The 54,516-nt window shown below is 42.3% G+C and overlaps 2 protein-coding genes across 3 annotated transcripts in view; both read left to right on the plus strand.

Moving 5' to 3' along the window:
• LOC134395330 (protein SSUH2 homolog) overlaps positions 1 to 12,982 on the plus strand; it is a 20,419-nt gene extending 7,437 nt beyond the window's left edge. For both annotated transcript variants that reach the window (XM_063121489.1, XM_063121490.1), the window contains 8 exons: positions 862 to 922; positions 1,356 to 1,480; positions 2,941 to 3,003; positions 4,713 to 4,795; positions 6,113 to 6,209; positions 7,998 to 8,099; positions 10,927 to 11,034; positions 12,324 to 12,982. In XM_063121489.1, the coding sequence (XP_062977559.1) occupies positions 862 to 922; positions 1,356 to 1,480; positions 2,941 to 3,003; positions 4,713 to 4,795; positions 6,113 to 6,209; positions 7,998 to 8,099; positions 10,927 to 11,034; positions 12,324 to 12,464 (780 nt within the window). In that variant the 3' untranslated portion in view covers positions 12,465 to 12,982. The remainder of the gene's footprint in view (positions 1 to 861; positions 923 to 1,355; positions 1,481 to 2,940; positions 3,004 to 4,712; positions 4,796 to 6,112; positions 6,210 to 7,997; positions 8,100 to 10,926; positions 11,035 to 12,323) is intronic.
• A 5,015-nt stretch (positions 12,983 to 17,997) lies between these two features.
• LOC134395332 (protein SSUH2 homolog) lies at positions 17,998 to 48,908 on the plus strand. Its single transcript, XM_063121491.1, has 12 exons — positions 17,998 to 18,322; positions 20,929 to 21,027; positions 21,819 to 21,897; positions 22,899 to 23,028; positions 27,276 to 27,336; positions 29,453 to 29,577; positions 30,712 to 30,776; positions 39,082 to 39,174; positions 41,229 to 41,334; positions 42,342 to 42,449; positions 43,599 to 43,688; positions 47,928 to 48,908. Exons 2-12 carry the CDS (start codon positions 20,949 to 20,951, stop codon positions 48,066 to 48,068), a joined length of 1,077 nt encoding a protein of 358 aa, XP_062977561.1. The 5' UTR covers positions 17,998 to 18,322; positions 20,929 to 20,948; the 3' UTR covers positions 48,069 to 48,908.
• Positions 48,909 to 54,516: the final 5,608 nt, after the last annotated feature.

The following is a 54,516-nucleotide window of genomic DNA, read 5'->3' on the forward strand; positions in this document are numbered from 1 at the left end:
CAATGATAGGCATGGCTCTTATGGATGTGCAGAGTGCACTAGTTCTAAGGCCAGAAAAACAACGCATACATGGGTATTGACAAACCTGACAATCTGTTCATTTGTGGTTACTACCCTTCCTGTCCTCGCAGGGAGGCTCACAGTCTGTGGGAGTGACTAATGTTTCAGTTTGGTTGAGCAAGTGTTACTTAATATCTTGTAGTTGCAGAAGCTTTGATTAAATTGCTACAGAAGCTTTAATTTATAATAGAAGGGGCTTAAAGCAAAACAGGGTGGGCACAGGTGAAAGACCACACACCTTGATTTCCATCAGCCTAGCCAGCATACCCAATAGTGAAGGATAATTGGAGTTGTAGGAGGAACACAGGTTGCCACCCTAGCTCTGGGGCATCAGAACATTTTCCAATGCAAACTGAAAACATTGAAATGACCAATGCAATGCAAACAAACCAAATTTGCATTGGAAAGTTTTCCATTTCAAAATTTTCCAGAAAACCCACCTCACTGGTTCTCACTTGGATTGAGAACTTCATATATTGCTGGGTGTTCTGTTGCGCTGCTGCTGTGTTTCAGGAGATTGCCTTGGTTGGTAGTTGTTTAAGGCAGTTTTTCCCACCTTGGTGCCTTCCAGATACGTTGGACTGCAGGTACCATCATTCTCAGCCAGTGTGGCCAGTGGCCATGTTGGCTTGGGAACTATGGGAGTAGCAGTCCAACATGTCTAGAGGGTACCAAGTTAGGAAGGCTGGTTTAAGGGACCTGCAAGAAAAATCAAACGGAAAGAATATTGCAGAATGCAGGGTTTTTTTCTTAATTGAGACTGAACTGTTTTTCATTTCATTCTTGAAAATGGTTTCTTAGTATCGTTTGGAGACCTTCACTGAATCAAGGTCCACTGCATGGAAATCAGAACCTTACAATGGTAAGAGCTACCTTACAATGGTAAGTTGGCTTCCTAGAAGTCACTCCAGTGCATACTTGTATTAGAAGATAGTAAAGGCTTAATTCCTTCTGAGATATCAAGGTGCAGTTATAAAAAAAAAAACCTGGGAATTAATGTAATATATTAATCCTGTTATGCAGCGATAACAGTAGTCAGGAAGAAGCAATTGCAGAGACCTGGAACACCACTGTGAAGTTCTAGCTAAATATTGGTGATCCTTTACCTATAAAGGTCAAAGGGTCAGACTAGACATGACATTTGCCATGTAGTTTGCCCTTGAATAGTTGATTTTCTAATACTAAATAGCTGTAATGATGATTGCAAATTAGTTTTTCTTGGGCCAGCCCAGACGGTGACATGACGTAACTGCAACTTTCCAAAAATGGCCCAGTTCTGCTTTCTTCTACTGCAGGTGAAGGGGTCGATTCCTATCTGTGCGGTGTACCTCCTTTGCCTTGGGATATAAGAATGGAAATTCCTGACATGTTCAGAGATCACATCAAGAGAACCAAAGTGCCTCACACATCGTCAGTAAAGGTACAGAGCTAATATATGAATGTATACGATGATTTACAGAGCCTTACAAATTTTGGCTGGCCTTGGGAAAGGAGGCCTTTTGAGCTATTCTGGGTGATAGAATTCGAGGAGCAAATGTCATGGGCAGGGCCATAATAGGATAGAAAAACAGTATCAAAGAAAAAATGAAGCGTTGTTGCCTTCTCCCATATGAGCCTGCCCAGGTTTTGCAATCGTTGTTGAAGGCCCTCCTTTCAGTACCACTGCTTTCAGAGGTGTGTTTGATTGTGATGTGAGAGAAGGCCTTGGTGGCTTCTCCCACGCAGTGGAATTCCCTGCCAAATGAGCCTTGGTCGGCTCCCTCTATGATGTCCTTCTGCCGGCAGGCAAAGAAGTCTTTATTCATGAAGCCCTTAAAAAAAAAAATCTTCACAAAGTATCAACTCCAGTACGAACAGAAAAAGATAGCAAAGATATCTTTCCAATTATAACAAGAACAATGCTCTGTCAAGATTTATATGACCACAGTGCTATTCCAGCAGGCCTTTAGCATGTAAGCTGGTCTGTTGGATTGGATCCTGTTTCTGTTCTATTATCATTGTGTGGTGTGTGTGTGTTTTTAATGTGTTTTAGGGTGCAATCCTTTCGGGAATCATGTCAGCCTCTGAACTCAGAGGCTGATAGGCCTCCTATGCGAACCTTCGCCTCCACACTTCTCCTGCTCTGCCCATCTATCTAGGGCTCTACGGAGGGGGAGAGTTGTCTGGGGAGGGCTGAGGATAGCTCATATCCTGGCTTCCCTCATACCCTCCCCATCCACAGAACTGGCTCCTTTCCCTCCTCTGAGGACGCAGAGAGAGGCAGCCAGAACAGTGCTCTCCATGCTGACTGCAAGGGGGAGGGGGCTGGCAGCTTGGACCCATGGGTCCAAGGTTGGAGTGCTGTGTCCAGCCTCGGATCGAGGAATCTGAACTATCGTAAAACACCTAGATGCTATCTAGTGGCCATAGGATTACTCTCCCAATGTATTTGTTTTATTATTATTTTATTTCTGGTTTAACCAAGTGCTTAGTTTAAATGTTTTATTCCTCTGATTGTTAGCCACCTTTAGCAGCATTTCCTTGGCAGCAAAGTAGGGCACAAATCAAATCAAATAGTAAATAGAGATTTTGGAAGGCCATCACCTGGCCTGAACAACAAGGTAATTTGATAACTTTGATGGCAGAGTTCTGGATAGAATTGAGAGGACTGAATATGGTTACAGAAAACAAAATGGAAAATCAGTATTCCTAATGCAAATGGCCCGCACTGACACTGAGAAACTTAGAGATCTTATCTCTAAAACTGCATAAAGAATTTATCCTCTTAAGTGGCATGAAAGCATTAATAAACAAATGAATACACTTGGTATCTCCTGCATAAACTAGACCTGCATAAAAGCAGTTGACTCCATTTTTAATGCTCCTTTCTTTGATTTGAAGGGATGCCAAACGTGTGGATGCTCTGGTAGACGTCCCTGCAGTGAATGCCATGGCCTCTCTAGGGTAAGTGTAAGGAAAATGTCTTGATTCCAGTTTATTTCAAAGGACGTTCATGAAATAGATGAGAAAATGAAGGGCAGATTCTCTTGCAGGGGTGGGGAAAGAAATTATATTTCTTGTCACATTTTACTGGAATCCCAGAAATACAAACCAGAAAAGTTGTAGGCTATAAACCTATATATGACAGTTGCTGGGGAACATGGGTGTGAAGGTGCTCTTGAACCCATGGCCTCCTTTGCTGATCCCTGGTTAACAGCTGGTTGGCCACTGTGTGAACAGAGTGCTGGACTAGATGGACCCTTGGTCTGATCCAGCACGTCTCTTCTTATGTTCTTAAATCAATTAAACTTTGATAAAGTCATTGTGCTGGATGTAGGGTTATTTATTACACACATACACACACACAATGTTTCCATCCATACTTGAAGGCTCAAAATACATTAAAGTTACTACACAACTATGCACATGATAAATATAAGCTCAAATTAAAAATTAAAGTTGCTACACCATCAAAAATAATAACATAGGTAATATCCATCTATCAGTCAATTGAAAATTCTCAATAAACTTTGATTCTTGATCTATCAATTTAGAAAAACAAACGAACTTTAATGTCTCAAGTTTTACATGCTTCCTAGGTATAGAATGGGATGAACTCTGGTGGAATCAATGATAGAATCAGTCCCATTGTTGGGAACAGCTGGCTCCGTACCATCATAGATTTGGCTTCATGGGTTTATGGAACTGGGTATCATGTGCAGATCTTGTTAAGAAGAAAGAAATTCCTTTCTACTTTTATTTAGTACTAAGAAAGCAGAAGGAAAGGCTGGTGGCTTCGATGTCAGTGGGCCGGTGAATCCACTCTGGGTTTCAGTCAGAACTATAAAGGAGCTCTCCAAGGTGCCAAACCCATTTTGGGAATGGGGTCCCCAGCACCTTGGACAGCTCCTTTGGGATTCTGATTGAAACCTGGAGTGGGTTCACACACACATCTGACATGGGAGCCACCAGCATCCACTGGTGTTAATTTCTCCACTCGGAGGTCAGAGCCAACCAGCTGTTTATATTTGATCACCTTAGGAACTCTTATGAGTACTTGGGTCTGTTCTCTGAATCAGTAGAGCAGTTTGTACATGGTGCTGGGTTCTAGACTAGCAGGTCAGCAAGCAAAGTTGAGGAAGTAGGTCCTCTGTATTTGATGGGAGACATCTGAATTTTTCAGCAGGACAAAGTGGGCTTTGTCTCATACTTAAAATTAGGGTCAGATTTAATGAGTTTCAGGAAATAGTGTTATTTGTCCAAAGCCGCCTTCTGCCCCAAGGAGCAGTGGTTCTCAAGCTGCAGCAGGCATTGGGTTCACACTCTCCCCTTTGTCCCCTTCCTCTTGACCTGCCAGGTTTTTCTTTTAATTTCCCTTAAACACAGCCTGTCATTTTTGTTCACGGTTTGAAGTTATTTTGAACAAAACGTAGTGTTAAACTACAATCCTTCATATGGACAAAAAAGGGACCCACAGTTAAGTACTTCCCTCCTGAATACTTGCACACTCTGAATACATAGTTACTGAATACTTGCACACTCCCCTCCTGAATACTTGCATAGTTAACTTAAAACCGCTGCAGACAGAAAGAGTGGTACCTTTCTAAAGATGAGCAAAACAAAAAATTGTTTGGAGAAACCCCATTTATTTCTGGCTTTTCCATTTAAAACAGAAAGAGTGTTGGGTATGTAATGGAAGAGGTGTCCGGCTGAGCGACAAAAAGTGCACAACATGCTCAGGAACTGGATCTAGCATGTGAGTGAGCTGATGTCAGACCTATTCATTTTTTATTTTTGCAATGTGGGTTGTGAATGTTGCACAATGTGAGAAAACCATGTCCAGCCTATAGGTCATGGCTAGGTGAGATACTGGGGGTGAGGGGGAAGCCTGCCACACCGTGTATGTGTCTAGCTGTGCATGTTATGTTAAGTATCAGCAGGTAGTAGCAGGAGGCTTGGCATCGCTCTGGCAGTGACCATACTGGAAAAGATGACTAAGTTCCACTTGTTATGTGTCCCCAAGTCCAGCAGATGGTGCCATTACCCAACTGAAAAGCTAAACAAGAAGGCAGCTAAGATTTCTTCCATCTGCCCAGAGTTGAAGAACTGTTGGTGAGGAAGGACTTAACTGTTCTTTCTCATATTGAAGCTGCTGGAGGAAAGAAGGAATAAAACAGTTCCCTTCCATGGATCCAGTTCTTTTAACAAATTATACCTTGGGCACTAAAGTGCCTTCTTTCGCATGGCCTGTTTACTTCTAAGTATCTTACTAGGTGCATGCTTTCCTCTGCCCATCTTAGTTATACAGGGACTTCCAAGTTCCTTAGTTCAAACAGAGAGGTTATTTATCAGTACCATTTATTCGTTGTTGCTGCTGGGATTGGGGAATGAAGGAAATGGGGAAGAAATCAAAGGGATTTGTCAAGCCCAAACAGTCATTTCTGCTCCCTTTCAAGCATAAAGTTCAACAAAAATATAAAAGAAACTGATCTAGGATCACTATTGTCCCTTCGCTCTATTAACACATTGATATCTACACTTTTCCACAATGATCTCTGCATACTTGCCCTTCCAACTGAGTGTGTGTGAAACTTAAAGGACACTTCAGTAACCTCCTCATCCTATATTAAACTAGAAGTTAGCAAATCCTCGTGATCATTTCTTGGTCAGCATGACCAGAATTCCTTTGTGCACTCACATGTATATGTATGTAATGATGAAAGTGGGACTAAGAGGTGTGGACTGTACACAGCAGATTTAAAAGAAGAGCTACTTTTAAAGTGGGGAAATGTGCTCAAACTGCATAAACTAAATAAACTTAAATGTCTTCAGTGGGATGACTCAGGATAGCTGGCTTTAAACCAAGTAGTAAATGTGCTACAGCTGGCTTCTCTGTCCTGTTGCCTTCCAGCTATGCTGGCTGGGGTGGATTATGGGAGTTGTAGTCCAAGAAATCTGGAGGACACCAGGTTGGGGAAGGCTGCTTTATGGATTTGTTCTTGTTAAATACCCGTATCTCAATAGATATTGAGAATCGTGTTGATGTTTCCTCTCCATCATGTTTTCTTCACAGATGCAATAGTTGTTCTGGTCTGGGAACAAAAGCATGCCCAGACTGCAAAGGAAGAGGACAGCTGCTGTCATTTATTGAGCTGCAAGTTGAATGGCAAGTCTTGATGAAATACAATTTGCTGGAAGAGAGGCCAATTCTGAATGTCTGAGCGGTTGTCTTTGTTGCCTGCTTTGCACGTATAGTTCAGCTCACAAGCCAAAGGATCTCCAGTGCTGGTGCTAGGGAAGTTGGCTGGGCTTGAGATCTCATTGTCAATCAGTTGGCTGTACAGGACTAGATGAGACATTGGTCGGACTGATGCTATTGTTGGTTATATTCAAGCATTATGCTAATGTCCACACAAATATGTCTAATGATAAATGTGGGACTGATTGACCTTTATCAGGGGTGCCATGTTCACACAGCAGAATTATGTACTTCAACAAAGTAGGGAAGAGCTACTTCTCAAGCCCCAAAATACCTCAAATAGCTGATCTTTTTTTTTTAACAGATTGTATCCATAACAAACTTACGCACATGCATCTTCCCTACAGCATTTGAACCAGTGCTGATTGGCAGGGGCGTGAGGGTTGGCTACAAACCAAAAATTGGGTGACCGCCCTGGTCTTCTGATAATTTAACGTAGCAGGATTTTGAATGGTAATGATAGCAAAGCCAAATGGAAGCTTAGATGTTGGCGATCCCAGAGCCACTTTACTATGGTTCATTTGAATGGAGAGCCTTGAAAACAGGCATTCTCCGTAGACCCTGAGTCCATGGAAGAAAATAATAAATACAGGGCAGGCAAAGCAAGGAGACAGGAAAAAGAGGCAAGGGAAGGAATTAGCTAAGGAGTCCCACCAATATTTAGAGAGGTGGCCAGAGTAGTTGAGCTTGGCAGAAGCTTCCCAATGCTCTAGATTCCCTGCTTGATCACTACCATTGGACTCAAACCAACAACGAGATCACAGTCCCTGGAAGGCACCGAAAATACAAGTAGGGAGCGCAAATTATATATAGAACCTGACTTTGGACTTAGTGGGCGCTTAACCAGCAGGCAAAGTTTTCTCTTGGGGTTGGGTGTATAAGGCATTCATTCAATTTCATTTTTTTTTTACATTTCTATACAATCCAATAGCTAAAGCTCTTTGGGTGGTTTACAAACATTAAAATGGTAAAAATACAATATAATAACTTTACGTAAAACCATATACACACATAAAACAATTTTATACAATCAACAATAAGAACCTTAGGACCCACTAAAATCTTATACGCTTCCTTATTTGGCAAAGGGAAGTCCCTTCCACCTCCACCTTTCTGTCTCTTTCATAAGCCTGATGTTGAAAAGATGACAGAGTTATAAGGACCCAGTGATTGAACTCTGGATGGGGCAGAATAAATGGAACAATAATTTGACTATGGGGAATAAAAGGGAAACTTAGTAATGTTCCTTGCTACCTGACTGAGTAAAAGCTACCTGATTGTATATGGCAAGAGGTGTACACGGGAGGTAAGTAGCTACCGGGATGCAAAACAAAACATGCCAGCTGATATCTGAGTCTTATTGACTTGTCTGGTGGGTAGGAACACCTCAGGATTGGGCCTCATTCCCCACCAAGGCTCTGGATTGGCCACTTCACAGGTCTTGTGGCTTTGCTGACTGGGCAGTGTCTGGGCAGTCAGGTAGGAATGTGCATGTTTTCTTGAGCTGAAGTGTCAGTAATGTCAACAGGAATACAAAGCACAACTATGTGTGTGGAGATACAACATTTCTGAACTGCGGAGGTTACACCCCATGTTGCACAGCAGAGAGGGTTTGGGTTGAGTTGGTTGTTGATGTGCTATGAAAATAAGAGGCAAAAAGTGGTTGTTGCAATATGTGCTTTTTTTCCTTCATAGGAAGAATAATATTTTTGAATACCTGGTAGATCAAAGAACTGGGTTTCCTACTGAACTCTTCAAAGAAGTTAATGGAAAGAAGTTGTTTGTCAATGAGGAGTATATGGTAATGATACACTTTCTGCAAAAGCAAAATACCCAAATGGGCAGGACTGAAAGAGAGCCAACTTGAATACTGGCAAATAATTCCCTTCCTCAGATTATCAGTGTACCCAGGTGTCCTCTCCCATTCATATTTCATCCATCCTATTCTTTCTAAGAGTAAAAACCTTATATTCAACCAAAAATACATTGGTTTTCAACCAAAAATACATGACATTTTGGTAAGTCACCCAGAGCTTTGTAAGATTAGGTGAGATTAAAAAAAAAAGTAATAGTCCAGAGGAGCTTCCTCCAAGAGGGGAAGATGGTTCCTTTGGTGGAGGAAGTTCCTTTGGATCCAACCCTCTGGATGAGCCTTCTCCAACCTTATGCTGTCCTGATGTTTGGACTATAACTTCCAGCATTCCTGTCCATTGGTTATGCTGGCTAGGCTTGATGGGAGTTGAAGTTCAAAATGGGCCTTTTTGGACAACTGCTAAGCCATGGTTAGGCCGTTAACCCTTTTGCAGCAAATGATTGGTCAGTGTGCTTAATCCATGATTATGTAGCCACCATGGTTAGAAATGGTTCACAAAACATGCTAAGCCATAATGGGCCTCTTCAAATTTATTTATTTATTTATTACATTTATATACTGCCCCACAGCCGAAGCTCTCTGGGCAGTTCACAAAAGTTAAAAGATGACACGCTAGGGCATTGTTAGGTTGCTAACTGTAACAGTCCAGGGCATGGGTAGCTGGGAGCACAGACTGGGTGCCTGGACCGCAAAGGTGTACAGAGACTAACACACACAAGCTTCCTGAGATAGACCAGTTTACTTGTACAACCACAACATGGTAGGAGCGAGGTTCCAGGGGCAACCGGGCGGCAGAGACCAGAGTTCAACAGGGCCAGCGGTAGTAGCAAGTCCAGGGCCTAGCAAGGGTTCAAAAGCAAAAGGGTTCAAAACCTGCACCCAGAGAGGGCCAAAAGCAAGGGTGTGGTCCAGGGCACAGTCCAAGGTCCAAACAAACAAGGCATGGCAGAGGCAAGAGCAGTAGCATAGTCCAGAGAGTAGTCCAAGGTCAGGAACAAACAAGGCATCAGGAAACAAGGCACATGGGAACAGGAGCTGAGCACCACAGAAAAGGTTGCTGTAGCAAAACCTGGAGCCATGATGTTGGTCCTAAATAGCCCTGACTCTAGCTGCTTCCAGCTGCACTGAATTAACCCACCATGAAATGCTGCTGGCCAGGGCCTGAGTTCTGCTAGCACTCTGCAACAGAGCAGCCCTTTGAGCATGGACCTGGGTCCTGTAAGCACTCAACAATAGTACCAATCCTGACAGTAACCCTTTTGCAGCAAATGATTAGTGAGTGTGGTTATGTAGCCACCATGGTTAGGAATGGTTCATATGACACACTCAGCCATAATGTTTAGCTCAAATTGCTTAACCGCTGTGTCTTAGCGTGTCATCTGAACAGGGTCACTATCTGATTTGAAACCAGTGTTCTGGGCCCAATACTGTTCTTTCTCGTATCTAAGGCACTAGAAGAAAGACGGATTAAAGAAGTTTCCTTCTAGAGATCCAAATCCCTAGAAGGGAATTTCTGCAACATGCTCTTCTTCTTTTACCCACTTGCTCTTCTGTAGTTCGTAAGAAACATGTTTAGATGTATTTCAAGACAAAGAAAAATACAGGTCCGTCCCCTGAACAATGATGGTGTGCATTCATCAATTGAATATCAAGGAGTTACAGGCTAGATGCTGCCTTACAAATATCAAGCACATTTACAGAATTGGATAATCCAGCATATGGAAAAATGGGGGAAATAACTAATACATACAAGTAAAGATTATAGACCACATGTTAAGGACAGCACACTTCAAGTCCTTTTTCTCAAAACAACTTTCGAATTCACTGGACTGATTTTTGAGAACAATTGTTTTGCTTCAGTAAGATCATACTGTTCACTGAGGAGAGGGGTATACATTTCCTAAATCAGCATCATCATAACGGTTCCACAGATTTTTGCTGGCCTTAGTAGCCAAAAAAAATCTTGTGGAAGGAAGGCATGACTTCCCCCACCCTTCCTGTTGTTCCTGATCTCATGCTGCCTCTCTGGCTCAGCTTAAGGGACAATCTCTCACTCTCCTCTCCTGAGTTGGAGTGGTGAAGAGGTCATCCCATTTGTGCAGGCCAGTGTAATTTTTGCAGGGGAGGATTGGATCTAGACTAAGTCATAACTAAAAGTAGAGCCATCAAATTAAGTGAGACTTAAAGTTAGTCACGCTTACTGAAGTCACATTGATGTACACTGCCTAACTTGGAATTGGAGAGGGGATGGGAGGATTGTTTTGGTGCTGGGCTACTGAGGTGCATGGCTCACTTCAGCATCCCAGTTCCCAAAAGGCAACCAAAGGCATCTTCAGCTATGGAGGGAAATGCTAAGGTTTGTTTTGGCTACTGGGGCAGTCCAGCACAGAAGTGCAAACCCAACCTACAGCCTGGGGAATGTCTCAAGCTAGAGAAAATTAAACTCTTGAATTTAGGTCTGCTGTTCATAGTGAGCAGCCATTTTATTAAATGAGACGGGGTGGACTGGACTTCATCTAGTAGCCTAGAAGTGGTCTGGCTTGTATCATCCTGCATGTTTGGACCATTTTTGGTTTTTTTTTTTCCTGTTTTACTTGCTTGGGTATAATGAAACAGAGGCCCTTCCTCTGGTCCTTTTAACTGCATTTTAAGGATCAGTCACAGTTTGTGATATATATCACTATCAGCCCATTATGTTTCACTGGCCTGGACTTCTGTTTGTGTTTGAATGTCTTAAAAGTGTGTATTTTCATAGGTACATCCAGTGATTAGTTTTCCTCAAAGTGACATCAATAAAGCCTCTCGGAATGCTGTTGAACAACATATGACTCAGTTTGGATCCACAACTCGGATATTGCGGCAGGTGAGTGCAGTGAAAATTAACAAAACCCTCAAGGCCATGGTCCACCACCGTGCTGCGTTGTTGAGATAAAAACGTATATGATCCACATCACACAGAATTCTAAAACATTGCTATTATGAAATGAATTACAAAGTCAATGCTAAAACTTGAAAATAATGTATTTAGAATATTGTTACCCCACCTCTGTAGTTCTTCAAATCAGCATACAAAGTAGCTACAGTAAAAAGAAGTAAATATTAAAAACCACTTTAAAAATACATCTCATGGTCTCAACAAAGAAACCATATCTCACATGATGGTAATCATGGGAATATGGCTATATGAATGGCTGTGGAGCTAAGGACCAAACTAGATCTGACATCAGGAGAAAGATAAAAAGTGAGAATTCATTCGAGGGAGGGAGTTAACCCAAAAACTGCAGGGGGAAAAAACATGGCAGACAAGCCCCACCCACTGGAGGACTCCAAAGAGACCTGCTGGCCAGATGGGAGCTTCCGTGGTCTTGAAGTTCCCATCCATGCTCTCGGGGAATGAAAGCCATCAGCACAAAAAAAAAGTCCTTTTCCGCAAAGGGCGGCTGGATTTTAATAGGAGATAGGCATATGATGCCGTCTAGAAATCTCAGCAGGGGACTAGTTCTGCATGTTTGAAACACAAGATTCCACACACTGGCCTCTTGAACATTTTAAACTTGCCTTGTTCCTGCAGCAGCGTTCAGATCAGTTTGCCGCACATGAATAATTTGGAACCCCATTTCCCTGTTGCACTGGAGGGGAGATGTAACGCTACCACTATTTTGCTAATGGTGTTTTGTGTCATTTCCCCTCCAACTGTTCCCTTCTATGGGCTGGGACAATAGAACTTAATTGATTTATGTCTGTCACGCCAAAGAATGTAAATCAATCTGAAGCTCATACAATTCTCATAAAACACTGAAGGCTTGGGATATTTTTCAATCTGGTTTACAAATGAAGCAACTGTGGCAGCTCCCTAAGTTGAATTGTTATAAACCAATAGCTTCGACTATTGGATGGTATAGAAATGAAATGAAATAAATAAATAAATAAAAATAATAATAGGAAGTGATTGACAGGCCATGTGTCAAAGAAGGAATGTCAATTCAATGCTAGAAGAATTAAGAAAAATAACGTAACTTTGTAAGTAGGCCTCGATTGGCTTGGTTGACTTAAGCAGTAGGTCGGAAGGAAAATTCATCTAGGTTTGAATATTTCTATAAATTGTACATCGCTGTTTCAACCCTAAAATTAATCTTCCTTGTCTTTTTACAGAGACAAACAATTGAACTGATATTTCTTACCAAGGTGGAATATGAGTGGCATGGGAAATCCTACTCTTATTTTGTTTACGGAAATGAACACAATGTGTATGCAGAGGATTATCCTAAGAAGTGTTGCTGTACTATCATATGATTTAGGGATCATGGCAACCACTGTCGAGGGAGCAGTATTGATTAGCCCTTCTGGGTTATAGTGGTGTGCATGTCCTACACTGACCTACGTGATAAGTGCATTTTAACCTATGTTATAAGTATGATAACAGATGATATCTCTTAAAATTTGAAATACTGTGCAGCTTATGAAACCTTAAGATTACTGATCAAAAGTGTGCTGTAATATTTGTATGTATTTCTGTGCAACTGATGTCTATGATGTCCCATATGTACCTGCCAGGGTTCTTCTCCATGAGCCCCTGCCAAAGGAAGTGAGGCAGGTGGCTATCGGGAGGAGGGCCTTCTCTGCTGTGGCACCCCGGCTGTGGAATGAGCTCCCTAAGAGGTTCACCTATATTCTTTCAGACGCTAGGTGAAGACCTTTTTATTCTCTCAGTATTTTAACAGTCTATAAATTAATTTTAACTTGGCGGTTTTAAATTTGTATTTTAAATTTGTATTTCAAATAAATAAATTTTTGCACTGCTGCTGATTTTATCCTGGTTGTGCTTTTATATTGCATTTTATATCATGTTTTTATACTGTTGTTTTATACTTTGAATGGTTTTAATTTTTGTGAACTGCCCAGAGAGCTTCGGCTATTGGGCGGTATAAAAATGCAATAAATAAATAATAGGGGTGTTTTTAGATAGGACTCCTGTGCAACTGATGTCCAGTAGTATTCCAGATAGGACGCCAGACAGGCTGCAAGTTGGAAAGCATTGTGCGTTGATTTCCTTTTCTTCCTTACTGGATTTTCTGCTTTCCCTGGAGGGTTACCACTTATTTCTCTCTCTCTCTCTCTCTTACCTAAATAAGTGTTTGCATTGGACATTTGGCTGTGTTGTTTTAAAAGGCATTTCTTGCTGAACTCTTCCCCGCATGAAAGACCACATGGTTACAAAGCTACCGCTTTTGTTGTCATATTTTTTCATGGTTTTGGTTAGCTCTGTGTTCCTGGGCTTTGGAAAGGAGCACCTATCTTTTAATTTCCTCCTAGGGCTGAGTTGATGGGGAAGGGTAATAGGGCTCAGAAATTCCCCAAGCAGAATTTGGACAGACAAAGGTCTGTCAGAAGGCTTATCCTGACTGGTGGCTGCCTATCAGATATTCTTTTCCTGGAGAACCCACATAAAGGAAGGGGTCTACCAGGAGGCAAAGTTATCCCTCCTCCTAACCTCATAGCAGTCCAACATTCTAACCCCTACACCACTCTGCCTCCGTTGATTCTCCTGGTAGATTTCTATACCATCAAACAGTATCTTTCTGGATACTATGGAGGCTGCCTTTTTGGGTTGGGGTACTACTTTATACTTGTCCCACTCCTACCTGGTGGTAGGGTGACCATATGAAAAGGACAGGACTCCTGTATCTTTAACAGTTGAATTGAAAAGGAATTTTCAGCAGGTGTCATTTGTATATATGGGGAATCTGGGGAAATTCCCTCTTTATCACAGCAGTTAAAGCTGCAGGTGCCCTGCCCTCTTTTAAATCTGGTTACTCTAGCAAAGCTCCTGCACTTATTGTGATGAAGAGGGAATTTCACCAGGTTCCTCATATATACAAATGACACCTGCTGAAATTCCCTTTTCTATGCAACTGTTAAAGATGCACGAGCCCTGTCCTCCTTTTCATATGGTCACCCTACTGGTGGGTGATTCCTGGAGGTGGTGCTTGAGGATTTCTGCTCGGCTTTTTAGCATTTATATGCTGGAGGTCTGACAGGTTTTCGTTTTACCACTGTGCTTTTCAGATCTATAGGAAGCAACTGAGTGAAGTCATCTGGAGTTTTCAGGGGAGGTGTTAAAGACCCAGAACGTTGGGGGGCCCTGGCGATGCATGCTTATGACATTTTAGTTCCTCTTCCATCATACATTGTTCTTCTACCCCCCTCCACAAAGATTGCTGCCCCCCAACCATGATGCTTGGCTTTTCCCAGCTGCGACCCCCCTAAATTACTCCCAAATTAGGCTTAAAGAAATGCTCCCATGGACTCCCATATCAGGCAGCATGCCTATGTACAACAGTTGCTGGGGAACATGAGCAAGAGGGTGCTGTTGCACCATGTCCTGCTTATGGGTTTCCCATGGGCAGCTGGTTGGCCACTATGTAAACAGAGTGCTGGACTAGATGAAGCCTTTGTCTGATCCAGCACAGGGAAACCCTATTGAATCCTACCTACAAAATGTTTTGTATCAGTTCTGGAAGTTAACGGCAAAAATCAGCTCATGGAGTCTGTTCCAGTTTCTTTGTAAGGAATATAAGCAGCTGTGGTCCCTCTAGCTCAGTACTCTATGCTGATTGACGGCAGCTCTCTCCAGGGTCTCAGGCCACCAATTTAAGACAACTAAGACCAGAGCCTAACATTTATCCAAAGCCCTGCTGGCAAGGGCTAGGTGGAGCAGGAAGAACAACAAAAGTAATTCACCTCCTGTTCCTCCATTAAGAGTGTGATCCTGTTGATTGAGCCCAAAATAATAGGAAATCCCTGAACTTGGAGGCTTCTGATCATCGAGTGCAGGGGGAAAGGAGTGGTGGAAGCAGGTTTTGTTGCTAAACAGGCTTTTTGGACCATTCAGTGAAGGTGACTCAAAGGGGGATAGAAGGAGGTTGGAGGAGCCTCAGGGAATGGCTTATATCCTGGCCTCTTCGCTTCCCCCCACCTTTCTCTTTCTCTGAGATCACTTTTCCAACCTCAGCTGGTGCAGGTCTTTCTGCACCAGCTGTGAGGGAGCAGGGAAGGCAGCCCTGGCAATCCATGCTTGTTTATGATTTTTTTGTTCCTCTTTCTTCCAAGGTATTCTGGGGCCCATACATTGCTCCCTTACCCTGCACCCACAAAGATCCTTGCCCCCCAACAATGAGGCTTGGCTCTTCCCAGCTGTGATCCTCCTAAACTGCTCCCAAATTTGGTTTAAAGAAATGCTTCCACTTGCTCTACTGGGAGGCTTTTATTTTTCATATCTAGCTACAGGAGGGTCCTTTTTTGTGGGGAGGGAGGCCAGGGCATGTGTGCTACAAAATTTCCCCCTGCACTGCTATGAGGCATGAGGAGGGGGTTCCAATGGATGGTTGTGGAGGCCCCATGGGCCACAACCCTCCCATTTTGTAATACAGCCTATGGGTAGGGGATGCACCCCCAAATACAGTGCAGGAAGGGGGATAAGTGCTGTATCAGGGAATTTGGTGGAGGCTGCCTCTTCCTGTTACTGAGCTAATGGGAAAGATTTTTTTCCAGCACTGTGCCTTTTAAACAATACAATAAAAAGTCAAAAGTTTTGTATTTGTCAGATCATCCTATGCATTTCATAACAGGCCCTCTCCTGTCCCATGCATGCACATGGAATTTACCTTATTTGACTGTAGGGCTGTATGTCTTTTGTGCACAGAGCTCTGTGTACGCTGAAGCTTCCATATGCTCCTAGGAGGAAGAGAATCTTCAGATTACAAAGCTGTGGAGATCTGTGTATAGACAGAATTTCCATGCACAGAAAGGATTCATAAAGGCTTTGAATTGCAAACCATGTGTTGGAGATGGAGATGTATGGACCAATTACACTGTGACAAAAAATGGGGGGAGGGGAGCGTTTAAAGAGCAACTAAAGGTGCAGTCCTCTATATATTCAGAAAGAGTAAAGTTCCATAATTCCCAGTGTGGCTGGCTGCAGCATGCTGGGAGTTGTAGGCCTTTTTTCTGATTAAACATGCAGAAGATTGCACCCTAAATGAAGGAATTTTCAGAAGCAAAGCTGCTTTCAAAAAACTGATAGGGATTCAAGAGCAGCATAAAGCCTGAGGACCACTCAAGAATGACAGAAAAGCTTGCTTAATTCTTTTAATTACAGAGTTTTCACTGCTCTGGGAAGGAAGCATACCTATATGGAGGGGATAGAAGGAAGAACCTCACAGACCGAGATACCTTGAAAAAGAAGTTCAGATAGAAATCCTCAAATTGCTTTTGCTAATCTGTATCTGGTTCGAAGCAATTGGGCAATTCAAAATTCTCCTGGTTATATGTGTCCTTCTGACATTCACTGCTTTCTCAGCTGCATCATTAAATTTAGGGCATGGATCTGACAAGCTCATTTAATAATGCCTCCCCACACACATGCTGAGGTTGAAAAATTACGCTGTTGTTAGTTTCTTATGTTGCATACTGCCATCCAGTGGCACAAAGATACTCTTTCCCTACTTCTTGGCAAACCACATTTCAATGTGAAATTAACAAGCACGGAGTTATGCTATGCACTTAAAAGATTTGGGGTGGAGAGATGGCTAGACCCATAGGACAAACACATCTGGATATGCTATTTAATATCAATATGCAAATTCAGTAATAATTACTAGGACTTTTTTTCAAATTCCACAGAAGGCAATGCCAGCCAATTTCTCATCTAATTCATTTCAAATAAAATAAGTTATTTAATTCGCACTCCACCGAAGATCACCCCAAATCACTAGTTCCTCTTCAATTACAATTTATTACTTATTTCTCATTGACCCTGTACAGATGATACACGAAGCCACGGTGTTTAAGCACTTTGAGTTAAACATTATAACTTAGCGTGTCATGTGAACCATTCCTAACCATGGTGGCTACATAACCATGGTTTAAACACTCACTAACCATGTCCTGCAAAAGGGTTAGCGGCCTAACCATGGCTTAGTGTATAGTCTGAACAGGCCCATTATCTATCTCCACTTCTCTTCCCCCCTATCCCCTTCTGTTTCCCTCCTGTATGAAAATTGCCTCTGTGTGCAATTAAGCTTAAAAGACAATCTTCCATTGACATCAATGGACTCTTGGGGCTCTGGGGAACAGATGGGGGAGCGCTACCAACACCTGTGATAGCTCCCAAAAAAATGTTGCGGTTTCAGTTCAGACTTACAGCCACTCCATTCCACAACCCCTTCCACCGTGCATGCTCTACCAGTGGCTCCGATTTTGGTGGGGCTAGTCATCCATTCTGGGGTTCAGAACCAGCCAGGACACCCAAAATCTGTCCAAGGTGCTGAACTTATTTTAGGGGTAGCGTTTGGCACCTTGAATAGCACCTTCAGAGTTCTGACTGAAACTCAGAATGGATTCCCAGCTCCACCGACGTCGGAGCCACCAGCCTCCACTGCTTTCTCCTGAGCAGGGCCAGTCCTCGCTGGGGTGCGGGGTGGGTTGTTTTCATTTTGGGTTTCCCGCCCTTTCTATTCTAGCCCTTTATTCAGCGGCGGCGTGGACGACCTGTTCCCTAGTCCCGTTAGATAGGCTTGGATTTCCCCGCCGAGGTCCAGAGGCAGCGCTCTCGCGGTCCAAAAGAGCTTTTCCTAACGCGGGAAGTTCGAGGAGGCGCGACCCTCGCCGGGCCCCGCCCCGCCCCGCCCCGCCCCGGCGGAAGGAGTCAGATCCTGAAGACAAGCGCTGCGCGGCCGAGGTTTCCACAGGGGAAGCTGGGCGGCGCCAACCATTTCCTTCTCAGTTTTATCGTCTTGGGAAACTCCCGCTGGAGTTTCAGTGCGGGGTGGGGAGTGGAATGAGATGCCCTTTGCAAACTGGCGTTCTGAGAGCAGCAACAGCGGCTGTTCGCGCTGGGCCTGCCCGGTCTAGCTCTACTTTCACTTTCCAGCCACGCTGGCAAGGCTCAGGGCAGGACAGAAAGCCAGTAAGGGATGTGGGCTGGGGGCGATGCCCTGGAGGTTAACTGACGCCCCGGGAAATCCTCTTCATAAGGCAAAGAGGGAGTCGCAGGCAGCAGCACCGGAGTGAGTGAGAGCGGCAACGGCGTCTCCTGCTGCACGCGCCTGCTCTCCAGGTTCGCACCACAGGAGTGGGGGAGGCCCAGCCAGGTGAGACCAGCAAAGTAAAACCTGGGGCCCTGGGGGTGGCATTCCATTGAGCTGAGGGCGGCTGCAACGCAAACGGTAGAATGTGGACCTGGCAGGGCTAGTGAGGCTTCCTGGAAAGCCCAGCCACGCAGCGCCTTGGCCTTGGCCTGGGGTTGGGTAGCCTGCGGGAGCGCCTGCTTGACGCGCTCCCTCGCCGACCGGGACTATGGAAATCACTGACTTCCACCCGCTGAGCGCCACCCGCTGGGCCAGGAAAGCTTGCCCTTTACTTAGTGAGGCCTGAACGCAGGCCTGGCTGGATGCCTGATAGGAACCCTTTGCAGATCTTGAATAAAAGTGGCTCAGTTTAATTCCAGCACTTGTGTCGTGTCTTATTTCTTGCTTCCGCCCCACAAGGTGTTCCTTTTCTTGTTATACAAATCCAGGTGGTTGTTCCATGTATACTTCAATCACTCCATGGAGGAAAGCAGTCTTTATATCTAGATGTTCGACATGCATTTTATGGATACTGCTATACTTAGTAGAATTCTTATGGTGGTGCGCTTTACAACAGGAGCAAATTTCTGGGAATACCCCTTAGCCACCAGTCTGGCTTTGTATCTTTGTTTCTCCCCTTCTGCATCATGTTTGATTTTAAAAACCCATTTGCACCCTACTTTCTTTCTTCCAGGTGGTAATTCTGTGAGTGTCCAGGTTTGGTTCTGAGCTAGAGATTCAATCTCTCCCTCTGCAGCTTTCCTCCATCATTCCCTTCCTGCTGTGGGCATCTTTGCTACATCTTTGCATGTCAGGGGCTCTGGTATAGCTTCAGCCTTGGCAAGATAGAAGAGTCGCTTGGGTGGTTTTCCCTTTTTGACCTGGTTGAATCCCTGACACTTAACTCAGTATTTCCTTCTTCTTTTTAAAGCACTTCAGATCCACTACTAACTGTTGTGGATTTTCATTTTCCTTTATTGATGAGCTCACTTCAGCATTTAGTAATTCTTCTGTTCTTGCTTTCATCAATATATACAGCATGCCAGGGTGGATTTGATTTAAATCAATTTGATTTAAATCATGATTTAAATCACGATTTAAATCACTACTCAGAATGACTCGATTTAATCATGTGACTTCCCCCCCGAAAAAAGTGCACTCTATTCATTGCATTTTTTTTAAACTTGGCACTTAAGAGGTCAGGGGTTGAATCTGTGTACATAGATTTGCAAAGGAACAATGGGATTGTGATCTCTGCAGACACAAATTCAGTTTTGAGAACTGTAAAACCAAGCATCTGTGATAATATCTTCTAGATAGAAAAAATACCCAATAATCTTACAGAACTCTCTGGAGGAGCATGCCATTGTGAATGGATTAATGGAATTCATTTACCAAAAAATTTAAACATTGCCTCATGCTAAATAATTAAAAATGAACCCTTATTTCACGATGAATAACCTTTGTACTATAATGTATCTTTAACAGAAAATATCTTTATATAGATTTTTCCTCAAAAAGCATTTTATTAAAAAAAATCCGGTTTAAATAAAAAAAATCCGATTTCTTTGATTTTTTTTTTTTTTAAAAAAATGATGTCCAGCTGGAATAATCTTCTTTCTCTCCATTTTATCCTCACAATAACCCTGTGAGGTAGGTTGGGCTGAGAGTTTGTGCCTGGCCCAAAGTCATTCAGTGAGCATCCATGGCTGGATCTCCCAACTCCTAGTCCAACACTCTAGCCACTACACCACATTTAACTGCAATAGACTAAGTTAGCATTACAGCTATTTCTAAAGCTAGTATTACATAGTGTGTGTTCAGTAACTCTTCAACTAATGCAGGGTTGGGCAACTTGTGGCCCTCCAGATGCTTTGGCCTACAGCTCCTATGATCCTTTGTCATTGGCTAAGTTGGCTAGGGGAGGTGGGAGTTGTAGGCCAAAGCATCTGGAGGTCCACAAGTTGTTCACCACTGGACTAGAGGCAGTGCATTCAGTCTGCTTGGTGCATGTGACTGAATGACCTCTTCAGCATCAGACAGAAAGTTCGTCTTTTGGGGGGATGAGCCTCACAATGGGCCTGTTTAGACAACATGCTAAGAAATGGTTAGGCTGCTAACTGTCTTCCAGCAAATGCTTAATGAGCATGTTTAAACTGGTTCACACAACATGCTAAGCCATAATATTTAGCTCCAACTGCTTAACCACCCTGGTTTACTGTATCGTCTGAATGGAGTCAATGAGGTGTAGTGACTGCATGATATGATCTTCTTTATGGGATTAGGCAAATAAGTCTTCTTTTTCTATTCAAATCACCATGATGCTGATCACCAGAAATATCACTGTGACTGCTTCCCATTTGTTTTCCTTCCACGCTGAATGCCCAGAGTTGCCCAGAGAAGGTAAGTGGGGGAGGATGCACCATCTCCTCACTCTTGTCCCTGCTTGCATGCTCAGAGAGGACAGGTGAGCAGGCAGAGAGAAGCAGCAGCAGAGCCAGGAGGCTCCTGTGCATCCTCTATGAGGGTGTAGGTCTCAGCAGGTGACCAGTCAGGCCAGCATGGACAAGTCTGAAGCCTGAATGACAACAATATTTTAATCTTTCCTGTTGGCTGTCTTTGTGTTGTAGGTGCCATCCTTCCTAAGGACATGACTCAGATCCCAGGACCTTCTGCTCCTCCCCTCTATGTCATTTCTGACTACAAAGACACAACAGCTCGAGATGGTGGCAAGTACAGTATAGAAGTGTTGCTTCTTCTGAGCTAAAGCAGGGATCAAGGGATGTATATTTTCTAATCCAGACCATGCAGTATTTGTCTAGAGAGGAGTTGCAATTACATGGTTTTATTTATTTGTTTGTTTGTTTTGTACCCTGCCTTTCCACCAAGAAAATGGCACTCAAGATGGCTAACAATCATAGGAACTAAACATTTTAAAATAAAAATTTGATTAAAGCAATACAACAATAAAAATCACAACAATAACAGAATAAAAACAGTAGCCAGCTGACATTCCAAAGGCCTGTTTGAAAACACACACACACACACACACACACACACACACACACATCTTTGCCTGCCGGCAAAAGGACAGCATAGAAAGAGTCAAACTAGTTTTCCTTGGCAGGAAATTCTACAGTGTGGGAGCAGACAGCAAGAAGGCCTTGGTAGTAAAGATGCTAGCAAAGAGACTCCAGTAAGATCAACTGTTGGCAGTGTATTTAGTAGTGTTTCTATCTGATGCGTTACCTGTCTTTTCCTCTGTCCAGCAATGACATGTTATTGCTCCACCACTTAACTAACATTCTGTATGCTCCAGTTTCCCTTATTTTTCTCCTGGTTGAAATATCTTGTGCTGTGCTATTAAGCAATTGATTGCACTGTATGATTTGTTGTTGTTGTTGTTGTTATTATTGCTCAGGTAAAATAAAAGTTGAAGAAGCAGCAAGTTGTTCTTCAGAGCACAGAACATTCACAATTATACAACTCTGTTTCTCTGTCTCCCTTTATTTCTGTACAGAAGGAAAATATTTCCCTTCTCCACCTGACATGGTGTCTGGACATGTAGGTGAACCGCAGCCAGCTCTGATGGATTGGAAGTAAGATGTGCTGAGCATAGTCAATCCTTGTTTTGCCTTGTCGTCTGATTATCTGATTATCTGCCTTGTCACAAACATAGAAAGCTGCCTTATACTGAGTCAAACCATCTTACTGACTGACAGAAAGTCCCAGGTGTGATCCCTGACATTTCTCGGTAGGGCAGGAAAACCTCCAGCACTGAAACACTGGAGTGTTGCTGCCAGTCAGTGTTAACAATACTGGGCTAGCTGGACCAATGGTCTGACTCAGCATAAGACAGCCTTCTAAGTTCCTAAGGGTCTACAGGCTTTCAGATAGGATTCTTTCCTAACCCTAATGTGAAGATGCTACAGATTGAACCTGAACCCTTCCCTCTAGCTGCAGTATGCTTACTTCTGGTAAAGGGAAGTGAACACCTATTAGTAAATAGATTGGGGGAGACAAAGCCAAAAATACTGTGGTTAGGTGCTTCTTTTGAAAAGTGTGCATTATTGTTATCATCCTGACGGGATTTTCAATCAGCTTTCCCCCGACCACTGATTGTTGGGTGGTTTCTGGACCTTTGCGCAATTTGTTCCCCATTCTAAAAGGTTGAAATGCCTCCCCCAAGGCTTAGTTACTGGCAGTAAGAGCTTTAAACTAAAATATGCTGGCAGTTTTGTTATTTTGTTTTTGATTTTTTTACCCGGCTTATTTTGCCTTTCGCCACACACCCCTGCCCAGTGCAGCCCCAGAGAGTTTCTATGAAATGAAATTTGGCCCTCAGAATGAAAGAGGTTCAACACCTCTGGCTTAAAGCATAGTTTTGTGAAGTACCTTAAGTCCTGGATCTCTATCAATGAGCCATGGCCCCTACCCACAAGGTGCCACAAGACAGGTGTATTGTGTGTGTGTGTGTGTGTGTGTGTGTATGTGTATGTATTTCTGATATGACTAGTTCACATTTTCACCATGCCAATTGCATTAATCAATAGATTATTGGAATTGCAATTCTTTCTCCCATTCCTGTTTTTTTCTGCAGTGCAATGGCCATTTCAAAAGATATAGCCAAAGAAGCATTTCTCCAGTATGCTGCAAACAACTGCTGCTACAGTAAGGTCCCAGCCAGGGAGATGGAGATTCGTGAGGCACAATCATTCAATACTTACAGAGTAAATAAAATTGTTCTAGCTTCTCAAAATCTTACCATGCAATCCACATCATCGCGAGGGATTCAAGTTATGGCTATTTCACCTATGACATTTTATATCTAGATATAGCGGCCACAGCTAGATGGGGTGAAATACCTGGGCGATCCCCAGGATCGTATCTCGGCATGTCTTTCAGATATCTCAGCTTGGCTGCTTCATCGTCTCTTGAAACTTAACATGGCAAAGACTGAATTGCTTGTTTTTCCTCCTAAACCTTCTCCTCATCTCTCATTCTCTCTTACTGTCAATGATGTTACGCTTACTCTGGTCAAGGAAGCTCGTAGCCTTGGCTTTATCTTCGACTCCTCGCTCTCCTTTATTCCTCATATTGAGGCAGTAGCTAAATCTTGTCGATTTTTCCTGTATAATATTGCCAGGATTTGATCATTTTTGTCTGTCTCTTCTGCCAAGACGCTTGTTCATGCACTGGTTATTTCACAGTTGGACTACTGCAACCTTCTTCTCTCTGGCCTTCCTTCTTCTAACATCAGTCCGTTGGTTTCTGTTCACCACTCTGCCGCAAAGATCATCTTCTTGGCTCGCCGCTCTGACCATGTTACTCCGCTTCTGAAATCTCTTCATTGGCTTCCAATTCACTTCAGAATCTAATATAAACTTCTCCTGTTGACCTTCAAAGCTTTTCACGGTCTAGCTCCTTCCTATCTCTCCTCGCTCATCTCACACTATTGCCCCGCTCGTGCTCTTCGCTCCTCTGATGCCATGTTTCTCGCCTGCCCAAGGGCCTCTACTTCCCTTGCTCGGCTTCGTCCATTTTCGTCTGCTGCCCCTTACGCCTGGAACGCTCTTCCAGAACATTTGAGAACTTCAAGTTCAACCGCAGCTTTTAAAGCTCAACTAAAAACTTTTCTTTTTCCTAAAGCTTTTAAAACTTGATGTTGTGCAGACTTCCACTGTTACTTTCTACTGTTAGTTTTACCCTACCCTGTGCCTGCTTACCCTACCCTGTACCTGTTGGCATTCTCTTCCCCTCCTTATTGTTTTACTATGATTTTATTAGATTGTAAGCCTATGCGGCAGGGTCTTGCTATTTACTGTTTTACTCTGTACAGCACCATGTACATTGATGGTGCTATATAAATAAATAAATAAATAAATAATAATAATAATCCCTGAGCATTCACATGATGCCCAGGGGATCTCGGGATCAGGGAGGGATGATCCCTCCCTTGCCCCGGGATCTCGCCCTTTCCTTTAGGCCAGGTTTCTCCACGATCTCGGGCTCAGCCCAAGACCACGGAACGTGTGGCTGGGTGCTGCGGTTTGTCCTGGCTCCTCGTGGTCCCTTGCGAGGAGCTGGGAACCACGCATGGGGTACAGAGCTCCTCAGGAGCACTGTGCCCATCGGGGGTGGGGAGCAGGGAAAGTAATTATTTTTTAAAAAAACCACCTACCTTGCGCACGAGTGTTCGTGCACTGCTGTCCCATTATTATTATTTTTAAATGGCGGGCACGACACTCTCCTTCTGCGGTCATCGTGCGCCGCATGTAAACAGAGGGGGGGATCTCTCAATAAAACCATTGCGAGATCTTCACCCCTCCGTCGTGGACTAACAGGTAGGTCTAGCTAAGGCCATAGTCAGCTGCTATCATAGATTTTTCAAGAACAAAATTGATACGAGTAATGGCTACCAACCAAAAGGAAGCCATTACAGGACATCCCACATCATATGCTGCAAAGACGCATTGTCCTCATTACATTACAAGCATCTGTCAGAGCTAGACAGAGTCTTCACAAGCCTCTGTGGTGCCCAATATCTGCAAAACATCCATTTTTGTGTTAAATGCTAAAAACTCATCATATGATCCTATTAACTGATCTAAAGTATAAATTCCACTATCAGCTGAATTCCTCCATGTAAATGGCCGTATCTCTATTTTCAAAACCGGATTCTCCCCAAAAGTTAATTTAGCATGCAAGTATGGATCAAACTGCAGATGTCTCTCATTGCTAAAATTGTTAGTTGAGCCATTCCTTTCTTTTTAATATATCTTGATTCTAATATTATGCAGTCAGAATTACAGGGAAACACAGGAGTGTTTCCCTGTGTTATAGGCAATTTCTAATATTATGCAGTCAGAAAGAGATGCCAAATAATTTGACTTCAAAACAACCCATGGAGGAGTATTAAAAGAAAAGGTTGTTTTGTTTTCCAGTCATTGGTATGAATTAACAAATACATTTTATGATATAAACTAAGATTGGGAAAATTAAATCCTTCCTTTTTGATTGACAGCTGCATCCTCTCCAGTGAAAAATGGGGAGGAGACCCCATGCTCCAATAAACCTTCAAAATGCTGCATAATTTTTTTTTTAAAAAAAAGTTACCCGTGGCAATTCAATTAAATGATGCCTTTCTGTCTATTTATTTATTTATTACATTTTTATACCGCCCAATAGCCGAAGCTCTCTGGGCGGTTCACAGAAATTAAAACCATAATAAAACAACCAATAGTCTAAAAACACAAATACAATATACAATATAAAAAGCACAACCAGGATAAAACCACACAGCAGAAATTGATATAAGATTAAAATACAGAATTAGAACAGTAAAATTTAAATTTAAGTAAAAATTAAGTGTTAAAATACTGAGAGAATAAAAAGGTCTTCAGCTGTTAAGACATATTTCTGCCACTTATATAGTTTAACCATTTGAGAAATCTCTCTAGGCACCAACATACCAAGATACTTTATGTTTTCTGGACACCAACAGAATTGCCATTTAGTTACTGCTTTGGGTATCTTTGGGTATCTTTGCCTTTGTCCTACAGGCAGTAATTCAGATATTGATAAATAACAACAAATCATCTGTGTATAAAGCTGTTTTGTACTTCACCTGCTCATGCACAAACTTGAAAATCTCTTTACTCTGCTTAATTGCAGACACCAAGAATTCCAAACACAAACCAAATATCAAAAGAGGCAGAGGACAGCTCTGCCTTGTAACACACTCCATACTTTTTAAAAACACACACCACACACCTTGAAATAATTCAAGTTGTCAGCACTCATGACACAGGAGAGAGATAGAAAATTCAAATCTATTTTAACAATTCCTGTTGAAATCCAAATTTTTTCATGGTCACAAATGTATAATATAATTTGTCAAACAGTTTCTCAGCATCAATTGACATTTATTTATTAATAATATTTATATACTGCTTAATATTGAAAAATCTTCAAGCAGTTCACATACCAATATTAAAAATCAGATTCAAATACAATATTAAGGGTGCAATCCCATGCAGGTTTAGACAGAAAAAAGTCATACTGGGCTAGATGGGCCAATGGGCTGACTAGGTATAAGGCAGCTTCCTATGTTCCTATATCTTTCTATCAGAAAACTATCTGGCCCCAGAGCTTTCCCATTCATCATATTCTCAATGACACACTTATCCTCTTCCATCTGCAAAGGCTCTGCAAGTAGCTCCTTTTCCTGCAAATCCAGATGTAGAAGGACCAATCTGAAAAGAAATGTTCAGATTCCTGACTTGTGGGCTCCCTATCATTTCTATATGGTTCAGAATAATGTTTCTAAAACACTACATTTATACTAGCGCTGTGCACAGCCCCCCAACTTGCCTTGAAGGTTGTTTCAGAGCCTCCAAAATGCCCCCGATTTGACTCTGGCAACTTCAAGGAGTGCACACCTTGCCTTGGCACCGAAACCAAAGTGAGATTTGCCCACACAAAACTGGGCGCAAGGCCAGTCAGGAGTCCATTGGACTCTCCATTCCCTGCTCGCAGCCTCTTCTCCCCTCAGCACCCCCAACCCAGATCTGCCGCCACTTGGACTTACCTTTAAATTGCGTCCTCCTCTTGGGAGCCAAGCCATCTGTTTTTAATATATCTATGGCTAAAAACTATGGCAGCCGTTAATGGGAAATCATGGCATAAAGGTAAATCATGGCAGCAGTAGCGGTATGTGACCGGGGAGGGTGAGGAAGGTGAGTCCAATGAACTTATCTGGACTCATGGCTGGCCTTGTGCAGGCTTTCCTGGGTGGGTGGGAGTGGCCCAAGACCACTCTGTATTGACCCAAGGTGCCCTGAGGCTTCAGTACTAATCTGCTTTGGCCTTGGGGCACCTCAGGCTGACCCAGTATCACCTTGAAAAATCCTCCAGCCTTTTTCTTAATTTGGTGTTGCACTGTTTTGTGTTTAAATTTTTAACAATGTTTTCCTAGTATTTTTTGGAGACCTTCACTGAATCAAGATCCTGTAAATGGAAAACAGAGCCTTATAAAGGTAAGTGTTACTTAAGAATTTCTGTTCTTGTGCTAATTTGCTCCAATGTATTTTTGTTGTTTATTCGTTCAGTCGTTTCCGACTCTTCGTGACTTCATGGACCAGCCCACGCCAGAGCTTTCTGTCGGCTGTCACCACCCCTAGCTCCCCCAAGGTCAATGTATACTTATTCATTAATTTAATATTTATAATACTTAGATACTCCATAATATAATAAAATGTCTAAGGGCCTTGCTAGACCTACCTGTTAATCTGGTCATGAGAAGGAGCGAGGCTGCGCTGCAGCTAGCACGGGCCATTGCCCCTTTCTATACGTGAGACGCAACAGGGTAAGGGAATTTTTAAAAAACTTAAAGGGGCCATGTGCGCAGGAGCGCACCAATGATAAGGTAAATCTTTTTTTTAAAGGGTTCCCCATTCCCCCCCACAATGTCTGATGCCCCCTGCTCGCCCATCCGCTTGTTCGCCCATCCGCTCGCCCCCTTGCTCGCCTGTCCGCTCGCTTGCCCCCTTGCTCGCCTGTCCGTCCGCTCTCCGCCCCACTCGCCCGCCCCCCTCGCTCGCCCACCCCCCTCTCCCCCTTGCTCGCTTGCTCGCCTGTCTACCCGCCCCCTCGCTCACCCGCCCGTCCGCTCACCATGTCCACCCCCGCTAGCCTGTCCTCCACTTCCCTGCTCGCCATGTCCACCCCACCGCTCACCTGTCCCCCCCCACTCGCTCGCCCGCTCGCCATGTCCGATGCCCTCTCCACCCCCCTGTCCATGATCTCCCCCCCAGCCCGATGGGCACAGTGCGGCTTTTCCCAGCTACTCGTGAGTAAGTGAGCAGCCGGGAAAAGCCACGGAACTAGCTAGACCTTCCGCAGCCCCGGGCTCATCCCAGGGCTGCGAAAAAACCAGGCCACAAGCGGATCCGGTTATCCCAGGTCAAGGGAGGGTTTAGCCTGGCCTGACTCGCTTGCACACATAGCAGGGAGCCCGGGCCTCGCACCAGGCTAAACCCTTGTCTAGGAAGTCCCTAAGTGGTTTACACACAAAATACTATTAAAACACACCTAAAATGCAGATATAATGCAATATAACAAATACACAATTAACATTTACAGCAATAACAACATGACTAGGTCTTATCCTGTCCTGAAGACTGTTTTTCATTAGGGTGTGCAAGGCAGGTTCTTTCCCCAAACGAGATTTAAATCCAGACTGGAATATATCAGTGTAATCAGTTTCATTCAGGAACATCACTCTCTCACACTGTTAAAAAGCATACATAAAATAGAGAAGCAAAACATCTGAAAACAGATTTAGGGGCATATAACTGGATTGAGCCAAAGCCTGATTGGCTGTTACCTGCAGACGAGGGAGCATGAATTTTGACCCAGGACCGCTCCCTGCTGGGTAAATGCTACACACCTTTACATAGCTGGGTAAACACTAGATAAGAGCCTTGAAAATGAGCACATACTCATTTAAGTTGCAGCAATGTTGTATGCTGGATCCTAATTCTGTCTAAAGCAGATTATGTGGGTTGGAACCAATTTCTTTTTTGCACCCACAGAATAGATACCATGGGTGGAACAGGACTTCTGCATCCTTTCCTCCCTCCCTACAGCATTCTGGGTGCCCTCCAAAGTTCCAGAGTGTCCCCACAACATTTTTGTAGGGTGCACGGGGTGCTGCAAGAGGGTGGAGAGGACATGGAAGTCCCATTCCACCGGTTGATATTCCTTCTGTGGGCGCAATTAAGAAGTTGGATGCAGTTCCTTGTATTTTTGAGTCTTGCTTCCATCCTTTGTCCTGTGAACAGAATATGTTCCTGGTTTTCTTTGGAATCATCATGACAGCCATTCTTGTATCTATCATTAGTAGAGAAAAAGAGTTTGGATTCTAGTTATACTTAGAAATTATGGAGAAAACTAGGGTGATACATTTTGAATAGGCAGAATGTAGGGGGCATACCAGATACCTAAATATCCTGGGCCCATGCCCAGGTGGGCCTCCATTAATACTGCCCATGGCAGAACATACAATTTTACTTTTGGTTAAAGAACAGCAAAAAAAATGGGAAGTTAGGATCTTTTGTGTGTTTGTACATGGAGACTTACCCTTTACTTCAGGTGATCCTGTAGATTCCAGTCCCGATGGCAGAGCTCCTTATCCTTGGGCTGTGACAGTAGAAGTTTCTGACATGTTTGAAAAGGAGACCAGGAAGATCATAGTACCTCGCACCATGTCAGTAAAGGTACAGAGTGAACAATATAGTTGATGTTTTTAAAAAGTCAATTGAAATTTACTTTGTAAGGAGGAGTTTAAACTCAGTATTCCCTTGCATGTATAAAAAGATTTTTTTTTTATTGAGAGTGTTGTTTTTCCTAACAACATGAGTGCTCTTACTGTTAAAAATGACAATGGAAAAGTGAGCGAAACCCTTGAATGAGGAGATATTCAAATACAAATACATCAGTGGGGAAGCATTTGAAAACAATTGTATTTTCTCTCTGGGTTGCTTCATACAATCACCATGAGTAGTTGAACTTGTTTAAGTAGAAACATGTGTTGGGCACTATTTACATAATCTCCCGCCCAGGTGCAGCTAGTTGTGTCATCCAAACCCAGGTGGCGTTGCTTGTTGAAAGGGGAAACAATACTCAAACAACCCATGAGAAGATTCGGCAAACGGTGTAGTGCTTGCACCATGACTTCAACAAGCCGCCATGGCTTGTGTAACCCACAGTGATTGTGCAAACAAGCATTTTCAGGAGGCTGGAGGGACTGCCGAGTGAAGGAGGAGAGGGCAGGGAAGTAGAGATGTTCTACCTTATCTCTGTGGAGATAGAACTGGAGGAGCAGAGATCATGGGCAGGGATTTAGTGGGACATGAAAGCAGAAGGAGAACTGGAAGAGGTGGGTATTGTTGTAAATTGGGAAGAGCTTTAATGGTGGGGACCAGGAGTTCGTACTGGATGTGGGCGGGGATGGGAAGTCAAACTAGTCATTTAAGAGACAAATTGCATGGGGGGAACAATGAGATCTAAGTGACCATAGTGGCAGAGTTATGGATTAAATTGAGAAGACTGAAGGAATACCAGGGAGAAGGTGGTTAAGGAAACTGAAACAGGCTGGTGGTGGTGGGGGAAGTAGACTACAGTAGTTAAGTAGTTAAAATTGTGCTTTTAACATGTTGGTTGTTTTATTATGGTTTTAATTTTTGTGAACCGCCCAGAGAGCTTCAGCTATTGGGCGGTATAAAAATGTAATAAATAAATAAATAAACTTCAATTGCCTGCTCCGATGTTGAATAATTTATAATTTCTAGGCAAGAGTAGGCCCACATAAAAGCAGATGACTCCATTTTAATGCTCTTCTTCCTTTGAAGGAATGTCCGAACTGCAGAGGTCGGGGTAAAACGACATGCGTTTTCTGTCACGGAGTTGGGATAGAGTAAGTGGTCATCTGTTTTGTTTCATGTAAAACTTATTATCAAGGTCATGAAATGACAAAAAATAGATGAGAAAATGAAAGGGAGATTGTTTTGGTGGGTGGAGAAGTAGAGATGTTGCCAACGTTTATATTTCCTGGCTTGAAAATGTTCATCTCAAGGGCTTGCAATCCTCACCTTTAATGCAAGACAAGCAAGATGGTACCTTAATTCTCTTCTGCTTTGGACTGAAATCTGAGCCACCCTTCTGTGCAGCCACAGATCCTCCCCTCCCCTCTATCCCTCCAAGCCCACACCCCTCCTAACTACTGTTTATGTTGTAAATAGAAGGATGCAACAGCAGCTAGGCCTGTGTAATGCTTTATTCATGATGACTCCTGCCTGCCCCCAAGAGCCAAGTGGTGTTGTTTCTAAAGATTTCCCCCAGGGAGCCTGTTGTCCTTAACTTCAGTTCCAATAATCATGTTACAACTTCAGTTTCAATAATCATGTTACAACTACCAAAGCTGCATCAGTTTTGGCTCCATCAGTAATGAATATACTAGAGAAAAGGAGAAAGAGGAGTGTGTCAGGATCCTTTGAAAACATCAGATTCCCCAGTTCTGTAGCGGTGCACTAGTGGCCACAGAAAGAGGAGGGGGAAAGTCCTCTCTCTCACTTGCTGGGATGGGTGTAGCAGAAAGGCAAGCTGGGAGCAGATGGAAGGCTTGTGTTGGGTGAGTGTAAGGAGACTGGAGGCTCACAGGTGGATTTTGGAGGGCTGATCCACATTGTTTTTCTGAGCTTTTTCAACAAGGCTCAGAAATATGCACCCTCAACTGTCATCCCTTCCCACCAGCATTCCCTGATTAAGCTTGGAAGAACCAGATACACAAGTGTTAACTTCCTCCAACTCAGAGAGCCAGGACCAACTGACCTCTGACTAGACTGGAGGCCAGAGGAGAACTTTGTACATGCCCCTAGGTTGCAGGCTGTTAGGTCAACAAGAAAAAAGGGAGAGATTTGTCCTCTGCCAGTCAGGGAAAGCAGTTGATTTTTCATCCAGACAAGGTGGCCTTCGGGATTTTGCCTTTTTTATACCTAAAATCAGCACCATATTATTCTATGAGTTGCAGAAAAATGTCCTTCTCATTTTTATCCAAATCCTCTCCCATGTAGGAGCAGCAGTGTCATAGGGATGATGTATATAGGACAATGAAAATGCACATCAGGAAAAGGAAGCCCAAATCCAGACAAGGGGACCTTCTTTGTTTCTAATAAGCAGGCAGACTGAAGCCTTCATGTCAGGTCTGGTCAATCTTTCAGGCAGCTTTGCAGCCCCAGCTGGTATCATGACCCAATTGTTCATAGGGATACTGGCTTTTGCATCCCTCCATACTAATGCTGGAGCATATTGTGACTAGGTTTGTACATAACGAGAAGCCACCATGGAGGAATTTCCATATGGGGTTCTTCTAAATATTTAAGCTGCAGCGGGAGAGGTGGGCACCATAGTTCTCATGATGTCTAAACCTTGTGAGAGTGGGTAGCTGAGGTGCTTGACAAGTCACCCAGAACCCATGGGCTGTTTTAGGCTTAAATATTCAAAATGGCAGCTGCTGCAGCAAAAAAAGCAAACCCTCATTCACCCATGGTGGCTTCTCGTTATATGCAAACCCTCCCAGTGTCACAAATGTCTTTATTCTGTTCCAGGAATATGTGTAATTATTTCCTTTCTCTAAAGCATTACCTTTTGTTCATTTGCTGGTGTCTTTTCTTCCTATACCGGTCATAGATATAAGTTGTCCTCTTGAATTGGAAAGTGAACTATCCCTTTCATGCCTTCTCTTCTACAAGTTCCCAGTATGGTGGGAATTAATTTAATTTAATGAATTATTTTAATTGTGTTGCTGCTTTTTAGTGTTCTCTTAACAAATTTCACATCACTTTAATTTTCACTTGAAGAATCTTGTACTTCATTCCAGCTGTGTCCATTCTTGCTCTTACTCATCTATCTTCTCTTAGAATCATAGAATAGCAGAGTTGGAAGGGGCCTACAAGGCCATCGAGTCCAACCCCCTGCTCAATGCAGGAATCCACCCTAAAGCATCCTGACAGATGGTTGTCCAGCTGCCTCTTGAATACCTCTAGTGTGGGAGAGCCCACAACCTCCCTAGGTAACTGGTTCCATTGTCGTACTGCTCTAACAGTCAGGAAGTTTTTCCTGATGTCCAGCTGGAATCTGGCTTCCTTTAACTTGAGCCTTTTATTCCATGTCCTGCACTCTGGGAGGTTCGAGAAGAGATCCTGGCCCTCCTCTGTGTGACAACCTTTTAAGTATTTGAAGAGTGCTATCATGTCTCCCCTCAATCTTCTTTTCTCCAGGCTAAACTTGCCCAGTTCTTTCAGTTTCTCTTCATAGGGCTTTGTTTCCAGACCCCTGATCATCCTGGTTGCCCTCCTCTGAACACGCTCCAGCTTGTCTGCGTCCTTCTTGAATTGTGGAGCTGAGAACTGGACGCAATACTATAGATGAGGCCTAACCAGGGCCAACTAGAGAGGAACCAGTACCTCACGTGATTTGGAAGCTATACTTCTATTAATGCAGCCCAAAATAGCATTTGCCTTTCTTGCAGCCATATCGCACTGTTGGCTCATATTCAGCTTGTGATCTACAACAATTCCAAGATCTTTCTCGTTTGTAGTATTGCTGAGCCAAGTATCCCCCATCTTGTAACTGTGCATTTAGTTTCTATTTCCGAGATGTAGAACTTGGCATTTATCCCTATTAAATTTCATCCTGTTGTTTTCAGCCCAGCACTCCAGCCTATCAAGATCACTTTGAAGTTTGTTTCTGTCTTTCAGGGTATTAGCTATCCCACCCAATTTTGTGTCATCTGCAAATTTGATAAGCGTTCCCTGCACCTCCTCATCCAAATCCTTAATAAAAATGTTGAAGAGCACTGGGCCTAGGACTGAGCCCTACGATACCCCAGTTTGAGAAGGTTCCATTGATAAGTGCTCTTTGAGTCCTATTCTGTAGCCAACTGTGAATCCACCTAATAGTTGTTCCATCTAGCCAACTTTTAGCTAGTTTGTTAATCAGAATGTCATGTGGTACTTTGTCAAAAGCTTTGCTGAAGTCAAGATATATGACGTCCACAGCATTCCCATGGTCCACAAGGGAGGTTACCCTATCAAAAAATGAGATCAAATTAGTCTGACGGGATTTGTTCCTGACAAATCCATGTTGGCTTCTAGTAATCACTGCATTGATTTCAAGGTGTTTACAGATTGACTTCTTTATAATCTGCTCCAGAATTTTCCCAGGGATGGATGTCAGACTGACTGGTCTGTAGTTCCCAGGTTCCTCCTTTTTGCCCTTTTTGAAGATAGGGACAACGTTAGCCCTCCTCCAGTTCTCCGGTACCTCACCCGCCTTCCATGATTTTGCAAAGATAATAGGCAAAGGTTCTGAGAGTTCTTCCGCTAGCTCCTTCATTACTCTAGGATGCAGTTCATTGGGCTCTGGAGATTTGAACTCATTCAAGGAAATTAGGTGTTCTCTGACCATTTATTTATCAATCTCATACTGCAATCCTGCCCCCTCAACTTGTGCTTCACTTTTTCCATTAGGAAAAACTTCCTGACTTTTAGGCTCTCCCACACTTCCTCTAGTGTGGGAGAGCCCACAACCTCCCTAGGTAACTGATTCCAGTACAACAATGGAATCAGTTACCTAGGGAGGTTGTGGGCTCTCCCACACTAGAGGCCTTCAAGAGGCAGTTGGACAGCCATCTGTCGGGGATGGTTTAGGGTGGATTCCTGCATTGAGCAGGGGGTTGGACTCGATGGCCTTGTAGGTCCCTTCCAACTCTGCTGTTCTATGATTCTATGATTCTACATATAGATTGTGCCAATGCATGCATTAATACACTGCTACTTTTTCTCTAGTTACGCTAGCATAGTGGTTCAGGGATTGAGCCATATATCTCAGACCCTTATCTGCAATATGGGGATAAATATACTGAACTTAGTTATACAGTTGTAAGAATCAGAGTGTTCAAAATACTTGTTGCCAATCTCACAAAGTGTGATACAAAGGCAAGTATTCCGTAACAGATATTAACATGTATTTTGTATCCGTACAGAACGCAAAATATATTGCCAAGCATCACTCTTACTCACATAGCTTTTTTTTTTTTTTTAATAATTTTTATTCATTTTCAACACTATATAAACATAAATGAACATTTCCAAAATATAATTGAAACAAACACAATAAGAAAAAAAAATACATCAAATATCTGCTTCATACATATTGAATAATTGTTGAGTACAAATATCAAAAACTATTACATATGCCTTATCACACTACAACATTTTCATTCTTAACATAAAAGTGCACCCCCCACCTCGGGATCATTCTTGAGTCCAAAATCTAATCATTTCTTCTGATGGTGGTTTCCCACTTCCCTTAGTAAACACGAACACTAGGAACTGTTTCCAAATTCCTTCGAACTCATTTATTTTAGTTACGCCTTTTCTCCACTTAATATTGCATGTCAGTTTATCATTAATGGCTATGTCCCATACTACTTTATACCATTCCTCAATAGAATATTCCCCTTGGATCTTCCAGTTCCTAGCTATCATCAATCGTGCTGCAACCAACAAACTCGATATCAGCTCTATAGTTCCTTTTCCACACTTTATATCTTCAAATAGTGACAGCAATGCTATTTTTGGTGTTTGTTCTATTTTCATTCCCACTATTTCTTCAATTTCTGAGAACACCATCTTCCATAATCTTTGTACATATTTGCATTGCCACCACATATGTAAATACGTTCCTTTTTCCCCACATCCTCTCCAACAATTTGCTGAATGTTGATCACTTATCTTGTTCAATCTAACCGGGGTTAGGTACCACCTCCATAAAATTTTAAAATAATTCTCCTTTATTCTTACTGATAAACTTCTCAACACTCTTTGTTTCCATAGTCCCTCCCAGCTCTGTCGCCCTATTTGTATCTTCAAATCTGATTCCCAAATCATTTTCTCTGTATTCTCTCTAAACTCCTTCTCTAACAATATTTTATATATTTCACTCATTAATCCTTTTGAAACTATACTACCTCCTTTTCCTTTCTCCTTACTTACTACTAATTCTTCAAACCTCGTCATCTTTCTGCACATTCTATTATCTTTAATCCACTTTTTATTCCATTGTTCTAATTGACCATATTCTAGCCAAGATAGCTTCTTCTCCTTTAACAAATTTTCCATATCTTCTCTTGTTTTAATATCTCTTACCCAATCCTTTAATTTTATTTTATTTTTCTCTTTTAATATTTTACATAATCTACCCTTTAGATCCTCTGGGAAATTCTTTAACATTATTATCGGTGCTAAGGGAGAGTTGCTCGGAAGCAGCTTCCCTTTAAATTTGCTCCAAATTTCCCATTGAGTCCTCAGGAGTGGATTATCTATACTTCCAACCCATTTTTTTCCTCCATCTTTAAAAAAAACATTCTCCAAATTCATCTCTACCTTACTTATGATTTTTTCTTCCATCCAATATAAATCTCCTACTCCCATAATTGCTTCTACAACATGTCTTAATCTATTTGCTACGTAGTATAATTTTATGTTTGGGAGACCCATTCCCCCCTTTTTTTGGCTTAGGTACCAATTATTTTTATTCACTCTTGCTCTCTTTTCTCCATTACAATATTTATTAATAATATTTTGCCAACTTTTTATCTCGGTTTCTGATATTTTTATAGGTAGCATCCTAAATACAAAATTAATTTTAGCTAATATCTTCATTTTTATCAAAGCTATTCTCCCAAACCAAGGTAAATTTAATCTTTTATATTTCTCCAATTTCTCTAGTACCTCCTTCTTTAACCTCGTTAAATTTTCCCTTTCTAAATTCTCTAGATTTTTTGTAATTTTAATTCCCAAATATTTAATCTCATTCTTAACTTTCAATTCCATTCCCTTAAATTCCCAATCCTTTTCTTCCTTCTTAGTATAGTTAAACAACATCATCTCTGATTTAGACCAATTTATTTTTAACCCTGTAATTTCCTCAAATTCCCTCAACTGATATTTAATTCTTTCTAATTTTCTTAATGGATTCTTAATGGTCAATAAAGTATCATCCGCAAACATGTTTAGCTTTATCTCCCTTACCTCTCCAATTCCTTCTAATTCTTTATCCTCCCTTAGTGCCTTCGCCAAAACTTCCATAACCATTACAAAAAGGACCGGCGAGAGCGGACATCCTTGTCTTGTTCCTCTGGCTAGTCGTATCTTTTCAGTAAGTCCGTCATTTACCACCACTACCGCCGTATTTTGGGAATATAGCTGTTCTATTACATTTTTAAATTTATTTCCAAATCCCAATTTATCTATAATACTCTTTAGTGCCTGCCAGCTCACACAATCAAAAGCTTTAAAAATATCTAATGCCATAATACCTGCCTTAATATTTGCTTTTTTTATTACATTTATTACATTTAAAACTCTACCCACTAAATTATGCATATGTCTTCCTACCACAAACCCACATTGATCTGCCCCTATATATTCTGCCAAAAATTTATTTAATCGTTTGGCCATAATAGATGTAAAAATTTTAGCATCCTGATTTATTAAAGAAATAGGTCTATAAGAATCAGGATTAGTCAAATCTTTATCTGGTTTTGGGATCAGAATTATCACTGAATGTTCCCATGATTCAGGTATCTTCTCTCCTGATAATATCCTATTATAAAGTTCCATTAATTTTGGAACTAAACAATCCTTGAAGACCTTATAATATTCTGGACCCAAACCATCTGCTCCTGGTGATTTACCCACTTTTAACTTATCAATAACTTCTTCAACTTCTCTTTGAGTTATTACTGACTCCATTAACTCCTTATATTCTGATTTTATTTCCTTCTTTATAAACCTTCCAATATACTCCTCCACCTTCTCTTGTTGAATTTCTTTACCCTTGTACAATTCCTGATAAAATTCCTGAAAAATTTTTATTTTAGCTTTCATTGCATGACAATAATTCCCTCGGCTATCTTTCAACGTTTCTATCCCATTCCTCCCTTTTTCTTTTTGTGTGAGCTTGGCAAGCAACCTCGAGTTCTTATCACTGTTTTCAAAATATTCCCTTTTCATATACATTAAGTTCTTTTGAATCTCTTCTATATTTAAGTTTTCTAATTGTTTCTTCTTAGCTTGTATTTCCACTAATTTATATTTATCTTTACTTCGCCAATATCTTTCCTCCAAATTTTTAATTCCTATCTCTAACTTTTCCTGTTCTGCACGTTGTTGTCTTTTTAAACTACATGTTTCTCTAATACAGATTCCTCTTGCTACAGCCTTCATGGTGTCCCAAATGACTGACCCAGCTGTTCCTCCTTTTTCATTAATTTCCCATGACTCCGACAGTTCCTTCCGAATTTTATCTACTATTTTATTGTATTTCAATATCTTTGTGTTCAACTTCCATCTATATGCCTCTTTATAATCTTTCTTAACTGTAAATTCTAAACTTAACAAGGCATGATCGGTTACTTTTATTACCCCCATTTCCATTTTACAAATCCTCGTTGCAAAGTCTTTTGAAACAAATATATAATCTATCCTGGAGTATGTATGATGAACTGGGGAAAAGTATGAAAATCCAGGCCTATTCCCGTTAAGTAAGCGCCACGAATCTAAATAATCATTTTCTTTTACTAATTTATTCAATATAGTCATATTGTTCCTCTTTTCAGCATTAGTGGGATTACTCACATAGCTAAATGAAGGCTATAGTGTAGGGCTGAGAAACTTGTAACCCTCCAAATAGTTTGGCCTACACCTCCCTCAGGCCTAGCCAGAGGAACAAACACTGAGGGATGATGGGAGACTATGTTGCCTAGGCCTAATGTAAACATTAGCCAAAACATCTGGAGGGCCACAAGTTGCCCACCCTTACTGTAGTGCTGTTCAGAAAATAAACTTGTAAACTTCAGTCTGTAGCCTTGTCTGCTGTATCATTAACTAGGGGTTGATGCAGAGCGTCTCAGGTTTGGCATTCGAAGAGGAGTTCAGCTACTGCTGAGCTGAAAGTTCTCTGTGGATAATTTAAGGGAAGCAAGCTGAAAATGGCCGTTGTCGCTAAGGGAGATTTGTAAGCCGTTTATGGTGTGGGTGGGGTAGCTTTGGATTCTCTCTCTCTCTCTCTCTTCATGCCTTTTCATTCTGGGCAAATAAGATATGGTAGAATAATTCAGTGAAAAACTCTGCTGTTGTATTATCCTTTCTCCACAGCTGTTCTCATTGTTTTGGTCGGGGGCACGTAACGTGTAGCAAGTGTGGGGGGAAACGAAAATTGCTGACCTTCCTTCAGATGAAAGTTAAATGGTAAGTCTCAAAAACAAACCCCCTGCCCTAGTAGTGTTGGGTTTGTTGCACTTTGCTTTGTAAGTATAGCTGCCTGGGTCTGATCTTCAGCTTCACTGAAGATCATTTTTAGTTATATTGGTGGTAGGGAAGGGAACACAGCTGACCTTGATGAATTGAGGCCTCTTAACACTTTATGATTGTGTCTTAGAATGCAATCCCTGTTCAATGGCTGCTCTTCAGATGGAGGGCTCTGAGATCGGAGCCCTCCATCCATCCAAAGCCCTTCTGGCATGATCTAGGCAGGATTGGCGAAAACATGGAGGTGAAAACACCTTCTGTTCCCCTTTTAAGAACATTTATCTATTATTTATTTTATTTATTTACAACATTTGTATACCACTCCACATCTAAACAGATTCCAGAGTGGTCAACAATGAGGGATAAAATTATATAAAGATTAAAAAATTAGAATATGATATTAAAAATATTCTTTTTAAAAGCAGAGTGCCAATTAAACCATGTTTCTTTAACAAAGGAGACTTGGTTGAACAGCAGGTTGTTAAACTATGGAATTCTCTACCACAATATGTAGTGATGGCTACCAATTTGGATGGCTTTAAAAGGGGGTTGGTTAAATTCCTGGAGGAAAACGCTATCAATGGCTACTAGTCCTGATAGCTATGTGCTATACACCAGTTGCTGGGGAACACGAGCGGGAGGGTGCTGTTGCACCTGTGTCCTGATTGTGGCTCCTGGTCAACAGCTGGTTGGACACTGAATGAACAGAATGCTGAACTAGATGGACCCTTGGTCTGATCCAGCATGGCTCCTCTTTTGTTCCTGGAAAAGAGCTGTTTTCAGGAGGCACGAAACAACACAGTGTTTATTTACAGCTAGATGAGCCTTTTAGCCCATTTAGCTGGCTTACATTTTGGTAAGTGGGACAGGAGATGGAGAGGCTCTTGGATTGAATGGGTCCTTGCCTCTTTTCTCCCCTCCCCACCCACCAGCATGCTCTTTTTCCAGATGTTCCCATCTTCTGAGGTCACTGTTATGACGTGGAAAGAGCTTTCCACAGCAGCAGTGGGGAAGAGAGATCCTCTTCTGCACTTATAGGTCTGTCCATGGGTATGGAAGAGGAGATCCTCAGCATCCCACGGTAGCCCAAATGCTGTCTACGGACCATAGGATAGCTCTGCCCATATAGGAAAGGAATATAGTTTACAGACATTAAATTGTTCAGATGCTGCGAGTTCATGATTTATGGACAGCCTTTAAAAAAGGCACAGTCCTCTCATATGTCTGCAGTGCAGCTGATACCACATCAGAGGCTAAAAAGGGGAATGACTCCATGATGGAATTACAGCTAACATATAAACATTAGATATCAGAAGGAATGTAAGCCCATATCTCAGAAAGGAACATTTTGAAAGGTCCTGGTTTGAGACAGCTGTTGATTTGCTGTGAAACTATGGGCTCCATCACACCAGTATTTTATCGCACTCTCGTCATGCCTGTTTTGCTGTTTTGCAGCATGGTACTCACAGGCATGACATCATGCCTGTCATGCAGACATCCTGTCTCTTCCCCTCCCTTTTTCATGTTTTCCTAGAGTGGGGAAAGTCTGGTTTATTTCTTCCATGCAGGATTACAGTGTCCTTCCGCCCCTGTGTTTTGCTGTCCTCATGCTATGTCCTTTGTTGGGGGCATGTGCTTTGAAGGGAGGTCTTGCTGATAAAAGAGGAGGGTGGGGTGGTTCTCCTCCTCCAACACACCATGTCGAAAAAATGCCCTTGTGCTGATTCAGTTGACCGACAAGAACCATTGAAATGGAGGGGGAGGGAGAAGGGGCGGAGGGGGGCTGGACAGAGTGGGAGAGCAAAGAAGCAAAAGGAGATTTCACCCGTACAATGGCAATACTACAAACACATGTGAAGGAGACCATTAGCTTGACCCACTAATGAAACGGAGGTGGAAATTGTGGAGGCAAACCAGGAAAAAAAAGTAGGTGTGATGGAGCCCTAAGATATGCAACTAGTAGTCATTACAAAATATGTATTTTGCCTTCGTAGGGAGAACAACATTTTTGAACATGTGATGGATCATGGATTTGGATTTCCTATTAAACTCTTCAAAACAGTTAATGGACAAATAATGTTACTTGATGATCAGCCTAAGGTAATGAAGCACTTCCAACAAAGGAATACAGGAATTAAATGGAACTAACTAAAATATTTACAGATATTTTTTACCTCCAGATTACAGATGTAGTTGAGGACTTGTGAATAAAGTGTCATAAAACTATACTGTTCCTAACTCTTTTGCTTTTGGGTAGTGGGGGAGGAAAGAACTGTCCACCGTACTCATTGATGTCTTCTTCCACTGATAACTGCCCTAGCTACCATAAATTTTGTAAAGATTGGGTGCAGTAGAAATGTAATAATATATTCTTTTGTTGTAAATAATAATAATGATGATAATAATAATAATAATAATAATAGAGACTTTTAGCAGAAGTACTTGGTGGCTTACATTCAGAATATATAACAATACTGCTATTTTAGACATAGTTCGGTGCCTATAGAATTTCCACAGAAATTTCTATCTTGTTTTAGCCATTTTTTTTTTTTTTGGTACTATGTGGGGATTAAGCTCATAACCATTTCAAGGTGGAGAAAAATATTGCAGGTTTTGAAGTATAAATTTATCCCAAATTCTAAAAGTGCAGAGTCACTAATTGAATATCAAACAATTGCAGATGCTGGCCTATAAACATCAAATATTTACAGAATTGGGTAATTCATGCATGTAGAAAAGCAGCATTAGAAAACAGCTGGAAGTAAAAAAAAAACACCATTAGGATAAGGTACTAAGGCGATACACCAAGTCATTTTTCTAATGGTTTCAAATTCACTTGGTTGATCCTTCAGAACATTTGTTTTGTAAGTTTCTTCAGTGTCTTCACAGTGAACTTACTCTTCCTTTTGATAGTTTTCACTTAATGTGAACCCAGGTAGATTGGCATATAACTTGACATTACTAACCGTGGCTTCCTTTCCATTTATTTGTGTGTTCGGCTGTGGTTTGTGTCTGCATAATGTCGATACATAATTATGAGCCCACCTTTGTTGGTTGGTCTGGACTTCAGTTTCTATTTGTGTCTCCTAATGTTTATATTTTCATAGGTATCTCCAGTGGTAGGTTTCCCTGAAAGAACCATAAATCAAGTATCCCGGGATGCGGTTGAACAACACCAAGCTCAGTTTTCATCTGTAACTTGCATCCCAGGGCAGGTGAGTGTAGTGTTGAGTGTTAGAGCTTTATCACACCAGCATTATACTGTGCAATCACTGCGAATTGCGTGCAAAGGACTCTGAAGTTTTCCAGTTTATAATCTGCTTTGACTGTGAAGTACTCCCATGCATCCTGCTTTAATTGTGCTTCAAAGGCAAAAGACCCACCCTATTTTGGTACTACTTTTGGAGCGAATCATTTCTTTTTTTCCAAGCAGCCACTAGGGGCACAGGAGCAGGATTTGATAAGTTTAAAGAAAAATTAAACAAATGCTTACATCTGTGTAAGTTTTAAAGATAAAGACATCAAAAATGGCACAGTAATCGATATTAAGAAGAGCTTTAAGCATACCAAATTTGAATCGGATTGGGTCATCTGTTAATTTTTTTTTTATTTTTTACATTTCCCCCTTAAAAACCCATTTCCTGGTATGCAAAGGATCTTGGGAGTACTGCTCGATTGTACATGCATAGCCTATAGCGCTCATTGAAGCTCTTCCTGGTCAAACTGTGTTTTAGGGCTCAGCTGTGGTTTGTTATCTACATAGTATAGATACAGGCCTTAGCTAGACCTACCGGTCTAGCAGGACGGAGGGCTGGAGATCTCGCAATATTTTTATCATGAGATCTCCCCCTCTGTTCACAGCGGCTTAACAACAATTTCTGGCCAAATTGTGCATATTGTGATACAAGTGTGAAATCTGATATGGTGGTATTTATGACCATGTAGATTAAAATGAGATATAGGGGCATCTTGGGAAATCATCATAGCGGCCGCCATCTTGAAAAATGGCGGCCAAAATCCAGTTTTTGCACAATAACTCTGTTATTTGTAATCTCGCAGAAAAGATGTCTCAATACAAAATGAAAGAGCATAAAATTTGCTACAAAAAAGTCATTAACAATCTTTTCATAGGAGCAACCCTCGTTGAGATATAAAGGTTTTTTTCCTACCCGTTTGTCTGAGAAGTCAACAAGATGCACTATCTCACCCTCCTTCCAATCTTGCACATTGTGTTGCAAGCCTGAAACTTTCAGAGTCCTGGGATTTCGCCCCATTTAGCTATGGCCTATGTCACCAGCCAACCCTTATCCATTGGCCTTGATTTCCCTTTTCTCTTCTGTATTCTAAAGTGTATGTTTTTATAGGTATATCCAGGACATGATTTCCCTGGTAGTGCCACCTGGAATGTTGCTGAAAAACCTGAATTTCCATCCATCAGCTGGATGCTGAGGCAGGTGAGTGCAGTGGAAATCAACAAAACACTCGTGCCAAAGTTGCTTGTCTACAGTGCCAGTGAGTGTCCAGGGAGTTCTATTCTCTTTTGTGAGATAAGGAATGTTACAAAAGTGAGGGAAAGAAGGAAAGGAAAGGAAAGGAAAGGAAAGGAACCTCTCGTGCAAGCACTGAGTCATTACTGACCCTTGGAGGGACACCAGCTTTCACTGACGTTTTCTTGGCAGGCCTTATAGCGGGGTGGTTTGCCGTTGCCTTCCCCGGCTGTTTTTACCTTTCCCCCAGCTAACTGGGTACTCATTTTACCGACCTCGGGAGGATGGAAGGCTGAGTCGACCCGAGCCGGCTGCCTGAAACCAGCTTCCGCTAGGATCGAACTCAGGCCGTGGGGAGAGTTTCAGCTGCAGAAACTGCTCCAGGAAAAAAGTGGAGAGCAAAGCTCTGGTGTTTTAAATCTTTATTTTTATTCTTAAATGAATTCTTGTGCACAAGTACATCGATGAATTCATTTGAGAATAAAAATAAAGATTTAAAACACCAGAGCTTTGCTCTCCACTTTTTTCCTCGAGATAAGGAATGTGCCATGTGCCATTTCCCTTTAATATCTGTCTGTCTCTCTGTTATATTTATATCTTGCCTTCTTTCTGCAAGAAAACAACAACCCTGTGAGGTAGGTTAGGCTGAGAGTCAGGGACTGGCCCAAAGTCACCCAGTGAAATTCGTGGCTGAGTGGGAGCTAGAACCTGGATCTCCCAAGTCCCAGTCCAATACGCTATGCCACACTGGCTCTCACATGCATATAGCCCTGCCTCTACCATAGAATGTAATGGTACACTTCCTGCATGTACTAGTCTCTATGAGATTGGAGTCGTTGTATTATTGCCACTTGCCAGCTAAAATAGGCCTGAGCTGGATGAGGGGGTCGGAAGGAGACAATCTTGCGATTTTATGATCGCGAGATTGTCGCCCTCGTCTACATGCAGCGCGAGATTTCCAGGAGGGAAAAGGACATTGCATCTGCCATTTTATTTGTTTTTGTAAGGGAAACGGAGTGCTCATGCTCAAAACTGTAAGTTGTTTTTGTAGAGGAAGCCCGAGTCAATCAGGTCTTCCCAAGGGTTCCCTCGGGGTGCCTCCCCCAACCCCCCGTCCTACGGGACCGGTATAACCTTGGAATAAAGGCACACAAACACTCAGAATAACCAAGATAAAAGTTTAATGTGGAAACACAAGTACTAAATAAGAACTTGGTTGGTAGCAGCTACAAACATAACAGTAAAAAGGAGAATACTGAGAAGCAGAAGGGGAAAAGAAATGAGGTAGATACAAATTAGGCAGAACCACCCACAAATCCATCAAAAAGGGAACAGGCAGCCTCTCCGCTAAATCCCCCCCTTCTCCCGGTCAACAGTGACCAAACTTGCTTTTGGAAAACCAGCCTCTACAAAACAACAACACTCTCACTCGCTCTCAGCTCCCGGGCTGGGCAGCGGCAGACGTCCATGCCTCCAGGCTGAAGACCTGGCCCAACTTAATCCAATCAGCCTTTTTATCCCTCTCTCCCATAATGAGGGTACTTGATCTTTCTTCTCACACAAAGCCCAATTAGCCCAGGCAGGAGATAGCCCCCAGGTGCGAAGCCTCTGCCTGACCTCGGGAAGTTTAACTCCCACCTTTTCCCACATACCAAAGCTGGGTCCTGGCGCCGGTTGAACCATAAACAAGCTGGCCAGATTCCTCCCATAAACATATCAAACTATTCCCTATCTATCCGTCACCACTATGGTTTACTGCCTGACAGGAAGACATGGTTTACTACCTACAGGAAAACAGATCTAACTCAGAAACAAATGTAATTCAGAACTCTACTGCATTTTATAACCCCCCAGTCCTTCACAGTTTTTTTTTAAAAAAATAATTTTCCCGCACCCCCCACCCCACTCCCGATGGGCACAGAGCTCCTGAGGAACTCTGTGCCCAGCTCCACAAGGTTACTCACGAGGTGCCGGGACAAACTGTGATGCCCGCTCACACGTTCCATGGTCTCGGGATCATCCTGAGACCACGGAAAAAGCGGGGTAGAAGTGTAGGACAAGATCCAGGGGAAAGGAAGGGATCATCCTTCCCTGTTCCCAGGATCCCCTGTGCGTTATGTGGATGCACAGGGACGATCCCGGGACGATCCACGGGATATTACCCCATCTAGCTATGCCCATAGTAAGCTAATGTGTAAGACTGCTAACTGTCTAGGTTAGGGTTAAAAAATCCATGGCTCAGGACACAAGCGAGGTGGTTCTGCAAGTTCAGATTGCAAAGAAGGCTGTTGCTGGGGAATGTAACTGATTAGGTTCAGGTGCTGATGGAGAGGCCAAAAGCAGATTCTAGAGGCAGCTGAAGGTAAAGGTCCCAGAGGCTTAGTAAGAAATAGGGAGCAAGGAGCAATGGAGGAAGAAAAAAAGAAATGAAGGGCACAATTAACTTTCACTATTTGGCTGCTTTATACGCACACACACACCAGAATTGTCATGACCCAAACGTCTATTATGGAAGTGAATAGCTGATAAGGGATATTCTGTGTTTGGTGCCAACCCCATATGTGCATGTGATAAACTCTTAAAGAAATGGTTTAGGCTCTCTCAGAAAGCAGGGGGGGAAAAGAAGAAAAAGAAAAAGAATTTCAGCTGGGCCTTAAACAAAAGATAGCTGGCTCATAATGGAGGCTGATGCTTTCCTGATATAGAGTTGTAGAGTCAATTAGTGTTTCCAAACAAAACTTGCCTGTCTGTTGTTCAGCTTCACACACAGAACTCCTTGTCTTCTCCTCTTTCCACCACCCTTCTCCTTCTGTGTCTGGTCCATTTTATATTTTTCCCTTTGTGGCTTGGGCTTATTAACTGCCCAGCTCCTTTGGAAAAGCCGCAGTTGCATTCAGGTGGAGTAGCCAGGCTAGCCATGTGCTAGAAACTTGGCTACAATTCTGTTTGGATTCATATTTAGTTGTTAACAACAAAGAGTCTTGTAGCATTTTAAAGACTAACATTTTTTTTTCTGGCATAAGCTTTCATAGACACTGTCATCAGTTGAAGTGGACAATATCCACAAAAGGTTATGTCAAAATAAATGGTCTAGTCTTTAAGGTGCCACTAGGCTCTCTGTTATTTTTGCTGAAACTGACTAACACTGCTGCCCTGCTGGAAAATATTTAAGTGGATAACCCCTGTTGAGATAAAAACGTCTTATCCTAAATCAGCAGGAATATATACACATGATTGTGGGGACGGAGATTGTAAGCAATGAGGTCAGAGGGAAATTAGGCAAATGGCATGCAAAAAGTGTGGAGTGATAATTATGTTAAAGGTATGTAAAAACTTTCCATGAAAGTTCACAAGCAGTATTGATGATAATGAAAATAATTTGGCCTTGGTAAGCTAATTAATACACATGGGCCTTAGCTAGACCTACCTGCTATCCCATGATGGAGGAGGGAAGATCTCGCGTTGTGTTTAATGCGAGATCCCTCCTCTGTCTACACGTGATATGCGACAACCTCAGCAGGAGAGGCGTTGTGTCCGCCATTTTTTATTTTTTAAAAGACCAGCAGCGCACAAACGCTCGTGCGCTAAAGGTAAGTCCTTTTAAAAATTTAAATTATTTCCCCGCTCCCCTACCCCCAATGTGCGGCTCCTTGTGAGGAATCGCGCGGAGCTGGCTCAACCTGTGTCACCTGGCCACACGTTCTGCGGTCTTGGGCTGAGCCCGGGACCGTGGAAAAACCGGAGCCAAATGGGAGAGCTATATCCCGGGGCAAGGGAGGGATGATCCTTCCCTGAACATGTGGACGCACAGGGACCACCCCGGGGTTCGCCCCGGGATAAAGCCCTGTCTAGCTATGGCCATGGTGTGATAATAACCCCTCACCCTGATTCTGGCCACACATGATAGAACTGAATTTCTTGATGGATTGTAGAATGGCCACTTGAAGGTCAGTAGCTATATATACTAAGAGGTTGGAATGTTACCCCACTGCATTTCTGAATATTGCCATTTCAGATGTCAAAACACTTGTGATCCTGATGCTTTGATACATTGGACCATGCTTCCTATGTAACAATGGAATTGAGCCTTAGTTGGCTTTGTTGACCTTGTAGGTCTGGAAGAAAAATGAATTCAGGCTAGAACGTTTCTGTAAATAATTCCTTGCTGATTTAAGAACTTAAAGTATCTTCCTTGTCTTTTTACAGAGACAAACAGTTGAACTGATATATCTTACTAGGGTGGAATATGAATGGCATGGGAAATTCTACTCCTTTTACGTTTATGGAAATGAGCACAAGGTGTACGCAGCGGATTATCCTAAGAAGTGTTGCTGCACTATCCTGTGATTTATGGACCATTCCAACCACCGTCTCTTGATTAGAGCTTTTTGATTATTGTTGTCCCCCCCGCTGACTCAATTGCTTATAAGAACTGTGCAGGTTGATGTCCCTTTTTTAAAAGGACATAAAGCTTTATTGTATTTGCCAATCAGGTAATAAAATTCCAGGTTTGCAGACTGAAAATGTGCTGTAACAATGTACACCTGAGACACTGATTACTAATGCACTATTTAACATGTAAAATAACAACTTTAAAAGTTTAACAAGTAGGACCAGCAAAAAATTATTTGCAGTTGTATCCTTACCTCCTAACAGGAGTGCTCCTGCTTTTGGTAATAGCCAGATATACTGTAAGTTGTAGGGAACTCAAGGAGGGCATCCCTGTGCCCCCTGACTTGTTTTTCTTTTCCAACTGAGACTCAGGGCTCATCTACACCAAGCAGGATATTCCACTATGAAAGTGGTATGAAAGCGGTATACAAAAGGCAGGAGCCACACTACTGTTTTATTGAAGTGCACTGACAACTATTGGGGCCCATTGACATATACCGCTTTCATACCGCTTTCATTGTGTTATATCCTGCTTGGTGTAGATGTGTCATGGGCCCCAACAGTTGCCAGTGCACTTCAATACCACTGTAAAGCAGTATATTCCCTTTCTGTGGAACTCCCTGCCGCTGGAGGACAGGCAGGTACCAACATTGTGTTCTTTTTGGCACCTGCTGAAGAATCTTTATTTCCAGAAGCCTTCCCAGATTGACCACCTGCAGTTGGTTTCAATATGTTTTCTTTAATCTTTATATGTTTTAATATGATATTTTATCCTTTCTGTTTTTATTGTTCACTGCTTCCAAATTTGTTAAGATGTGAAGCAGTGTATAAACGTTGTAAACAAATAAATATGATTAGCACTTCACTTCATTGTCATTCTGCTGTATCATCTAAGTAGTGTGTATGAGGAACGTTACCCAATGTGATAAAATATGTCAGAATTTAATTGGGGGGATTTCTTATTGTTTGTATTGTTTGTTATGATATAGAACTAGCTTTGACAAACTCTACTCTGCAAGTTTAAAATTAGGTGACATTGTTTCAGCCAGAAGCATAGAAAAGAAAATGTTGCATTTGTCTTTGTCACAACTATGACGATACAACTGGGGAGGCTCAAGATGGCGCCTGCAGCAGCAACAGTTCCTTTTGGAGCTCCAGGAAGGTTTTAATTTTACTTGTTTTAATTCTACTTTTACTTACTTCTTTGCCTTGCCTTTGAAATTTGAAGCTACGAGAGAGTTCGAGTGTGGGAGTCCACTCTGGTATCTGACTGTTTGACTACTATCTCCTCCTTCAAATCTGAAAGTTAACGCTGGCTAACAAGATTTCAGAAGCTCGGTGTTTTATCTCTCCTTCAGGGGTCAGGAGGGCTGAAAGGTTTTCCATACCCATAGTTTAACTAGAGAATATTTACCAGAGCTTCAGTGGAAGAGGGCAACATCTCCAGCTTGGGTAATAAAGGCTGAACTGCGGAGGACTTGTGAAGGAGGTTTGCAATTAAAAAGCCAGGTGCGAAGATACCGCCATTATGGTGAACACCCTCCTGAAACAGAGGTGGCACATTTATTACCTGAAAGGCAGTCTAAAGACAGGGGTTGCAATTACTCCGGATTGTGCCTCCTACATATGATAAATGATTTAGATTTAGTGTTGTTAAATGGGGGCACAGAGGGAGACAGAAAAGGTGAATACACGTTTTTATCAGGCTCTGGAGCATCAACAATTGATTATTTTATTGTATCGTATAATCTGTTAGATTTGGTGATTAGTTGCAGGGTGGGTACGCATACGGAGAGTGACCACCTTCCTTTAATGGTACTCCTGAACCTTAGGGATCAGGAAGTCCATGCAGATCATGGACCTTGGATCTTCCCAGAGCCTGAAATTAGAGCTTCACGTATAAGATGGTCTGGCAGGTTAGATAGCGACCTACGGCTATTGTTACACTCAGAAAATTGTCTTAGATTGCGAGACACTTTGCTAACTGCGGGGTTCTCGCAAACTGTCTTAGAGTCGTATCAAGAGATTATTTTATTCTTTCAAAACTGTTTGACTCGAAAACCCCTCACATATGTCCCTCCCTGTAGATCCAAACCTTGGTTTGACCAAGGATGTGTGGATATGAAAAAATCTTTAACAGATAAATACAGGCCCTACAGGGAACTAGATTTGCCGACTCTACCCTCTGAATGGTTGTCTTTAAAGAAGAGATATAAAAACTTGATTAAGGAGAAAAAGAATCAGGTGCGGAGAGCGGGTTGGCAGAATCTAATTGTCGCTTCAAGGGCTCGGGACGCAGCCACCTTTTGGAGAATTGTCTCCACTGGTTGGCAGAGTAAATCAGGCAGAATGGACTTTCATATTCCTGTTAAGTCCTGGGAACTATACTTTAGTGAACTGTGTGCAGAAAGACAAACTGGAATCTCACTGTCGCAAACTGAACTGGCGAATGTCCCCGATTGGCCTCCTGTTTCTATTTTTGAAATTAATAGCCTTATTTCTAAACTTAAACAAAGTAAAGCACCCGGGAGTGACAACATTCTTCCTGAGATGCTTAAGGCCAATATGGAGTGGTGGGCCCCTGTTCTAGCAGTCTTATTTACTTGTATCAATCGGACAGCATGTATACCAGAGGACTGGGGCCTTGCTACAATTGTTCCGATATATAAAAAATGGAAAAGAGGGGACCCCGCTAATTATAGGCCAATTAGTCTGCTGAGCATTGTGAGTAAGTTGTATGCTAGTCACCTCCTTGAGAAACTTTTAAGCTGGATGGAGGAGGAAAATCTTCTGGAAGATGAGCAGGCAGGCTTCAGACCTGGGCGTTCCACAGCGGATCAAGGACTTGTACTACAACATCTGGCTGAGAAATACTCCTCTGCTTCTGGAGGGGCACTTTACACAGCCTTCATCGACTTTAAGTCTGCTTTCGATCTAATCCCGAGAGACAGGTTGTGGCAAAGGCTTGAGGATACCAACATTGATAGGCGATTGTTGTTTCTTATTCGTAGCCTCTATGATAAAACGTGGGTGCAGGTGAGATGCGACCGTGTAGGCCATCTGACCAGAGCGATTCCAATTTACATTGGTGTTAGACAGGGCTGTGTTCTTGCCCCCACCTTGTTTAACATTTATATCAACTCTTTGGTCAAGGGGCTCTCTGAGATAAACTCTCACCCTCCCAAGTTGGCACATAAATCGTTGTCTATTTTACTATATGCAGATGACGCGGTACTTCTCTCTTTGACATGCATTGGCTTGAGGCGGTTATTAAGAGCTTTAGGCATCTATTGTAAAACTGAAAAGTCGGTAATTAATTACACTAAATCTAAAGTCTTGGTTTTTACCAGAAAGCGGATTAAACATCATTGGCAGATAAATGGGCATTCAATTGAACAGGTTAAAACTTATAAATATTTGGGAGTAATCTTTCAATCGTCTGGCTCATGGAGGAGTCAAATCTCTAATGCCATTGCAAATGCACAGAGGAGTGCCAAATCACTAATTTCTTTTTTTTATGCCAAAGGAGGACAGTACATACCATCAGCCTTACAAGTGTTTTCTGCCAAGGTGTTAACACAATTGCTTTATGGTGCACAATTCTGTACTTACAGCAATTTTACTGCTATGGAATCCACCCAAACAAAATTTCTGAGAAATATTCTTTGTCTTCCAAGCTGTGTGCCCAACGTACTTCTACGTCTAGAGACAGGTCAAATCTCAGTTGAATCCCGTGCCTGGAGGTACAAGTTAAACTTCTGGCTAAAAATGACATTCTCCCCTCAAGGCTTGGCCCCTTTGACTCTGACTGATGCATTTCAGTCCAAATGGAAAAGGGCTGTGAATGAAAAATTGTGTACTTTGGATTTCTCGTGAAATGCCATCTTGACATTAGGCCTTTCAAAAGCCAAGGAGGATATATACCAGTGTATCAGTGACATTGAGTTACAAGATCATATAAGAGCAGCAACCCCATATCCTGAATTTAGAGATAGGGGACAGGCTCTCCTTCCTGCAACATATTTAACTTCTTTAACTATTCCAAAATACAGGAAAGAGTCACACAGGCTAAATTTAATGTGCTTCCCTCTGCATTTTTGGAGGGTAAATATAATAATATTCCATATTCTAAGCGCCTATGCCCCTGTAAAGCTGACATGATAGAAACTGTGGATCATGTATTGCTGTACTGCTCCTTTTATTGTGATTTTCGGCATACTTTCATCACTCCTATTTTACAAGGAATACCTGGGAGATCTGATGTGTTCTATACAGACTATCTTTTGGCTGATCAGAACTCTCAGATAACCTCCAAGGTGGCTAAATTTTGTGCTGCGGCAATTGCTTGTCAGCGTGGGATGATATCATCAGATTGTGATAATATTAATCTCTTAAAATATGCGAGACATGTACTAATTAATTGTTATCATATATTGTTTTATTCATAGTCCCATTTTATTCCATCGGTTTGGGAGTATTATATGTGCTCATATTGTTGTGTTGTTTTGCTGGTCTTGTGACCGTAAATAAAATTCATTTGTCACAATTGTGCAAATAAGTTACTTAGCTGTAGAAGTATAATCAATAGCAGCGCAGTCTAGAATCTGCCCCTGGACTAATCCTTTGGCAGCAGACACACAATATGAATGTCTGGATGCACAGAATTGTGGTCACAGACTGTATGATTGATGGGAGTTGTCCAAAGAGACACCATGTTGTGAAGCTATGGGAATTGCACTGTACTTTAATGTACAGCAAAGTAATGAAGGAAACATGCTAAACAACCTATAACTGGGCAAACGTGATACATCAGATTTTGTGCTCAGTTTGGAGGCGACCTCACCATTCTTAGGCGATCGCTTTGCCATTTACTAGTTCTATCGTGCCACCTAGTGGCCACAATACAGTATTCCCCCCCCCCCCCCCGATTTCAATACAGCATTGCCAATGAAGAGTGAAGCCTGATGTTAAGACGTTACATATTACTGGTATTTTCTCTGCTCTCAAAACGCCTTCACTTTTCTGTATGTGAGTTTTGAGGGAAATGGTTCAATAAGTTTTTGGCAGTTCAGGCATAACTGGGGGAAAGGTGGCAGTACTGGTTCTTGCTTCCATGCTACGATCCTTCTCATTCCTCGAAAGAGCTTTGCAACTGCATTTATAATGTTTGTGATTATTTTAAATTTAGCAGAATAAACATTGTAAGTATTAGAAGGCAGGCAAGTATAAGGCCAGTGCCAGCTCTAGGTTTTGACACTCTTGGGCAAGAACATCTCAATGTGTGCTCCTCCCTCTGTGGATGGACCATTTCAGTTCCGTTGTCACTAGCCGCCATCGTTCTTCAGTCTCTCATCAATCCTACCACTTGCTTGATAGGCAGAGAGCTAATAGGCAGTGGCATCTGCCCCTCCTCCTCCTCACCACTGTTGTCCGGGCAAGAGGCAGGTGAACAAGCAGGATGCAATGGTGAAGAGGAGAAGCAGCTCAGTGGGCCCCTGCTGGGAGGTGGACCCTTAGCAGGTGCCCAATCATGCCGGCCCTGTATTAGGTATTGGGAAACCTCAGGGCACCTGGCAGAGCCACCTGATTTGCCAGAGCTCTGTTCCCATTGCAAGCCTGGAATTCTAGGCCCTGTGTTTTGACGGTGCCATCTAAACTCCAGCTCAGTCTACCTGAGCATTTACTTGGCTAACCCACTTGGGGTTAACTCTGTCCAGTTTCTATAGAGCTCAAGCTTTACAACTGGCTCCTCAGTCTGACCGACTCATCTCTGGTGCGAGAACACTGTTTGCTCCCCTTAATCTTGATCCCTTTCTGATACTGACTGTTCACTTGCCCATAGCCCCTACAATCTCTGTATGCTGCTCCAGAATCAGCACCTGGCTATTTCAGACCACACAGCAGCTTGTGGCCCATTGGGACTGACACCCAGCTCACCCAGGTGGAAGGAGCTCCTCTGCACCTAACCCAACATGCACATTCAGATGTACATTTGAATGAGAATCCAAATCCACATTTTAGCACAACTACGATATAAACACTTTATAGAACATGACTGCAGTTTGATAGGAATGACTGAAATGTTTATCTATTGATTATGGCTGTATGATCTCTTAGATATAATTTGGCAGAAAACTACTTTAAGTTTCATTAATTCTTGTTTGCGTTATATAGTTCTCTCTTTGACTGTTGTATGTATAAAACTAAAAAAAATAGTTTAAAAATATGCATTGAAAATTTAGAGAAAACCCTATATAGCTCAAGATTGGATATCCGTTTGCTTCTTTAAAGTATTGAATCAGCACTGGAAAATGTAACTGTGTGTGGAGGGGAAAAAATCCAAATATGTACAAAAGGTACATATTTTTCAGAACAGACAACAACATGCAATTACTGGAAGATC

This window comes from Elgaria multicarinata, chromosome 3, assembly GCF_023053635.1.
Source record: "Elgaria multicarinata webbii isolate HBS135686 ecotype San Diego chromosome 3, rElgMul1.1.pri, whole genome shotgun sequence".
Classification (NCBI taxonomy): Eukaryota; Metazoa; Chordata; class Lepidosauria; order Squamata; family Anguidae; genus Elgaria; species Elgaria multicarinata.

Bases quoted from the DNA above. Each gene is read 5' to 3' on its own strand.
- LOC134395332 (XM_063121491.1), top strand. From the start codon at position 20,949: ATGACTCAGATCCCAGGACCTTCTGCTCCTCCCCTCTATGTCATTTCT. The intron at 21,898-22,898 runs GTAAGATGTGCT...TTTTTTCTGCAG, and splicing joins CCAGCTCTGATGGATTGGAA to TGCAATGGCCATTTCAAAAG. The intron at 41,335-42,341 runs GTAATGAAGCAC...ATATTTTCATAG, and splicing joins TACTTGATGATCAGCCTAAG to GTATCTCCAGTGGTAGGTTT.